This window comes from Xenopus laevis, chromosome 8L (assembly GCF_017654675.1).
Source record: "Xenopus laevis strain J_2021 chromosome 8L, Xenopus_laevis_v10.1, whole genome shotgun sequence".
Classification (NCBI taxonomy): Eukaryota; Metazoa; Chordata; class Amphibia; order Anura; family Pipidae; genus Xenopus; species Xenopus laevis.
Window position 1 is genome coordinate 32,603,810 of NC_054385.1, and position 72,089 is coordinate 32,675,898.

Sequence of the window (72,089 nt, forward strand, 5' to 3'; positions counted from 1 at the left end):
AAATCTCCTTTTGACAAAGTATTGTATATGGTATATAGAACAAAGTGGGTAAAGAAAACCATATCTAAAGGACTATTGGTGTTAAAAATTGTTATAACATCAGGACAATTAACCCACAAATCTAAGTAAGCCTGTATCCTGATTTAAAATGATCCGTTCTATGTCACCATCCCTTGGATCAGGAGTTATTTTCCAAACTCATCATATTCACCCCCTCTACGCTACAATTAAGTTTAGTCAAAACTGGCAGCTACCAGTGTTAAAACCTGCTCTTCCGTAACTCTCTCCATGCTGTGGATCAATGTAAAATGTTTTTGTTACTGCTGGAGGTTTTTGAACTGTCAGAAATTTCCATAGAACTATACATATTTGGTCAGGAGGCATGTGACTTTATTTTTTTTTGTGTTGTATGTCTTTATGTTTTTGGAAATATGATTTTTTTTTGGACTGTTAGAAGCCTATATCTTGTTACAGAAGGGGAATTACACAAAAAGCTTATTTTGAATGCTGAAATGATTTATAGTTTTCCTAGTAAAACTAAAAGTCCCATCAGGAAATGCGCCCAAAGTGAAAGTGCACAAAATATTAACTCATTAATAGTACTAAAAGACGCAAATCTCCGGTCATTGAAAGGGATACAGTGAGCGGAAGTATTTTATGGATCGTTATTGACACTCTGCAGGTTTTCTTTATACTATCATTGCCCAAATAGACTTATCACAAGTTGTATGCAATATGGGGGCCTTAATTAGCCCTCAGGTTCATGGGATAGTGCACGCTGTAATAGGAAAATAGTCATTGTTAATGGCCTCTGCTGAGGCAGCCCCTGTTAAGCTGGCAGGGCCTATACCGCAAGGGATTGTGGGATTGAAGTTACAGAAGTTTCTAGTACATGGGCATAGCATTGATTGGTTATATAAATTAACATGGGTCTGCCAGTGATTGGTGGGCAGAGGTTTTTACCCAGCAACAACGTGTTGGCACCAGCTGTTGGGCCTATAAAAGGGGGAGCATCAGGGCACGGGTATCAGTCAAGTCACAGACCTGCAAGACGACATGTCTTGGCTTCGCCTAGACAGAGTTCGGCAATGGATAAAGCAGCGCGCCTTGAAGAGATCCTCCGCTGGGCACAATTTGAAGCTGGCGCCGATGACCTCCGCCTACTGAGTCAAGCGTGTCTGCGCCCCTCCTCGCAGAGAATAGCAACTGGCGCTGAGTCGCCGCCTTCCGAAGAAGCGACGTCACCGTTACCTCCCACCACTCAATCAAGAGGTCCGGCGAGGCCCTCCCCTTTAAAGCGGTACAGTACCCGCAGCTTCAAGGGACCGGCTAAGAAGAAAAATCCGGTGCCGAATCCTCCAGCTAAGAAAAAGGTTCCCCAGAGCGGCGGGCATTCCCGCTCCAGCACTGCTCCTACAGGCTGGCCGCCTGCTTCTACTTCGGCAGCGCAAGGCCGTGCAGCTCCGCCCACCGGAGGTGTGTCCCCAGCAGAGCCATCCACATCGCGCATCACAGCCCAGCCGCACATCACAGCCCAGCCGCACAGACAGACCTGCGACCCGCCCCTTCTCAACACAGCACCTACGACAGCCGGTCCGGCCGTCCAGCCTCTTCCTGATTGGCCGCCGTCAACTCCTTTCCCAGCTCAGGCTCGGGTGGCTCCGCCTACTGGAGATATCAATTCTAGAGCTCCGGCTTCTTCACAAGTGATGGCTAGCCCTGCTACTGCTTGGCCTTCGATGTCACCACCAGCAACCCAGGGCCTCTTGGCTCCGCCCATTAGGGGAGGCGACTCCCTGAACACTCAGAGCTGTAACACTTTAATCAACCCAGCCTCTAGTCAAGGAGGCGTGGGCTCCTTTAGAGCAGTTGCTGCAGCAACAGCTCCAGTTTCTTCACCTACCCAGTCTGTGCTTGCTTTACAGGTCCAGCCTCCGTTGAGGGAACCTGCAGCCAGTCTTCATGAGAGTAATACTGCACAAGACATAGGTAATACTGACAATGCTCAATTGTTGAAATCTTTACTTCGTTTGCTTGTCCCTGGCGCGGCGTCCACGCAGTCAAGTGCAGGGGCCCCTGAATCTGCATTTAGGGATTCTATTTTATGTGAAACGACACCCCTTGGTCTACATTTATCTCAGTCTATTAAAGATAAGATAAACAGGGGAGAATATGTAGATTTACTATCTTTATTGCCTTCAGTAAAAGTATTTTTAAAAGATAAGAAAAGTGAAGCAGAGGAAGACAGGCGTAGGCCAGTAGCAAGAACCTTTACTAACTGGTTGCAGGCATTTTGCATCTATGCTAACATCCTATGTTCCGGTCACCCACTGTTGGGGCTAGCTTATTTAAACATGTAGATATAATTCTAGAAGCATACAAATCTTATGGAGGTATTTCGTGGTTTGTCTATGAGGACCGGTTTAGGCAGAAGATGGCCGTTCAGACGTCGATTCCTTGGGGCACTAAGGATGTTGACCTTTGGATGGGCATGATGGCTCCTCGCCCAGTTACTAACCCACCGATGTTGCAAAAACCAGGTCAAAAGTACAATACTTGTTGGGCGTATAATGATTCAGCTTGTAAATGGCAAGGTAATTGTAAATTTAAACATGAGTGCTCTCATTGTGGGAGCAACCATCCAGCCTTTCGATGTGTCAAGAAATTCATTACTACTCCCAACAAATTATTGTCAAAGGAAGCAGGAAAGTTTGATAACTCCGGTGAAGTTAATAAATATGCTTCCTTACCTAAGGCAGTACCCAAACCGCAGGATGGCGGATTTAATTGAAGAAGGTTTTAGTTATGGATTTTGGATCCCATTCAGGAATAGTAATTCGTTAGTTGTTCCGGATAACCTTAAATCTATCAATGCTAATGTTGAAGTTGTTAGGAATAAAATTGCTAAGTAGCTAGCAGCTCACAGGATAAGGGGGCCTTTTCAGGAGCCACCATTCGTAGATTTTAGGATCTCGCCTTTAGGACTTGTTCCTAAAAAGGAACCGGGAACTTATAGAATGATACATCACCTATCTTTCCCGGCAGGGAATTCAGTTAATGACGGGATTGACCCTGAATTGTGCACTGTTAGTTATGCATCATTTGACCAAGCCATTGAGATTATTAAAAAATGTGGCAAAGGTGCTCTACTGGCTAAAAGCGACATTGAGTCGGCTTTTAGATTACTGCCTATCCACCCAGAGTGTTGGAAGTTACTAGGTTTCCATTTTGAAGGTTTATTTTATTTTGATTGTTGCCTCCCAATGGGATGTTCTTTATCCTGTTATTATTTTGAAGCCTTTGCCACATTCGTACAATGGGTAGTCCAGTATGAAACTAATTGTAAGTTTATATTGCATTACCTAGACGATTTTTTATTTGTCGGACCACCTCAGTCGGACCACTGTTTTAATCTTTTAAGAAGGTTCATTTGGATGGCTAGCAAGTTTGGTATCCCTCTTTCAAAGGAAAAAACAGTTTACCCTACTACTGTGATGCAGTTTTTAGGAATAGAAATTGACACTATTAAACAAGAGTTTAGATTACCACAGGATAAATTAATCCAGTTAAAAAGTCTGATTAATTCTGCATTGGCTGCCAAAAAGCTGAAGTTAAAACATATTCAATCTCTGGTGGGACATTTGAATTTTACTACAAAAATTATACCAATTGGCAGAGTATTTAACAGACGTTTAATTGCTTTGACTGAGGGAATAGCAAATCCTAACTGGCACATTAGGATTCCTCAAGAGGTTAAAGAGGACCTAATCATTTGGCAACAGTTCTTACATGATTTTAATGGTAAGGCATATTGGCAAGATGATTTTCTGGGAAGTTCAGTGCTGCATCTGTTTACAGATGCTGCGTCTTCAGCTGGTTTTGGTGCTATATTCAATAGCCATTGGTGTTCCGATTCTTGGCCTATAAGTTGGCATGAACAAAACCTAACAAAAAACTTAGTGCTATTGGAATTTTTTCCTATTTTGGTCGTACTTGAGATTTGGGGTGCACATTTAGCCAATAAAAGGATCATTTGGCACACTGATAATTTGGGTGTTGTTTATGTATTAAATAATTTGACTTCTAATTCACCGCCAGTTTTAAGGTTGTTAAGACAGGTAGTTTTTAGGGCCTTAAAGTACAATATTTGGATTAGAGCCAAGCATATTCCAGGTTTTAAAAATAATATAGCCGATGCTTTATCTCGGTTTCAGTTCGAGCTATTTTGGAAGATTGCAGACAACCCGGATCCATACGGTGCCTCATGTCCAGATTACCTTTGGGGGCTTGTACTGCCAGAGCATGTGAGGTTTTAAAGAATGCCCTAAGTGAAAAAACTTGGAATGAATATGCAACAAGTTGGTGGAATTGGTCTCTTTTTAAAGATAGTAACAATCAAGGAATTTGGCATGATAGAGACTTAATTCTGTGGTACATACTGGAGCTTTCTGAGGCTCAGTATTCTTATGCAAAAATTGCAAAAAATGTAGCAGGTATTTCGTACTTCCTTAAATTACAGGGTTTACAAGATTTTACAAAGCCTTTTTTAGTTAAACAAATATTAAGAGGTTTAACCAGAGTTAGTCAAACATTTGACAATAGGAAACCAATAACCTTGTTGTTATTGGATAAGTTAGTCCAGAAACTGCCAGAAGTATGTTTCTCACAATATGAGTTAACATTATTCAATTTATTGTTTGTCTTTTCATTCTTTGCGGCTTTAAGAGTTAGTGAGTCAATTTCTAGCAATAGGAAAAAACCTGGGGGGCTCGATGTTTCTGATGTTGTGTTACTGCAAGATAAACTTAGGATTATACTTAAGAAATCCAAAACAGATCCTACAGGAAAAGGCACTCTAATTTGGTTGGGTTCCTTTTCGGTAGAATATCTCTGCCCTATTGCAACCTTTTTAAAATTCATTGCTTTTCGGCCGAATATCCCAGGCCCACTCTTTATTCATGCAGATGGCTCTTTTTTATCTACCTTTCAATATAGACAAGTCCTCAAAAAGACACTTAGTGCGGTGGGTCTTTCATCAAAAGACTATAATACGCATTCATTTAGGATTGGTGCAGCCACGCAGGCGGCGCTTTGTGGCTTTAGTGAGCAATCCATTATGAGATTAGGTAGATGGTCCTCTAAGCGCTATCGCTCATATGTTCGGCCAAGTTTGGTTGATGATTAATTTATAAATTCCAACAAATTTGTTTTACAGGACACCCGCTCATGGTGTGGATTATTGGCCATTCTTTTGTCTTTCGAGCGAAGAAACGAGCTGAAGAACGCACTTATGGTGTCAACCTAGGCATTAAAAATGTAAATATAGTTTGGATGGGCCTGAGAGGTCTTAAATGGGATGATATGTTACCAATCGCGTTGCAAATGTCTACTAGGTGGGGCATTCCTGCTATAATTTTTATTCATTTAGGAGGAAACGATATTGGTTCATTGAGGTCCATTGACCTCATCAGAAATATCAAAAGGGACTTAGCTCAGCTCCGTTTCATTTTTCCAGACAGTTGTATTATTTGGTCGGAAGTGATTCCTAGATTAATTTGGCTACAAGATGCCAATGTACGCCCATTGGAACGTTGCAGGAAGAAATTAAATTTTTGTTTAGCCAAATTTGCTAAGAGCGTGAACATTTTGGTTCATCGCCATTTTGAATTGTTGTCAGGTGGAGAAGGCCTTTATTGGCATGACAGGGTGCATTTATCAAATATTGGCAATGACATCTTTAATATGGGCATTCAAGATGCCATTGAAAAAGCAATCAAGTTGTGGGGTTGGCCAAGTCCAAGCTAAGGTTTTAGCTGGTCTTGGCATGGCGGGACTAAAGTCTATACAAAGCGAGGCAGCCTGCTGGTGTTTGAGCAGTGGTTGGCTGGGGATAACACATTTTGAACTGCTCTAAGAGTTATTAAAAGGAATGTTTTAATGAAAATTAAATAAAGTTTACAGCTGCGGCCTTTCTCCACCTACAATTTCTGTGTGGTTTCTAATTTTTAAAGTTTATATCATGCGTGTTACTCATCCCATGCAATATGGGGGCCTTAATTAGCCCTCAGGTTCATGGGATAGTGCACGCTGTAATAGGAAAATAGTCATTGTTAATGGCCTCTGCTGAGGCAGCCCCTGTTAAGCTGGCAGGGCCTATACCGCAAGGGATTGTGGGATTGAAGTTACAGAAGTTTCTAGTACATGGGCATAGCATTGATTGGTTCTATAAGTTAACATGGGTCTGCCAGTGATTGGTGGGCAGAGGTTTTTACCCAGCAACAACGTGTTGGCACCAGCTGTTGGGCCTATAAAAGGGGGAGCATCAGGGCACGGGTATCAGTCAAGTCACAGACCTGCAAGACGACATGTCTCCCACCCACCCACCCACTGTATTTTATTATGTATGTTAATAAATAATAATATAAAAAAAAAAAAAAAAAAAAAAAATGGAGTAAATATTGATATTGTCGCAGCTGTTTTGAAGTATAATTTCAGTTATTGTTGGCGGGACTAAAGTCTATACAAAGCGAGGCAGCCTGCTGGTGTTTGAGCAGTGGTTGGCTGGGGATAACACATTTTGAACTACTCTAAGAGTTATTAAAAGGAATGTTTTAATGAAAATTAAATAAAGTTTACAGCTGCGGCCTTTCTCCACCTACAATTTCTGTGTGGTTTCTAATTTTTAAAGTTTATATCATGCGTGTTACTCATCCCATGCGACAGTGACAGGACAGAATTCTCTCTAAAATGGGGTTCTTGAAGGAACACAATATTAGCTTTGTTTTTCTTGCAAAAGAATTTCTTGTTTAGTGTATACAAGCAGAATAGTGTATAGAAAAGAATAACTATACATAAGACGGGTCAGGAATATAAATGTCACTCGTGTCTTTTTCTTCTCTTGTTCTAGGTGTACGGTACATACCATTTTCTTGTATCCGGCAGTAGTGTGCCATGTCTCCCTCATGTCTAGGGTTCTATCCCCAGGGAGAATGTTGGATCCCAGGCAGGTAAGTGGAGACATCTAATCCCAATTTGTAGGAAAACTCCTCTATCGTAAGTAGAACACAGATGATGTTGCTGCCATTTGTCTTTATTATGAGGGGAAAGGCAGGGTTGGGATGGAAAGTCCTGGACCCACCAGGAATGGCTCAACTAGGGGTAAACAGGAGGGACACGTGCCTAGGTGCAGAATCCAGGGGGCGCTAGGCATAAACCTCATCTGCCGCCTACCCATGTTTGGTGTCTTGTTCCACCACTGCTTCCTGGGTATGTGAATGGCAGATGACCAGCATGCGCAGCAGGTGGGTCGTTAGTATGTACACACTCGTGTGTGCGCTGCAGGTGAGGCTGGGAGCTGGCCAGTTGGGTTGCCTAGTGCTGCTGGCCAGCTTGGCAAGCAACTGCTTCCTTGGGAACTGAAGGGCCCTTCTTCTGATGCCCGAACTCGCCCCTCTCTCCCAGCGTGCATGACAGTTGTGCATACCTCTCTCCTTAATTTAGCACTGTTATCAGGACAGGGGAGAAGTGAGGGGATAGTCCAGATGGCGCCAATCAGAGTTTTTCTCAGTGTCCTGCTGGCCCAGTCCACCACTGGGAAAAGGTAAGCCAACTTCACCTGGAAGCCAGTTTCTCTTAAAACGTCAGTGAGCGATTTTAAAACTTTTCTTTTAGCCAGGGTTTCCTAGGATACATCTTGGAATAGCATAATTTTACTATCCTCATGCATCATGTTGTAACATAGCTTTATATAACATTTCTTGTTTAAGGGTGTAATCTTGTAAAGCACACAAAACATCTCTAGGAGCCGTGGGGGGGGGGAGCTTGACCCCACCAAATGAACCCCATAGCACATGCATACAGACACTCACACGACCCCCTACCGTACATAGACCCCCCTCCCTCCTCCCCCTAGCCTTGCTAGCCCCCCCAGGGAAATGCCCCGAACTTTTTACTTGCCCCCCGTGCAGATTCAGGCATTGCCTTTCACGGCAGCCCTCTTCCAGGTCTTAATGTCTTCTTCTGGCGCTTTTGCAATTTCTGTCCATTTCAGCGCATGCGCCGTTGTCGCACACCGGGAAATTGCTCCAACTTCATATTGTGAAGGTGGGAGAGTGCCCTTGTCTTGTGCTTCCTTGTAGACATTTTGGAGTATGAGGTTAATCAGTTTTGCGTGCCTCTAATATATTTCTATTGGGATTCCGTCTCCCCTGCCGCTTTTCCCAGTGGAAACGAGTCAATAACTTCACTGATTTCCTCGCTGGTTATAGGGGAATCTTAAAATGTTTATTATTCTTGATTCAGTATTGGTAGATGTAATGAGAACAGGAAGTTTCTAATCTCCCCTATCTGGACTGTGAGTTTAGGATGTAACTCTTTATAAAAAGTAGTTAGGATATCTTTTATTGTATCTGGGCTTGTTTGATTTGGCCCGTTATGGTCTTTTAAGGCTGTTATAACTGGGGGGGGTAGTATGGCTTTTTGCAACATGGGCTATCAGTTTCCCTGCTCTTTCCCCATGTTCAAAGATGTTAACTTTAGAGAAGTGGTGTTTGTAGTGTGCCTTCTCCCATTGCTAGTGTGCATATTTGGCCTGTGTTTGTTTTAAAGCCTGCAGGGAGGCGACTGTTGTGTTCTGGGTAGTGTGTTGCTCTATCTGAGCTAGTTTATTTTCCATCTATCTAATTCCCTCTGTTGACCTCCTTTTATGTGCTATGATTTGAACATTCACAACCCCTGGGAGTTACATACGCATTTAATGACTCCCATACCACTAAGGGATCTGCTGAGTCCTTTTGAAAAAGCTACTCTGTGGATTAGGGCTGGATTGCTGAACATCATATAGACAAATACAAAAGGTCCTCTGCACTCAACCCATTATCAATATATTTAAGACAGACATTTTGTGCATACTGCTACTGAAAAATGCCTTACCCTTTAAACAAAACAGGGATTGTTTATCCATACATTGCAATATATTTAAGCTGGCCAACTACGTCAGTCATCCCATATCTGGCCAGTCCTACGCTCAATTTTCATCTGATTCATTAAGAATTCTATTGCTTCATTATACATTTTACATAGGGACTAAGTTGTACCTGCAACTTACTAGCTGCTTTCAAAGTAAAACTCCCAAACTTGGCTGCCCTTTTATTAGACACCAGTGGGATCACCTGACTATAGCTGGGAAGGGTGGGAGCTACAACATGGAGCTGGTCACTGCTCCTGTATAACTATAACAAACAAGGGAAAGTTGTGCTCACCGCTAATTTTTAAAACCATTAGGTGGGGGTGCAATGAGGCTGTGACCACAAAATACATATAGACAAATACTAAAGGTCCTCTGCACTCAACCCATTATCAATATATTTAAGACAGAAACATTTTGTGCATACTGCTACTAAAAAATGCCTTACCCTTTAAATAAAACAGGGATTGTTTGTCCATATATTGCAATATATTTAAGCTGGCCAACTACGTCAAAGTCAAAGTTTTACTTTGAAAGTAGCTAGTAAGTTGCAGGTACAACTTAGTCCCTTTGAAAGTGACATCCTAAAGGCTTCCCCCTATGCCCAGAATTGTCCTGCACACCAGCTACAATCAACAGCTTTTATATTGCACAGTCTTACCCATAGTGAATAATAAACAGTATTTCTATAGAATTAGGTAGACAAGGTTTAGGTAATATATACATATTTGTTGTCTTTCCAAGATGCTGCAACCGAATGTGAATACTAATTTTAGGGGAAGGAAATCGCTTGACTTTTTGTCACAAAACAATAAAGTAAAGAATGTTTTCCCCTTTCCACCTCTAATTTGCATATGCGGATTCTGTTCAGTATTCAGCCGAATCTTTCGCAAAGTATTTGGGGGTTCGGCCGAATCCAAAATAGTGGATTTGGTGCATCCCTAATTTACATCATCGAATATGAAGCTGAGGCCTATAGAAACAGCAGTGTTTTGATCTATATATCCAGCGTGGGCAGTGAGGCAGCTGATCACTGTCAGGTTAGGGATGGACATTGCTAAGTGACTATTCAGAACAGGGACAATGTACGTTCTGATGAGTATTACACCCCAGATCCATTACCCAATAACAGGAGCTTAAGCGAGTTCTTGGTATTTGTATGTATTGTGCATTAATTATGCAGGGTTGGATGGAAGGAGGCACATAGACATCCATCATCTTACTCTCTAACTACCCCTTAGCTTGCTTGATAATCAAACATGCAAGTTAGGGAGTGTCAGTGTGTGCAGGGTGCTAGTAAAGACAGGGCTGTTTTGCAGCCACCAGCACCAGGGCCTTTGTAAATAAGACCCCCCAGCAAGATCAAGCTTTTTGCCATATGGGCCAGATACTTGCCAGTCTTCTGTGTAATCAATAGTCTGATGTTTGCAATGGCCAAGCACTGCACCCACCTGCCTCACACTAGAGATAAAGATGAATCTCATGCACTGGAATATCCATATGTCAGGTGTAGAGTCTGGCATGATTAAAATATTTAAGTGCAACACAGCACTTTCCCCTATCTCCCTTCTGCAGATGTGCCCCGCATTGCAGGGCGGCCCAACACACTCGAGTTACACCACTGCTTCTATGCCATACCTCCCAACTTGGAAGTAAAAAGAGGGACAAAAAATTGTTTGCGCAGGTAGCGCAGCAATTTTTTGTCCACGCCCCTTTCTGTGGCCACACCCCCTAATTACCATGTTCATTTTACAAAATTTGCCAGGTTATGAAAGTTTGAAAATATTTCTCCTTATCTAAACTGTTTTTTTGTGTCTCAAAATGGTTACAAAGTATCTTATTTGCACCTGTTAGGTGTTCTGGGCTCTCTGCTAAAAGCCAATTAAGTGAGAAACTTTGTTTCTTTTTCTGGCTGTTCAGTGAAGAGAAAATAGGGACTTTCCAGTACAAATGTGGGACTGCAGGTTGAGCTGTCAAAAGAGGGACTGTCCCTCTGAAAAAGGGACAGTTGGGAGGTATGACCATAGTTTCTGAGGACGGCCCTAGGTGCTGGTTAATTACAGGGCTGGCACGTCAGGAAACAGCACAGCATAAATGAGAAAACAAGAGCTAATACATTGCGCAGTACTTCATTTCTATAGTTTCTCTCGAGGCCACAAAAAGCAGCCAAATACTCCATCCCTTAACATCCATAGTAAATAATACTGCTTGTAATGCGCAAGCGCTTCCTAACTTTGCAACTTCCCCAAAAGCCCCTACTTTCTTATTAATAAACAATATCTGTCTAACTACAGTAAGATAAAACGATCGCACTATTTGTGACTCAGAGCTGCCATTAGCACGTAAAATGTTAAACAAGCAGTTTTCTAGCAACCTCTAGCAGCAGCGCGCAGCCGCAATCCAAAGCGTCAACACAAGGTGGCGCCGCTTTTGCCCGGAAGTTCTTGCGCGCCGCAACCCCTTCTGGGAAATGTAGTTTTACCACTGCAGCGAGCAACTAAGGAAAGCCGTTCACTTCACCACAACTCCCACACTCCATTGTGCTGTCTTAGCCACCTTCAGCACAAGGCAGGAGTTTTTGGGAAGCTGTAAGAGGCCGTTCGAAGATAGGGATCCCTTGAGGGGGGTCCGTCGGTGTCACTCCTACAACTGCTCCTCCCCTCTGCTGCGCCGGAAGTGCTGAACCTGGAAGTCGGCAAGAAGTGCAGGAATCCAAACCGCCACAGAACATCTCTCCTTGCTATCCGGGACCTATGGACAGGCGAATAAAAGCGGGACTGTCCCGCGTAATGTGGGACAGTTGGGAGGTATGCTATGCTAGTGTTTTTCCTCTCTTTGCTTTCACAATTGAAGCTGAAGGGAAGTGCCTGAGATCCTCACTCAAGGTGATAGTAGTGCCGAAGTGGCAAATAGCTGTACCCCACTGGTCCCACCTCACTGGGTGCAGAAGAGCAGGTGGGGGGGCAGGTAGGCAGTGCTGCCTTTAGTCATATACTAAGAAATTCATTAGGAAGAAGTAATCCTGATACATAATACATACATAATGTGTGTAATGTATCGTTATGTTATGATAATAATAATATAATCAAAGCATTAACTGCACTATAAAGGCAGTGTGCTGTTGGCCATCACTCTAGTGTCTCTCAGACTGATTCTAACGTCTCTAGTCCCAATAAAACAGCTGATTGAGACTCAACTGGATTCCTCCCTCCCTGTAGCAAAATACAGCATACATAGAAATAATTACTCATTTTTGCTTTGCCAGAATCTGCTCCTTCTAATAATGTGTAGTTTTCTAGGGTAAACCTACTGTTAGTGTAATGTTTGGCCTTGAAATCAGACATATGGAGTTTTGTGCAGTGGTGCTTTGGAATTTTAGTAGTGAACTGCTTGGAGTTTTGATCTATACAAGTGAGAAATATTCATAAAATGATAATATTTGGTATTGACGTTTTGAGGAGAAATTGAACTTTCCATGATGTATGGGATTATATTATGTGAAACATAATTTTTTTATTTCAAATCGGCCATATCGGCCTGCAGTGAAAGGGTTAAAGCTGTTGTACAGTAATTACCATTTTCTTCCCCTAGATGGCAGTGTAGAGATGGGTTAGATTAGACATTAGCTGTATATATAGTGTTTGGCCACTAGAGGGAGTAGTAAAACACATAGGAGGTTCTAAGAGGGTGGAGTTTAGAAGAATATGAAAGGAGACAAGTCACAGGGGCAGATGTGCATCAGAGGAGGAACATCTATTGAAGAAGCCACTTTGCAGGAGAACCACAGCCAGGACCCAAGTAAGTAGGAAGTGTGAGGGCTGGTTAGCATAGGATTAGTTTTCTTATAGTCACTGCTCAGCCCTTTAGAGGGGAATGTGGTGACAGGACCCCTTAGCATTAGGGCTGCGTAAGCATGGTGGTTTTATTCAGTGTTATTTATTTAGTGGGATTGCACATTAATTATGGTAGATTTGGAAACCTTAAGTAGCCCCAAAAATACCCTGTTTTTTTTTATTAACAATTTTCATTCATTTGTCTTTATCAGGAATATGCCAGTAAGAAGCAGAAGAAAAGAGATAAAGCAGAAGGGATGGAATTAAGATCATAATACAGAAGAAAATACATTTCTCGGGACACTCTCATGGTAAGTATTATGGCTTTTGTTGGTACAGGTTCTGTGTGTAGATGAACCGCACCTCTCACCCTTTCCACAATGCTTCCTGCCCTGGTGGTGCAGATCTCTCTAGACGGTTGGCACTCGTCCGTACAATGTAGACGATTTAAAAGAACAGCACAACACCATGTTTGTTTGCAGGCAGGGCCGGACTGAGAATTAAAATAGGCCCTGGCATTTCAGGTACAGAGAAGCCCAATCAGCCCACATAGAGGCCCAAACAGCTCCCACCAGCCCACTAAATACTGAATTTCTATGGGACCTTATAGCAGCCCCTCTGGCATTTGCCAGAACCCACAGATTGCCAGTCCGGGCCTGGTTGCAGGTGGGGAGCTTACCCCTTTTATTTAAAGTGACCACATTGATGCACAGGTGGTCACTTTAAATAAAGGGGTAAGCTCCCCACCTGCAACATACATGGTGTTGTGCTGTTCTCTTAAATCTTTTATTTTGTTGGTACAGAACATGCTCAGGCGTTGCCCAATAAGACAATTTCTGGTAGTGGCCTATAGAAGTAATTCATAGATAAGGGTTGAGAATGTTTTTTTATTATACTATACAGCAGATAGACAGCAGCCAGATATGCATTTATTTGACAGGCAGTGTCAGAACTGGGGGAACTGGGACCCACTGGCATGTCCTCGTTATTAGTTTCATTATATTTCCAACCCTTGGCTCTACATTGTCCTTTCAGACCCAATTTCTTTCTCTCCGCTGCCTGAGGAAGCTTGCTGCCCCCCCTCGTGTGCTCAGCTTTTTGCAACAGAGGGAGTCAAGGGGGAGGTCCACAATGTTGGCGGAGGGGTCCAGGGCCAATGTGCTCTCTGCGCTTGTATTTAGATTTTTTTTTATCTTGGTAACCAATAGAATTTGAAAGATAAAGGTGAAAACTTTGAAGGGATTTTTGGAAATGTAACCAAATATAAAAACTTAGGAAAGGTTTGCGGCTTGATGCTTTGGAGTAGAAAGACAAGCATATCTACAGTTATTGGGATTCAGTGGAATGTGTACTTTCCAAAAATATATGTTTTTTGGGGATAATGTAGCCTTTTCTACCTCTCAAAAGAAATCTGTAAATTTGTTGATTTTGCAGTATCTGGAATGACAGAACTGATAGCTCAAATGAGGTCTTCATTTCAGGGGCCCCCATATGCCACATACTTAGATAAACCTATACGTATACATGTCCGACCACAGAGTCAGCCTATATCAGTGGTACAAGGATATCTAATAGGAATAATTTCATAACAATGTTATCTGTAGGTGTATAGAACTGACTCTTTGCTGTGACAGCGGTGCCACCAACCAGTGTGTCAATCAATAGGAGCTGCAGCCACAGAGTGCTGTCCATGGTACTGTATGGAAAAGGCAGTTTAAGCTTCCCTCAATGGCTGCATTAGTTATTGCAGTATATGTACCATAAGTCACATGTTAGATATGTACTTACTATAGCAAATGTGTTTTATCCACACAGGGAACCCGCCCGCCCGACCACCCCTTTACCCACACAGAAGTTGCATTCTGATTGGCCGACAGGGTTGTTCTATCTCCTTTATAATAAACACAAGGCAGCAGTTGTTACGCAGCACATGATGCCCATTATGTGTGTTTGCTGCCCAACTGCCCACACCTCTGGCACACAGAACTTGAGAAGATTCCGGTTTGACTAATTGTATTTGTGCAATGAATAGAAACACCCGCTGGCACCCACTGTCCAATAACTGGTGCGTTTTTTCTTGACCCTGGGAAACCAGTGCAATAGAATGTAATGGGCATGGTTGGCAGAGTGGGGGCAGGGATGAGATGCCACCAGGTACAGGAGAAGAGGAAAGAACCAACAGTTCTGGTATTAGAGGTGCTGGGCATGTGGCCTTTCAGTGTCGGGAGGATATGGGAGTTGTAGCAAGAGCCCACACACCTGGCAGTCAGGATTTAGAAACATCTATTTCAATTATCTACACACCCTGAAGAGTCACTATGGGGGGTTATATTAGGCCAACAGCTTGAAGATTCTGTCGAAGGAACAGGTGGTGATTAGTTCTCCGTCCCGTGAAATGTTCAATCCTGTGACTTTCCCTTTGTGGCCAGTGAGAGTCGTTATTGGCCCCCGCAGAGGGTGTGTCCACACTTTGGCTGTGTTGTCATAGACTCCAGTCAGCAGATAATTCCCACTGGTGGCTGTTATGCAATGAGAGAGGGTATAACGGATTTTTTCCTGCTTGTGGGCTGCACCCCACCCTGCATCTGGTGCATCTGCCCTCCCTCCTTGATGCCTGCTTGTAAACTGTGCTCCTTCCCACCAGGGGAATCTCCCCAACATAAGGGCAGGTAAGGGGCAGCCCAACATCAGGCATCTTTTTCCCCATAATTATATTAATAATGATTATGAAGATCTAATTATAATGACCCAGAACACCGGGTGCCAATAATACACAGCAGCACCCGTGTGTCACTTGTAGTAAACATCTTGCCCCTCAGGGGAGACGATCCCAGAGGAGTAAAACACAGCGAGCACCTATTCTCTCTCTAATAAAGAGGCTGTTCTGCCCCTTTTCCCACGCAGGAAACCCGCCCACCCGCCTTTTTACCCACACAGGGAACCCGCCTCTTTACCCATGCTGGCAACCCACCCGCCCCTTTACCCACGCAGGGATCCCGTCCCTCCCTTTACCCATGCAGGCGACCTGCCCACACCTTTACCTACGCAGGGAACCAGCCCACCCCTTTACCCATGCAGGGAACCCGCCTGACCCTTTACTCTTGCATGGAACTGCCCGCCCCTTTACCCATGCAGACAACTTGTCCGCTCCTTAACCCATGTGGGGAACCCGTCCGCCCCTTTACCCATGCAGGGAACCCGCCTGCCCCTTTACCCATGCAGACAACCCGCTCCTTTACCCACACAGGGAACCCGCCCACGGGAAGCCACCCACCCCTTTACCCACACAGACAACCCTCCCCTTTACCCACGCAGGGAACCCGCAAGACCCTTTACCCTAGCAGGGAAACCGCCCACCCCTTTTCCCACACAGGCAACCCACCCACCCCTGTACCCATGCAGGAAACCTGCCCACCGCTTTACCCACGCAGAGAACTTGTCCGCCAGCATGGAACCCGCCCACCCCTTTACCCGTGCAGGAAACCCACCCCTTTACCCACACAGGAAATCCGCCTGCCCCTTTACCCATGCATGGAAGCCGCCCCTTTACCCATGCAGGGAACCACCCACCTTTGACAAAGCTACTAATTTTTAAACTAATAGTGGGGCAGACAGTCCATTTAGCTTGCAGGTTGGTGAATGGGCGGAAGGGTTGGTTTGGGTGGAAGTGAGTGGTTTACGCTATGCTGAGAGTCTGAATTCACTTCTGCCGAGACCTTTAAACTTTTCTCTACAGTACTTGGTGGTACGCGCACACAAGAAAACTGAGCGGCTATATTCCGGGATGCCAAAAGAGAAGCACATTAAGAGAACAGTGCTGGTAGAATCCGGAAGTGTATTATTTAAAGTTCATCTATGGTACTGTATGGGTGAAGTCCTCTGTACTTTGTTATTTAGTATTATAAACGAATGATGCGGGTGGAATCAGCGGTGCTTAATTGCAAGCACACTAATTGTAGAAAAAATTACTGGAGCTTTTGAAAAGTAAGTTTTCCAAAAAAAACCCTGATATAGGTAAGTAAGTTAGGTTGAAAAAAGACAAATGTCCATCAAGTGCAGGAAACCCATCCCTTTACCCACGCTGGCAACATGCCCGTCTTTTTACTTACACAGGGAACCCGCCAACCTCTTTACCCATGCAGGCAACCTGCCCCATTACCCACGCAGGGAACCCGCCTGCCCGCCCCTTTATCCACGCAGGGAGCCCGCCCCTTTACCCGTGCAGGCAACCCGCTCCTTTACCCACAAAGGGAGCCCACCCACGGGAACCCGCCACCCCTTTACCAACACAGGCAACCCACACTCCCCTTTACCCACGCAGGGAACCCACCCACCCCTTTACCCATGCAGGAAACACACCCACCCCTTTTCCCACACATGCAACCCACCCCTGTACCCATGCAGGGAACCCGCCCACATCTTTACCCACGCAGGGAACCCGTCCGCCACTTCACCCACATAGGGAACCCGCCCGCCCCTTTACCCATGCATGGAATCCGCCCACCCCTTTACCCATGCAGGAAACACACCCACCCCTGTACCCATGCAGGGAACCCGCCCACATCTTTACCCACGCAGGGAACCCGTCCGCCACTTTACCCACATAGGAAACCCACCCGCCCCTTTACCAACACAGGGAACCTGCCCGCCCCTTTACCCACGCAGATAACCCGCCTGCCCCTTTACCCATGCATGCAACTCGCATCCTTTACCCACGCAGGGAACCCGCCCGCCCCTTTACCCACCCTGGGAACCTGTCCCTTTGCAGGGAACCACCCCTTTACAAATGCAGGAAACCCACCCCTTTTCCCACGCTGGCAACATGCCCGTCTTTTTACTCACGCAGGGAACCCGCCAAACCATTAACCACACAGGGAACCCGCCTCTTTACCCATGCAGGAAACCACATGCCCATTTACCCATGCTGGCAACCTGCCCGCCCCTTTACCCATGCAGGGAACCCGCCCCTTTTCCCACACATGGAACTTTCCTCTTTACCCACACAGGGAACCTGCCTCTTTACCCACGCTGGCAACATGCTAGTCCCTTTACCCACGCATGGAACCTGCCCACCCCTTTACTCATGTAGGAAACTCACCCACTCAGGGAACCCACCCACCCCTTTACCCATGCAGGCAACCCGCCCCTTTAACCACGCAGGGAACCGCCCGCCTTTGATAAAGCTCGTGCAGAAGTGAGTGAAACGCCTTATCAGGCGCAACTAAATTTTAAACTATTAGGCAGGGAGACAGCCCATTTAGCTTGCCAGTCGGTGAATCAGTGTAACATAGTAAGTTAGGTTGAAAAAAAGAAACACGTCCATCAAGTTCAAAATTTTTACTCTATTTTAACCTGCCTAACTGCTAGTTGATCCAGAGGAAGGCAAAACACCCCATTTGAAGCCTCTCCACTTTGCCTCAGAGGGGGAAAAAATTCCCCAGATCCCGCCCTCTCCACCCAAGCCCCACTCCATCCCGCCCAAAGACCACACAGACATCAGCGCTAAAAAAGTAAAACCCCCCCCCAGACAAGTTATATAAAAAAAAAACATTGGTGCCAGGGCCCCCCTTACAAGTTAAAAAAATTGGGGCCCCAAAATTTTTTTTTTTTTTTTAAAAAAAACATTGGTAGCAGGGGCCTATAGAATATTTAAATAATACATTGGTGGCCAGGGGATTAAAAAAATTCAAATTGGTGTTAGTAGAATTGAACTTCAGGACTTCGTCTTCTTTTGTGACTTTGGGTCTTTTTGCCGCTTCAGGACTTCAATTTCAGATGTTTTCATGTCTTCGGGTCTTTTCACTGCTTCAGGACTTCGGCTTAGGCTATTTTCGTAGCTTCGGGTCTTTTCGCCACTTCGGGAGTTTGGCTTCGGCTGTTTTTGTGGCTTCGGGTCCTTTCGCTGTTCGGCTTTTCGGCACTTCCACATTTCCGCCGTTTGGTATAGCCGCACAGCTTTGGCACTCGCTTCACTCTCCTCCCATGATTCAATTTTCTCTGTTTACTCTCTCATTCTTTCTCTTCCAAATTCTCTTTCCTTGAATACTCCATAAAACTATCATGGAAAAAAAAGATGAGGGGAATGAGATGTTACTGGAGAATAGTGTGTATAGTAAAGACAAATTCTATCAAGTCCAACCCCTCCAAATGAAAACCCAGCATCCATACACACACCCCTCCCTACTTTCACATAAATTCTATATACCCATATCTATACTAACTATAGAGTTTAGTATCACAATAGCCTTTGATATTATGTCTGTCCAAGAAATCATCCAAGCCATTCTTAAAGGCATTAACTGAATTAGCCATCACAACATCACCCGGCAGTGCATTCCACAACCTCACTGTCCTGACTGTGAAGAACCCCCTACGTTGCTTCAAATGAAAGTTATTTTCTTCTAGTCTAAAGGGGTGGCCTCTGGTACGGTGATCCTCTTTATGGGTAAAAAGATCCCCTGCTATTTGTCTATAATGTCCTCTAATGTACATACAGCAACATGGTCTTATAAACAGAGACTGTAACTGTGGGATAGAGTGTAAAGTAAGTCAAGATGACCTTATTGGTAGTGAGTATAACAATGGGATAGTGTGTGTAGTAAGGCAAGATGTTCTCAGGAATAGGGGCATGTTTTTCTCCATATCCACTTTTTTTTACTGTAATTTTTACTGTAATCCCCTGGGTCAACCCGAGAGCAATAATTAAGTGATGTATAGGACGTATTATGGGACAGATTTTGTGTAATCAGTGGCGTAACTAGACCCCTTGGGGGAATTTACAACTGGGCCCCCCCACACACACACACAGTGGGCTGGAACATTGGGATCAACCATCATTTTTACCGGCCAGGTGGCAACCCTAGATGTTGGGACCCTGTGAGTCTGAAACTCAGGCAAAATACTTCTCTACCCTACTATGAAACTACTGGATGCATATCATTTTGTGTGTCCTTTGTGTGCACATCCTTGCCCAAAAGCAAAAGATGCCCCAGTAGCTCCCCATCTTCTTTTTTGCTGATTCACTACACATGCTCTATGCTGCTGTCAGTTACTGAGCTTAGGGACCCTCTCAAAATATACAGTACACATAGAATAGAAATGTCACAATATAAAGCTGATAAGTAATTAATACAGATAATTACTACATGGCAGCACAGAAACCAGTGTAACTAGCACCAGAATTTAATAATCAGCCCTGTAGCATCAGCTTATATTACATGCCAACCTCATTTTCTGCTAGATAATTTGCGACAACCCCTAAGCTTAGCTTCTTAACAGCTGCTCAGAGCCCACTGATCATGTGAGTGTTGCAGACACTTTCCAAGATGGTGACCCCCTGTGACAAGTTTGAAGTCCTGGATCATTGCTGCTATTGAGAAGTTGAAACTTTAGGCTGGTGCAATAAGTTCATTATATAAAACATGGCATTTTTAGCCATATTCATTTTTAGTGCTTAGTTCTCCTTTAAAGCCAATGCTAATTGCATTAGTGCCGGGCAAACTGGAAGGGTGGCCTATTTAAAAAACAGAACCATCTCCCCATAATATTTTGCTTACAAACTAGGTCAGACGTTTGTATGCTAAATAATGAGTTGCAGACACTGAATTTGCCTGGAGCTTCAAGATTCTAATATTCTAACATTTCTAAAAGGCTTTGGGGCTCTCATACAAGAACACTTAGATGTGAGTTTTCTTTATGAGGCATAAGCATTGTATGGCTAATTTTAATTAACTTGAAATACTCTTGCTGCTCAGACACCATCGTAGTTTTTGAGGTATTGTGCCCAGCTTGTGTGTGATGTTGACGTGTTGTTTTAATTTGTTAGTAATCCATATTATGCAAAGCTTCAAACCTGCTGTAAGATCAACGGCCCCCAAGATCTATAGAATCGTATTGGTTAGGGAAAGAAGGGATAAAAGGAGCCAAAGAGCCCTACTCTGGAATGTTTCTATACAGTAGGTGCATATGCTTTTATCTGGCATAATTTAAAATCATAGGAACATATGATTGAATTGATGAATATGAGTTGCTGCATGGAAAAATTTTGCAGCCAAAAGCCACCCAATAATAATTAGTGAAGGCAACACTCCGACATAGTAAAAGGCTCTACTTCAGTTTTGATACTACTAATGGGTGGGTCTAGAAAAACTCAACCCGCAGCCAGCTTCCTCCCTCCATTTATAGGCCCCCCCCACTGATGACATCACAAAAGAGGCAGGACAGGCGCAAGCCTATAAAACAGAAGTCGGAAGCCAGCAGTCTATGGTCGCGGGCGGGAGAGCAGGCAGAAAAGCCCAAACCCACCCGTGACCAGAAAGAGCAGCAAAGTTGGCCCGAACCCGCCTGACCCCTGGGTATAGGCCCACCCCGCACATCACTAATTGATGATTAAAGGAAAACTATACTCTCTCCAACAATCTTATTCTCTATAAAAATATAATGTATAAAAGCTTCATCTCAATAAACCTTTTCATAGAAATAGACCTTTTAGTAGTATGTACCATTAGGTATTCCTAAATAAAAAATGTTAAGGGCTGCCCCTGGGATTGTACAGTGCACACAAACTAACCAAGGGCAAACATACATGTTATGTGACATGAGCCAGTTAAAGGGGTTGTTCGCTTTCGAGTTAACTTTTAGTATTATGTAGAGTAATATTGTGAGACAATTTGTAATTGGGTTTCATTTTTTATTATTTTTATTCAGCAGCTCTCCAGTTTGTAATGTCAGCTATCTGGTTGCTAGGACCAAATTACCATAGCAACCATGCAATGATTTAAATAAGAGACTGGAATATGAATAGGAGAGGCCTGAATAGAAAGATAAGTAATAAAAATATTACTGGCAATAACAATAAATGTGTAGCTTTACAGAGCATTTTTCGATAGGGTCAGTGACCCCCATTTGAAAGCTGGAAAGAGTCAGAAGAAATGATCAAAAATCTATATAAATTAAATAACGAAGACCAATCAAAAAGTTTCTTAGAACTGGCCATTCTATAACATACTTAAAGTTAACTTAAAGGTGAAGTACCCCATTAATGGACAAAGTTCTGTCTTTTACGTCCACACTTCTTCCTGTTACACTTAGAGCTGCAGAGTATTTCTGGTCAGGTGATCTCTGAGGCAGCACAGAGATTATCATAACATGGGGGCGCAAGGGAAAAGATGTAAAAGGGCAATATTTACTGATATCTATGTTCCAGTTTCGTAAGATTCTTTAATAAGCCATTTTATATGGTATAAACTCTCTGTTGGTTAAGGATTCATTCTGGAGGTATGGTTTTCCTTTAAGTCTGCCAAAAAAATATTTATACATTAAACCCAACCGGAAGATTTTGCCACCAATATGGATTCACAGTGCTTAGTTACCATCAAGTATTGTCCATCACTCTGTCTGTAGGTCCTTTGGGCATCAGTTTTGAGTGACTGATATTTGGTGGGTGATGACCTCCACTACACTTGACACTATACCAGGGGCAGCATGTTGGGTAGCACTTCTGCCTTTCAGCACTGGAGTCTTGAGTTCACTTCTGGCCTGGAGGAGGGAGGGGGGCAACACAGGGGAGGGGGAGGGATTTTTAGCACCGAAGGGGTTTAGTTCTCCTTTAAGGGTGGTATTTTATGGTCCGAACTGTCAAATTCGACTAGGGAATTATCCATACTTGATTCGAGTGTTGTAAAACATTCTAATTAGATTTTTGAGATTTATAATACTCGGGCCCCATCGGGGGTGCAGGGTCTCGGACCCTGGCACCGTCGCACCCTTTGCACCCCTGGTAGCTCCGCCACTGTGTGTAATGTGCCTCTTCTAAAGTAGTGAGATTATGTAAGGCAGGGGTTTGATGCAGATCACTAGATCTAACCCACCTCCCTTACCCCTAAAGTGACACAAGAGGATGGAGTTACTAAAGAAATCTCTAATCCCATGGCTAATGATTCCGGGCAATCTTGTACCCACCACTGTGACTAATAAGCTCCATTGAGCAATGCCTCTAATCCCTTCCCACTGCACCGGCCCTTTTTACCCACATTTTAATATGATATTACACTACTTAGTGGAACGATACCGAATGTAATTGTCAAGTCAGGGTCTAGAATTATGCCTAAAGATTTCTTTGGTCTTTTTCACATGTGTGGATTTTTCTTTAAGTAAGAAATGTTAACTGACACACTGAATTACAAAATAATTTCACCCTTCTATATCTCGTAGTTGCTCACTATTATTCACTAATGTTTTATGTTTTCTGTCTAATTTATCCTTTCAAAAGCTGTAGCCCCATTCTTAACTGTCACTTCAGCATCATCTAATGTCCATTTCCCTTTACTCCTGAATGATGTGATTTATGGAACCTTTGCTCTACCGCCCTCTTGTGTTCACTCTTTTTCCTGCAGTTTATGGAATGAATTGAGGCGCAGCACAGTCCTGAACTGATCAGTGCAAGGGAGCCGGTTAGTACTTAAATACTTTGGGTTTGTCGTTCCTTTTCAGAATTTTTACAGAATATATACGAACACCTCACTATTTAATCCCAGACAATCTTCCCTGGTCGTTTCTCAGGGAGGTGCTTGACTTTTCAGTATTACTATGGTTCAAGAACAAACATATTATTAGTACAATACCTGCCTCATTGAATGAGGATATATTATTGTAAATTTGTTTTCTACTTTACTTATATTTCTATGTTTATCTGCTTTATTTTCATGTTTTTTATTTTGGTTCTGTTTTGATTTATTTACAGATATCTCGGTGGTGAATTTCAAGTTTTAGGAGGGGCACGGGTAACCGCCAAAGGGAGACAAAGCAGCAGAGGAGAAAGAAGAAATTGCCAAGGAGGAAAAAGACATAAGGTAAGTTCCATCGAACACCATTTTTTAAAACTCCATCCCATCCCATCCTCCAAGACTCCTCACCCCTACTAGCCTTGCAGCTTATGCACATGGGGTTTTTTCACTGCAGGCACACAGGCTCTGTCACAGAGGGTAATACAGGTCTGTGCAAGCCTGGGAAAGTAGGAGACAGTCGAGCAGACGTTACCTGAGCCTGCTGTTCTCCTGGTTCACATGCCCGGCATGATAGGAGGGACAAGGCAAAGTGGAGCGGTGCCTTTATAACCTTGGCACCATTTCTCCTCACACTGCCGGCCTCCATTTTGCAGCGCATTCTCCTACCAGCCTGAGCCTTGGCAGGACAAGACAACCTCAGCACAATGCCAATCGGAGGGAGATTAAGCCACTTTACTAACTCGTTCAAGACGATTCGTTCAAGAAAACGTACTACATTCCAGAGGGTCATTTCCAGCCTTCTCCTTGCAGAGGTATTCACCTCAGTACCTCAGGGAGAGCCTTTCAAGGAATACTAATTTCTTCATAGTACCCCAAAAAGAATGGGTCAGTCCGCTCCATTCTAGACCTCAAGAAATTGAACAACCTCATTTGCTTACGAATATCCAAGAGTCCCTTCGGTTGGTTTTCCCATCGTCGTCCACAGGGCAATTCCTGGTTTCCCCCCGACATAAGGGTTGCGTATCTACAGTTTACCGTTTTCCCTCTGCATTGCAGATTCTTGAGATTTGCCTTCCAGACGTTTCACTACCAATTCACAAGTCTTCTCCTCAGCCTATCATCTGCCCACCTATATTCACCAAGATCATGGCCGCAGTCACATCGGTTATCCGCAATGTTCGAATTCCATCTCTCCACACTTGGACGACCTGATTATCAAGGCGCCTTCCCTTCCGGAGGCCCAACGGTCGCTCAGTGTAGACAATCTACAGATATCGGCTGGGTCCTGAACGGGATCAAGTTTTCCAAAACACCCAGCCAATCCATGGTACCATACGGCCTTAATTGATTGAGTGGCTCTTGAGACCCAAATCCTGACACAAGAAGGATTCTCTAAGGTGGTGGCAAACACAATGTGCGCCACCGCAAAACCATTTTTAACCAGAGACTATCACAGAGTCTATCATAGAGTCTGGTCCACTTAACTCCAATGGCGTACTCGACGCAAGGCAAGATTCAGGTTCTGTCCATTCCCAACATATTTAAAATAAATAGAAAACCTACAGAAAGGTCTTGCTATGAGGTTGTCTCAAGTCTCAAATTTCAGCACTTCAGTCCTCTTCCAGAAACGCCTAGCCCTTCTGCCTTTTGTCAAAACACTCATGCATGGGCTAGCTCAAATGGTCCCTCCGTATGAGCACCAGTCCTTCCCTGGGACCTCACATTACTATTAGGCGTACTCCAACGCCCGCCCTTGAGCCAATACGCACCCTGTCCCTTCAATGGCTCACTTGGAACACAGTTTTATCCTGGTAATCGATTCAGCGAGGCGCGTTTCAGAATTCAGCACTCTATCATGCAATCCGCTCTACCTGTCTTTCACCAAGACAGGGCGGTCCTTCGCACAGGTCCATCCTTTTTGGCCAAAGGTCGTTTCGGAATTCCTCCGAAATCTAGAGATAATCATTCCGGCACTAGTCAGTTTGAAGGAGGCGGCACTGCACACCTCTGACCCTGTTCGGCTTCTAAAATCCTATCTGCACAGGGTTTGCTACATCCGCAAGTCCGAATCACTACTAGTTGGGCCACACCAGGGTGTTCCGGCCACCAGATCGACCATCTTCCGCTGGATCAAACAAGCTATTCAGAGAGCCCATACGGCAAAGGGCCAATCCCTGCCAGTCAAGCTTATTGCTCACTCCACCAGGGGGGTGAGCCGGTCCAAGGCGTTCAAAAACCAGGCATTAGCAGAGCAGCTGTGCAAACCAGCAATGTGTTTCTCCGTTCACTCAATTCCAAATTCTACCTTTTGATACCCTTGTGGCTTCTGACACTCGCCTTGGCAAAAGAGTGCTTCTAGCAAGATACCATTTGAACATTTTTTCAACTGCGAGGCTGTGGATAAAATCTCAGCTGGACTGAGGCTCTTCAAACCCAAGATATCTTCTGAAAGAGTGTACATGCTGATGAACAACTGCTGGTAAGAGTGATTAGGTTTATGTACACTTTTAACATAAAGAAAAAATCAGTCATTGATATTCTGGTCCAATACAGAGAACTACTGTCAAAATGATTATATCTATATTCTAATATCTATGCAGAAAAAGTATGTTTTAGTGGGAGCACTTACCGGACACTGAATTCAGACGTGCTGTACAGCTAGCCGCCATCCCACACGGTCACAAAAATTCCAGGAACAAGAAAAGCGAAGCACCGGGAGAATTCAGTAAAATGTAAAAAAATGAAATTTTATTCAATAGACATGTAAAAACCAGTTACAGCAGCAACCCGTGGCTGCCCGCTTAACGCGTTTCGTGGCGTCCTGCCACTTCATCAGAAGCTGTCGGCAGCCAACCACCAACTCCTTAAAAACCCCCTGTAGACACACCCACCAAAATGTCATTAACCCCATGTAAACCAAAAGTGCACAGAAAATCTAGAGCAACAAACCATATAAACAATGAATAACAAAACCAATAGACAATTATACAAAATTAGTTACATAAATTGCAACAATAAGGTTAAACAAACTTAATATTGATACAGAATGTAACCCTGTGCTTGATAAATCCATACATGATCCAAAAAACATTACGAGCAGAAAAAGTGTATATAATCGTAAATTAATTAAAAATAAAACTAAATATACATATATATAAATATGAACCCCAATACTACAAAAATTACTAATATAACGACATAAAGTGAAGGAGTCTACAAGGACATTAGTTAGACCCAGTATTAGTAAAAACATGATAATTCCCATTCCCTATTCATCCCACCATTTACTTCGATGGTTCTCAACTGATGAATCCAGAACGCCTCCCTAACTAGCAGCCTCCTATCAAGATCCCCACCCCTCACATCAGGAAGGGGCTCATCTATAATTTGAAAATGAATATCCATTAGTCCCCCATGTTTCTCTGTAATGTGCTTAGCTACGGCAGATTTATTGTCTTTTCTTCCCACCGCAGAAACATGTTCCAAAATACGTGTTCCTACCTTTCTCAATGTTTTACCCACATACTGGGACCCACATACACATGTAACCAGATATACGACTTGATAGGAGGCTCCTAGTTAGGGAGGCGTTCTGGATTCATCAGTTGAGAACCATCGAAGTAAATGGTGGGATGAATAGGGAATGGGAATTATCATGTTTTTACTAATACTGGGTCTAACTAATGTCCTTGTAGACTCCTTCACTTTATGTCGTTATATTAGTAATTTTTGTAGTATTGGGGTTCATATTTATATATATGTATATTTAGTTTTATTTTTAATTAATTTACGATTATATACACTTTTTCTGCTCGTAATGTTTTTTGGATCATGTATGGATTTATCAAGCACAGGGTTACATTCTGTATCAATATTAAGTTTGTTTAACCTTATTGTTGCAATTTATGTAACTAATTTTGTATAATTGTCTATTGGTTTTGTTATTCATTGTTTATATGGTTTGTTGCTCTAGATTTTCTGTGCACTTTTGGTTTACATGGGGTTAATGACATTTTGGTGGGTGTGTCTACAGGGGGTTTTTAAGGAGTTGGTGGTTGGCTGCCGACAGCTTCTGATGAAGTGGCAGGACGCCACGAAACGCGTTAAGCGGGCAGCCACGGGTTGCTGCTGTAACTGGTTTTTACATGTCTATTGAATAAAATTTCATTTTTTTACATTTTACTGAATTCTCCCGGTGCTTCGCTTTTCTTGTTCCTAATATCTATGCAGCATCATTCTATATGATTACAATCCATGGACAGACTGTAAAAGCAGGTTCTGATATAAGGGCATGTTAATGTTATGTATATATGTTATTGCCCTAAGAAATGAGTTGGATGGTCAGAAAGGGGGGCAGGTGCTGCTGTCCCTGCACTTCCCCCTCCCCACAGCGTTGACCCCCAACCTGGATCTCCGTGGGACAACTTCCTGCAGCGCCTCCAGCCCGTCCCACGTTGCAGAGGACAGATCTGCTACATGGTTAGTGTTAACACACTCAAACACACACTTTTTACACTAACACACACGTACAAAGAAAAAAGAGAAAACCACACAGTCTCTGGGAGAACATACAAACTACTAGCAGATAGTGCCCTGGCTGGGATCAAACCTGGCCCCTGGCATAATTAAGCTGTTTACAAATGCAGAAGCATTTCAACACTAGTAAGTCAGACAAACCACTGCTTCATTTGGCTGCCATATATAGCGACTAGGGTAATTAGCATGCACAGCTAGGGTTACTTTGAAAGTGCCCACCAATGAAATGTGGATTGTTCCCAATGAACCAGTGAGCCTCTTCCTTATGGCTGGGTGGCCCACAATTTTGGGAAAAAATCCTCAAGAAATTGCTACACTGTCCCAGCAGTTATACTGTAGTGCAAGCTGAGTCATCAAAATCGTGGAAGACCTAACCTCTCTCTATTTATTGAACAGAAAGCTTATTGAATCGTGATGTGGTAAAAACGGATGTATCTCACTCTCTGAGCACAGCCTCAATCTGCAGAGTAGATGCAGAGCTTTATTTTAACTCCCATAATCAGTTACTTGGGGAGAGGGATGAGTTAAGAAAAATGGCATTTTGATACAGGCCTGTAATATTTGTCTTTAATCTGTATGTTTGGGGTGCATTCCTTTATTTCCAAAAAAAATATCCTTCACTTGCATCTCTCTGTTTGGGTCGTATTATGGACATTTTTTAACATATGAATGGCAGCAAATATAAACCTTACTGTGGGTAAAGCGAGAATGATATATACAGATGCTGCGCTTACCAGACAGGAACTTCTAATTCCCAGCTTGCCAAAGGTACTTCCAACACACCAGAAATGAGATGTTTGACTCTGAGGAAGGAAAACAAAGGAATTAATGTGAATGTGCCCTGGAGTGTAGGTCATTGGTCGCAAGTGGATGATATCAGTAGGTGCCATCTTGTTCACAAACAGCACAGGCAAGTAAGTCCTGCCATTGCTTGAATGAGAAGTGCAAGATACGTGTCCTGGTGTATTTGTCCTCTTGTATGCTTGTGTAAACATTTGAATGATTCAGAGAATGAATATGGCAATATATAAGTAAGTTCAAAGTTTTTATCAGGCACCATGAATTAGCTGACACACTTGTTTGTCTTTTTGGTGGAGTGTAATCAGTGGCGTAAATAAAGAGGAAGCAGGGGGCACGAGGAACAGGGGGGCCCAGACTGTGGGATCTGGTTCCTCTATAGCTAATAAAAAAAAAAAACTCTCCTCCTCAGCCGCTCTCTTACCTGCAGCAAGAAGTTACGCCAGTGGGTGTAAAATTTGTGGCCAGGTGTTTGCAGTCCTGCAAAGTTTATAGTAATAATCAGCACTAATGGAATCAGTACCAGCTGGTAGGACTTTCCTATTCGTTACCAGTTAAAAATGTGTTACTCTAAAACAGGTTCTAAAAATCACCTTATTTTGCTACAGCTTTTATACCAAAAATACCACCATTACTATATATTTGTTCTTAGAAACTGTTTTTTCCCTGGCATGTCTGATACTTAATCTGCCATTAAAGTGGTACATGCAGTGACACCTTCTCTATGCACAAATGTTATCAGTCTTCCCAGAGAAGGTTCCTAGGAGGTAAACTAGGACAAGGTGGCAGTAGTTACTTTTATATGTGTTGCTGTGGTACCTCAGATGCTGGTGAAGTTTAACACCCAACAACAGCCTCTTCATCACAGGCCACAAGGAGCAAAAAGAGCTGCTGATGTATTACCTGCTTCACTGCCAGAATAAGTCATGACTTGCAATAGTTTTGTTATGTTGTGTCTGAGTGAGTCTGGGTGGCACATCCAGTTACTTGCAATTATAGAAGAAACTACTGTGCTGTGCTGTTCTTTATTCCCTCCAATAAATCTTAATGGGTGCTGGGCCTCCATGACCACAGCTTCAATGCCAAATAGTGTATATTCTGCAATTCACTTGTAGAGAGACAAATAACTCAATAGTGTTGGCTTTGCCTCTCCCATGTGGAGTTATGTATTGTCAAGGACCAGTAGTCTATGACCGGCTGTTGGATACATTGGGGAATTGGGATAAAGCAATGTAGGCCTGTTGTACGTACAGGAATAAGGTTGTACAATTGTGCCTTGTTTGAGATGCTACCCGTGCAAACATCCAGCTACTTTGAAAGTGACATCCCAAAGGCTTCCCCCTCTGCCCAGAATTGTCTTGCACACCAGCTACAATCAACAGCTATTTTATTGCACAGTCTTACCCATAGTGAATAATAAACAGTATTTCTATAGAATTAGGTAGACAAGGTTTAGGTAATATATACATATTTGATGTCTTTCCAAGATGCTGCAACCGAATGTGAATACTAATTTTAGGGGAGGGAAACCACTTGACTTTTTGTCACAAAACAAAAAAGTAAAGAATGTTTTCCCCTTCCCACCTCTAATTTGCATATGCGGATTCGGTTCAGTATTCAGCCGAATCTTTCGCAAAGGATTTGGTGGTTCGGCCAAATCCAAAATAGTGGATTAGGTGTTTTGATCTATATATCCAGCGTGGGCAGTGAGGCAGCTGATCACTGTCAGGATAGGGATGGACATTGCTGAGTTACTATTCAGAACAGGGACAATGTACGTTCTGATGAGTATTACACCCCAGATCCATTGCCCAATAACAGGAGCTTAAGTGAGTTCTTGGTATTTATATGTATTGTGCTGTAATTATGCAGGGTTGGATGGAAGGAGGCACATAGACATCCATCATCTCACTCTCTAACTACTCCTTAGCTTGCTTGATAATCAAACATGCAAGTTAGGGAGTGCCAGTGTGTGCAGGGTGCTAGTAAAGACAGGGCTGTTTTGCAGCCGCCAGCACCAGGACCTTTGTAAATAAGACCCCCAGCAAGATCAAGCTTTTTGCCATTTGGGCCAGATACTTGCCAGTCTTCTGTGTAATCAATAGCCTGATGTTTGCAATGGCCAAGCACTGCACCCACCTGCCTCACACTAGAGATAAAGATGAATCTCATTCACTGGAATATCCATATGTCAGGTGTAGAGTCTGGCATGACAAAAAATATTTAAGTCCAACACAGCACTTTCCCCTATCTCCCTTCTGCAGATGTGCCCCGCATTGCAGGGGGGCCCGACACACTCGAGTTACGCCACTGCTTCTATGCTAGTGTTTGTCCTCTCTTTGCTTTCACAGGTGAAGCTGAAGGGAAGTGCCTGAGATCCTCACTCAAGGTGATAGTAGTGCCGAAGTGGCAAATAGCTGTACCCCACTGGTCCCACCTCACTGGGTGCAGAAGAGCAGGTGGGGGGGCAGGTAGGCAGTGCTGTCTGTAGGAAGCTGTTATATATATCAGGTCCTTTAATCATATACTAAGAAATTCATTAGGAAGAAGTACTAATCCTGATACATAATACATACATAATACATACATAATAATAATAATATAATCAAAGCATTAACTGCACTATAAAGGCAGTGTGCTGTTGGCCATCACTCTAGTGTCTCTCAGACTGATTCCAACGTCTCTAGCCTCAATAAAACAGCTGATTGAGACTCGACTGGACCCCTCGCTCTCTGTAGCAAAATACAGCATACATAGATATATTTACTCATTTTTGCGTTGACAGAATCTGCTCTTTCTAATAATGTGTAGTTTTCTAGGGTAAACCTACTGTTAGTGTAATGTTTGGCCTTGAAACCAGACATATAGAGTTTTGTGCAGCGGTGTTTTGGAATTTTAGTATTGAACTGCTTGGAGTTTTGATCTATACAAGTGAGAAATATTCATAAAATGAAAATATTTGGTATTGACGTTTTGAGCAGAAATTGAACTTTCCAAATATGCTGTGTTTCGTACATAAAATAAATTATGTCTGATCTATGTGATTGCATTATGTGAAACATATTTTTTTTTATTTCAAATCGGTCATATCGGCCTGCAGTGAAGGGGTTAAACTGTTGTAGAGTAATTACCATTTTCTTCCCCTAGATGGCAGTGTAGAGATGGGTTAGATTCTACATTATCTGTATATATAGTGTTTGGCCACAAGAGGGAGTAGTGAGACACATAGGAGGTTCTAAGAGGGTGGAGTTTAGAAGAATATGAAAGGAGACAGGTCACGGGCAGATGTGCATCAGAGGAGGAACATCTATTGAAGAAGCCACTTTGCAGGAGAACCACAGCCAGGACCCAAGTAAGTAGGAAGTGTGAGGGCTGGTTAGCATAGGATTAGTTTTCTTATAGTCACTGCTCAGTCCTTTAGAGGGGAATGTGGTGACAGGTCCCCTTAGCATTAGGGCTGCACAAGCATGGTGGTTTTATTCAATATTATTTATTTAATGGGATTGCACATTAATTATGGCAGATTGGGAAATCTTAAGTAGCCCCAAAAATATATCGTTTTTTTAATTAATTTTCATTAGTTTGTCTTTATCAGGAAAATGCCAGTAAGAAGCAGAAGAAAAGAGACGGATAAAGCAGAAGAGATGGAATTGGGATCATACTACAGAAGAATACACGACATTTCCCGGGACACTCTCATGGTAAGTATTATGGCTTTGTTTGGTACAGGACATGCTCAGGCTTTACCCAATAAGGCAATTTCTGGTAGTGGGTTATAGAAGTAATTCATAGATAAGGGTTGAGAATGTTTTTTTATTATACTATACAGCAGATAGACAGCAGCCAGATATGCATTTATTTGACAGGCAGTGTCAGTGTCAGAGGGAGTCAAGGGGGAGGTCCACAATGTTGACGGAGGGGTCCAGGGTAAATGCGCTTTCTGCGCTAGTATTTAGAATTTTATTTTTATCTTGGTAACTAATAGTATTTGAGAGATAAGATACTTCAAGGTGAAAGCTTTTTAAGTGAGTTTTGGAAATGTAACTAAATCCAGAAATGTATGAAAGGTTTGCAACTTGGTGCTTTGGTGTAGAAAGGCATGCATACCCAATTGGGATTCAAGGGAATGTGTACTTTCCAAAAATATGTTTTTTGGGAGTTAATGTAGCCTTTTCTACCTTTGCCCCTCAAAAGAAATCTGTAGTTGATTTTGCAGTATCTGGAATGACAGAACTGTCTTCATTTTGGGGCCCTCATATGCCACAGAGTCAGTGGTACAAGGATATCTAATACTGAATGGAAAAGGCAGTTTAAGCTTCCCTCAATGGCTGCATTAGTTATTGCAGTATATGTACCATAAGTCACATGTTAGATATGTACTTATTTATAGCAAATGTGTTTTAGCCACACAGGGATCCCACTCGAACCCTCCCGCCCATACCTTAACTACACAGAAGTCCAGGCCTGGACTGGGAGTCAAAATAGGCCCTGCCATTCCAAGTACACAGAGGCCCCCCACCAGCCCAAACTGCCCCCTACCAGCCCACTATATGGTACCATTCTATTGAACCATACAGCAGCCCCTCTGGCATTTGCCAGAACCCACAGATTGCCAGTCCGGGCCTGCAGAAGTCGCATTCTGATTGGCCGACCAGGTTGTTCTCTCTCCTTTATAATAAACACAAGGCAGGGATTATTTATATTTTATTTTTCATCAAAAAAAGATACAGCAATAACATGTCTGATACAGTTCTGGCATATATCTCGTAAAAAGTGATATGAGCTGCAAATAACATGATGACGTCCAGTGCATACGTGCATGATCCATGTTATACATGTTACACCGTATATATAACAATGAGCATTGAAACATGTAAATAAAGTCAAACATCATGAGAAAGGAGGGAAAAAGACAGATAGAGTTCAACTAAAGAGGAGGGGTGGGAGTAGTAGGGGAAGGGGTCCTAATTTCACTGAATGCAATTCGTATTACTATACCGTGTGTGAGTGGGGATCACAATTGGGTTGAGTCTGAGAAAAGCTCCCATGGAGAACAGACTTTGAGATACAGGGGGATTCTGTTTTGCATCCTTGCCAAATTGTATTCATATCGTTTGATACCATTAACCCTTTGTTGCACTTCTCGGAGGGAGGGGATAGAAGAGGTTTTCCACTTGGCCGCAATCGAGATACGGGCAGCTGAAAGTATCTGATTAGCCAGCTTTTGCATGTGCTTAGGAAGCTGCTTGTATGGTTTCCCCAAGAGTACATGTAAAATGCATTTATCTAGAGTTTGATGGGTCACCTGGTTTAGCAGAGTTATAATTTCGTCCCAGAATGTTATTACTCGGGGGCAGAACCAGAATATGTGGGGCAAATCCCCTCTGTGCCAACAATCTCTCCAGCAGCTAGAGGAAGTTTCCGGGAATAACCTATTGAGCTGGACTGGTGTATGATACCAAAACATTAAAATTTTAAAAACATTTTCCTGTTGCCTAACACAAGTGATCCCTCTTTTGGTGTTATCCCAGATCGCCTCCCATTCCTTGATATCGATCCTTCGCCCTATACAATCATCCCATTTTTGCATACAGCTGTGTCTAGATCCAGTTTCCAGGGAGGGGCTGACTAATAACTTAGAAATGGAGGAGATTAAACCTTTTTGGGGCAACCCCCGGGCTGTAAATGGGAGTAAGTGGGTCATCCCTTGTCACCAACAATGAGGTATAGTAGTGCCTTAGCTGAAAATATTCATACCATGAGAGTGAGAGGCCTGGTGCCTTATCCCTTAGTACTTCCCTCGTTGGGAAAGCACCATTGGCCAGCTGGGCCAAATCTCTCAGGGTGAAAAAAGGGGCATTTATCCAATGTTGGATGTATTGCGGATTTAATGCTGGCTGGAATTGAGGGTTGCCTAAGTGCGAGAGTAGTAAGGATGGGTTTGAGGCTATCTTATATTTGAACCGTAATCTCCACCAGAGTTTGATTGTATGTTCCGTGGTTTTAAGCATCTGCACTTTGGGTTTAGCCTTTCCCAAGTTGGACCAGATCCAGGCATTAGGATGGTAGGGTTGAAACTGATGCGTTTCAATGTTTGCCCATATAATATCGGAGGACCATCGTGACCATGCCAAAACCTGACGGAGTTGGGCAGCTTCATAATAGTGTTGAAGCTGTGGTGCCCCCATACCTCCCATTTGTATCGGGGTTGTTAAGGTTTTCCGATTTATCCTATGTCTCTTTTTCCCCCATACAAAGAAATGGAGCAGTTTCTGAATCTCCTTCAGTACTGTCAAGGGGAGAGAGATAGGCAAAGTTTCAAAGAGATGGAGGTATTTTGGGAGGATAGACATTTTTAGAGAGGCAATTCTGCCCATCCAGGATATGGAATAGTCCGTCCATTTCTGAAGTTTATATTTAGTCTCCTGAATCAAAGGTGGGAAGTTGTATCTGAAAAGGTCTCCATATTTGGGTGTGATCTTTATTCCTAAGTAAGTGATATAGTCCCTCCTCCAATTGTACTTAAATGTGGCCTGTAGTGCTTCCAAGGATGGAGTAGGGATAAATAAAGGAAGTGCTTCAGTCTTAGTTACATTGATTTTATAGCCAGAGAGGGTGCTATAAGTATCTAGCAATTTGTGTAGAGAGGGGAGGGAGACTCGTCTGTGAAGAGAGCGATCTTGTGTTGGGTAGGACCTACCTCTACCCCTGTAATGTCCCTATGGTTGCGTATGTGAGCGGCTAGTGGTTCTATGCTTAACGCATAGAGAAGGGGTGAAAGAGGGCACCCTTGCCTGGTACAGTTTGAGATCTTTATTGAGGCTTTAGGACGGCCTGGTAGTTTCAGATAGGTCGTGGGATTGCTATAGAGGGCCTGCAGGGCCTGGAGAAAGGGGCCGGTTAGGTTAAAGTGTTGGAGAAGGGTGAAAAGGTATGTCCAATCAAGGTGATCAAACGCCTTCTCCGCGTCTAAACTTAGTAACAGTGCTTGTTTTTTTTGCGAGTCCAAAATGTCGCCTAATGTTGTCCCCCGCCTGACGACCTAGTATGAAGCCTACTTGGTCAGCATTGATCAATTTCGGCAGCAAGGGGGCTAGGCGGTTAGCTAACAGTTTGGAAAATAGCTTTAGATCGGTGTTTAATAAGGCGATCGGCCTATAATTGGTACATACCGTTGGGTCCTTACCATCCTTTGGGATTAAGGTGAGAAAAGAGGTTTGGTCAGTGGCGGGGATTGGGACTCCCTGGAGGTAGCTATTATATAATTTGGTGAGAAATGGTAAGAGGGTGAGACGAAATTGCTTGTAATATTGGTAGGGCAACTCATCAGGGCCAGGGGCCTTGTTATTAGGGAGGGCTTTGAGTGTGGCTAAGACTTCATCTTGTGTGATGTCAGCGTTTAGAGTGTCCAGGTCGTTTTCTTGAAATTTAGGTAGATCCGCTTGCTGCAGAAAATCTGACAGCGAGGGGGTTGTTTGTAAGGGAGCTAACGTCCGGTTCTGATTTAAGTTATACAAGGCAGAGTAGTATTTATGAAATTGTATTGCTATATGGTCGGGGTTATACATTAATGTACCTGATTCATCCTTAATTGCCGCAATGGTGGTCTGGGCTTTTTGATCTTTTAATTTACGTGCTAGGATGGTGTGTTGTTTGTCTCCCTTCTCATAGTAGTTTACCTAGTCCAAAGCAGTGCCTTTTCAACTGCGATTTCTTTTAGAGTTTTGAGTTGGCTGCGTATATCTATAATCTGTTGGAGTAATGCCTCAGATGGAGTGACATTATATAGGGGTTCTAAATTCCTTAACCGGGTTAGCAGGTCACGTTGTAATTGATCATGTTGTTTCTTTCTAGTAGAGGTTAAGGTGCCTCCATTTTACAAAATGTGTCTGGGTCATTTAGGATAGTTTCGTTAAGCCTCCAGTGAGCCATTTTAGGTGGGGTGGCATGTAAATTGAGGGTCGATATAACCGGAGAGTGGTCTGACCAGGTAATCGCTGCAATGTCTGCGGTGTAATGAAGTCTAAGGCAGGATTGTGTGACAAAAAAGTAATCAAGGCGTGTATGTATTTTATGCATTGCTGAATAGAACGTATATATTGTCAGCTCTGTGGGTGATCTATACGCCAGGAGTCAAACAAGGTTGCTTTGGATAATAATTGTCTAAAGTCCTTAGATAAGGTGTGGGCACCTCTATCTGAGGAAGGTGACGATCTGTCCATAGATTGGGTAACAGAAATGTTAAAATCTCCCGCAACGATTTTATAGAGTGCTGGAGATGCGGAGATTTTATTAAATACTTTACGAAGGAACCTTATTTGACCCTGGTTAGGTGCATAGATATTCGCAATAAGAAGAGGGGTGTTAGAGATGGTACCTTCTAATACTATATTGCGCCCGTTGGGGTCGCTAGTGACCTGAGTAATCTGTACTGGACAGTCTTTATGTATGATGATTGCCACTCCAGCCTTTTTTGTGCTGGCTGATGCATAATAACCTGTTGGGTAGAACTTAGATTGTAATTTATGCGGCCTGTCTTGAGAGAAATGAGTCTTCTGTATTAGAGCAATGTCTGTTTTGTGGAGTCTCAGTTCTCGCAAGGCCAAGTATCGTTTAGCAATAGTATTAAGACCTTTACAATTAAGACTTGTAAAAACAACCATATTGACAGTGGGAAAAAAAGCAGATGATCATATCAATAGCTGTTGAAAGCATACAACCAGGTAGCATATCGCCATCAGCATAGGTTGGTCAATCTGTGCATCATTACAAGGAAAGGAGTCCAGAAAAACATGGTAGCAGGCGAGTCGCCTGTGCCGATAATACTTAGAAGTTAAGTCCCTTGTCGGGTGGAGCAAACAGTTAGTGCAAAAAACAGTAGTAATAGTAAAAAATATAAAGGTGGCCTGTATAGCCATCATTGTAGAAATAGGACGGTAAGTAAACTGGGGGTCAACCAGGTAAGAAAAACTCTTAGGGAGAGAAAAAAAGAGACAGAAAAAAAAAGAGTATGTTAGTCTCAGTAATAAACCCAAACACCTAGGTGTAGTGGGGTTTGGGGGGAGCAATCCGTGCTCCTCAGAGGGAGTTTCGGATATCAATCGTGGAGAGAAATGTCCAAGAAGTAGTAGGTTCCTGGGAATGTCTCGTTGAGTCTGTAACAAAATGGGTGTTAGATATACAAACCCTCAAGAGTGGGTAACTCAGGAAATAAGGCAGCATCCCTCTTCAGCCTGGCTTGAGGGCACCGCTTTTGTGATCCAAAGATGACGGCTGGGTCGATGGTAGCTGTTGTCGACACGGTGACTTTGGAATCTGTTGCCATTGGGGCCGGAGTGCAGGTGTCTCAGTGTCGTTCCTTGCGTTAGGTGATGGCCTGCCTTGAAGGCCCAAAGCTGCCAGGAAACGTTGCGGGTTGTCTGGGTCTTGTAAAATGTAAGTGTGCCCTTGGCATTGCACAGCAAGCTTGAAAGGGTAGCCCCAGCGGTATGGGATCCTCATTTCTCTGAGTCGTGTAGTGACTGGCTTAAGTTCCCTGCGCTTGCCTAAAGTAATAGGTGACATGTCCGCAAAAATTTGGACTTTGTGGTTTAAGTAAGTTATGTCTGTATTGCCACGGGCATGAGTAAGGATCAGTTCTTTTTGTCTAAAGTAGTGCAGACAGGTTACTATATCACTGGTCGGCTTAGTAGAAGGAGGCTTTTGGCCTAGCGAGCGATGGGCCCTGTCAAGCTTCCACTGGTCAGGATGCGTGTTAGGGCAGATCATGGAGAAAAGGCCGCCTAGGTAGCTTGGGATATCTTGTGGCAAAATGTCCTCAGGGACTCCTCGAATTCTGAGATTCTGCCGCCTAGATCTGTTTTCAAGATCTTCACACATGCCTTTGAGCTGTAGCAGCTCATGTCTTAGGCCTGCATTATCATCCTCCACAATGGCCTGCTTTTGAATTAGGACATCCGTAATGGATTCCAGCTTATCTGTACGGCTTATCTGTACACTCAGACCTTGTAGCTCAAAAAGGTCTGAGTGTATCTCCCTCACAGCCTCTGCCACTGCATCTGTAACCGCCTTAGTTAGGGCTGCTGTGAGGCTGGTTTGAAGTGTTAAGAGCTGCGTAGTGAGGGACCGCTCGGTAACTGGGTCAGAGTCAGATTCCTGTTCGAGTAAGGCCGGGGAGGACAGATCTAGGGCTTGGAGTAGTTGCGTGTGTGGTTGCCTGGGGTGTGTTGGCGACTGACCTGTATTCGATCACTGGGGAGATTCTACATCCCGTTGCGAGCTAACCATGGAGGAGTGCGGAGAAGAGGCGCCATGTTCTGTTTCGTCATTCGCGTCTTCCAGGATCGCAGTGCGTCGCGTAGTGTGATCTGCCCGTAGCGATCGTTGGGAGAAGTCAGGATCACGATGTGAGGCCCTCAGAGAAGACTGAGGGGAGGAATTGCCTTGCTGGCCGTCCTCCTCTGCGCCATCTTGGAGCGCCATGTGTCTCTTGGCTTGGCTTGTGCAGGTATGGTCACCCGCTGCCTCCGTTTTCCTGTCATTCCGTGGTGTGCGGTCTCTTGAGGAATATAGGGCCCCGGATGGATTATCAGGGTTAGTGCACCCAGGTTACGGAGCTCTCAAGGAGTACGTGTGCTCACCACCATGTCAGGCCCCCCCCCCCACAAGGCAGTGATTATTACGCAGCACATGAAGCCCATTGTTTGTTTTTTTTCTGCCCACACAAGCAACCCACCTGCCCTTTTACCCACATAGGGAACACGCCCGTATCTTTACCCACGCGCGTAACCGGCCCGCCCCTTTATCCACGCAAGGGACCACCCAACCCTTTACCCACTCAGGGAACCCGCCCGCCCCTTTACCCACACAGGGAACCCACCCACCCCTTTACCCACGCACCCCTTTACCCACGCAGGGAACCCCCCTACCCCTTTACACGCGCTGGCAACATGTCTGTCCCTTTACCCACCCAGGGATCCCGCCTGCCTTTGACAAAGCTTGTGCACAAGCGAGTGAAAAGGCACATCAGGCGATACTAATTTTTAAACTATTAGGCAGGGAGGGTCCATTTAGCTTGCGGGTCGGTGAATGGGTGGAAGGGTTGGTTTGGGTGTAAGCGAATGGTTTACACTACGCTAAGAGTCTGAATTCACTTCTGCTGAGACTTTTAAACTTTCCCCTACAGTACATGGTGATACGCGCACACCAAGGAAACTGAGCGGCTATATTCCGGGGTGCCGAATGAGAAGCACAGTAAGAGAACAGTGCTGGTAGAACCAGGAAGTGTGTCATTTTAAGTACATCTAGGGCACTGTGCGGGTGAAGTCCTCTGTGCTTTGTCATTTAGTACTATAAACGAATGATGCTGGTGGAATCAGCGGTGCTTAATTGCAAGCAACCTAAGAGATGTGTGGGTGTTGGTTTTCATCCCTATAACACTGACCACCTGAGGGCTCTCAGGCTAATTTGGATGCTGATTGCAGCCTGACAGAGTCGCATTGGCCCCACTGTCACTGGAGATCGCTCTGCAACAGGAGGGATGGCTGCCAGAAGTCGCCACTCATTGCTCAGTGTTCTGCCGGGGCTGGTTCTGGACATTCTACTCGCCTCCAGGTTTATCCTGCCCAGAGTGGCCGAGCTGCAGAGAGCCAACCGGGGGAGAGCGGGTGCGAAGGGGGAGGTCTGTCAGGTGGGCAGGCTGTGAGCTGCGGGTGACAGGTTGCATTAAGGAGTGATTACAACGGGGTAATAGGTTGGCCACAGCAGCAGCTTCACAACGACATGTTGACACTTCAGCATCACATCACTGACACATTTCCTGCCGCTGCCAAAGTCGCATCGCTTCCGGTTTTGGCAGAAGGCGGGTTAGGGGCAAGATTTGGAGTGCAGATCTACAGAGTGAGTTGCCCTATCGCCGTTTTTGAGTATACAGGAAGCAGTGTTTTCAAACAGTATTTTTTTAATAAAACATTAATATTAATAAACTTTATTCAGGGTAGTTATATTAATAGTGTGGGTAGAATTGATTTTTTAATAAAACATTTTTTAGTGTTACTGGTCCTTTAATCGCACATTGCTTAATGGGAAGTGGAATTGTGTTAACTGAGATCAATAATCTAGTCACAATCTAACTCTTCGTGTTGAGTCTATAAGCTGATGACTAGCTTTTCTCTCCTAATCTTTTAATTTATATTTTTTTTTGGCACATTATTTTAACGGTTGTAAGTAAAGGTTACGTTTTATCCTTAATTTCATGGTAGGAATTCAGATGGATTTAGTGGGAGGGTGCAAACCTATGGGCCATGCTCTCTCTCTTCTGACCTAATTGTACAAAAATGACAGGAGAGTTTAAAAACGTAATTTGTCCAAAAAACCCTGATTATCGTTTTTATTTATTGATAGTGTTCATACATTTGTCTGACTCTTTATCAGGAATATGCCAGTAAGAAGCAGAAGAAAAGAGAAGGATAAAGCAGAAGGGATAGAATTGAGATCAGAAGACAGAAGAAGACAAGACATTTCCCTGGGACACTCTCATGGTAAGTATTATGGCTTTGGTCGTACAGAACAGGTTCAGACTTAGTCCCAGTGGCGTAACTACCGGGGGTGCACAGGGTGCAATTGATCCAGGGCCCTTGGTCCCGGTGGGGCTTCGCCAGGAAAATACTTCTCCTGAATCCCCAGGCTATTCCACAGCCACCTAAGGAGGTCCTTCAGCATGAATAGGCCAATTAGGGAGCTTTAACAGCAGCACTTTCAATTTGCTGTAAAACCTGGAGCGCCCCCTGATTGGCCAGTTTGTACATTGAAATACTTTGTGCCAAAAAAGTTTTTTTTTTTCTTCATCACTTCTGCTGGTCCTGTCTGTGTAACCTGATCCCCCCCCCCCTGCACAGAACACTCAGCTAAGCAGAGAGGAAAGGAATGCAGCTGACAGCAGCAAGAAGCACTATTTTCTTATTCACCTGCTGCTTCCAAAGTAAGATTCTGTTACTAATAATATTGTACTAAGTCAATTGTGCATCGTAATGGAAATCTGGGGCTGGGGTTATTTTACATGTTATTTCCACTTTGTCATTTTCCTATGACTTCTGGGGGTATTTATACATGTAATTGCCACAGTACCATCTTGCTCTGAGATCTGGGGGTATTTATACATGTAATTACCACCGTACAATTCCTCTTTGTCTTCTGGGGGTGTTTATACATGTAATTGCCACCGTACCATCTTGCTCAGAGTTCTGGGGTTTTTTATACATGTAATTGCCACTGTACCATCTTTCTCTGAGTTCTGGGGGAATTTATACATGAAATTGCCACCGTACCATCTTTCTCTGAGTTCTGGGGTATTTATACATGTAATTGCCACCGTACCATTCCTCTCTGTCTTCTGGGGGTATTAATACATGTATTTGCCACCCTACCATCTTTCTCTGAGTTTTGGGTGTATTTATACATGTAATTGCCACCTTACCATCTTGCTCTTAGTTCTGGGGGTGTTTATACATGTAATTGCCACTGTACCATCTTGCTCTGAGTTCTGGGGGTATTTATACATGTCATTGCCACCATACCATCTTGAGTTCTGGGGTATTTATACATGTAATTACCACCGTACCATTCCTCTCTGTCTTCTGGGGGATTTTATACATGTAATTGCCACCGTACCATCTTTCTCTGAGTTCTGGGGTATTTATTCATGTCATTACCGCCGTACCATCTTGCTCAGAGTTTTGGGGGTATGTATACATTTGCCACCGTATCATCTTGCTCTGTGTTCTGGGGTATTTATACATGTAATCGCCACCGTATTATCTTGCTCTGAGTTCTGCGGGTATTTATACATGTAAATGCCACCGTACAATTCCTCTCTTTCTTCTGGGGGTATTTATACATGTAAATGCCACCGTATCAGCTTTCTCCTAGTGCTGGGGGTCTTTATACATGTAATTGCCACCGTACCATCTTGTTCTGGGGAATTTATACATATAATTGCCACCGTACCATCTTTCTCTGAGTTCTGGGGTTATTTATAAATGTAATTGCCGCCGTACCATCTTGATCAGAGTTCTGGGGGTATTTATACATGTAATTGCCACCGTACCATCTTTCTCTTAATTCTGGGGGTATTTATACATGTAATTGCCACCGTACCATCTTTCTCTGAGTTCTGGGGTTATTTATGAATGTAATTGCCACCGTACCATCTTGATCAGAGTTCTGGGGGTATTTATACATGTAATTGCCACCGTACCATCTTTCTCTTAATTCTGGGGGTATTTATACATGTAATTGCCACCGTACCATCTTTCTCTTAATTCTGGGGCAATTTATACATATAATTGCCACCGTACCATCTTTCTCTTAATTCTGGGGGTATTTATACATGTAATTGCCACCGTACCATCTTGCTCGGAGTTCTGGGGGTATTTATACATGTAATTGCCACCGTATCATCTTGCTCTGAGTTCTGGGGGTATTTATACATGTAATTGCCACCGTACCATCTTTCTCTGAGTTCTGGGGTATTTATACATGTAATTGCCACCGTATTATTCCTCTCTGTCTTCTTGGGGTATTTATACATGTAATTGCCACCATATCATCTTGTCGGCGTTCTGTGTGTATTTATACATGTAATTGCCACCGTATCATCTTGCTCAGAGTTCTGGGGGTATTTATACATGTAATTGCCACCGTACCATCTTGCACTGAGTTCTTCGGGTATTTATACAAGTAATTGCCACCGTACCATATTGCTCTGAGTTCTGGTATTATTTATACATGTAATTGCCACCGTATGATCTTGCTCGGCGTTCTAGGGGTATTTATACATGTAATTGCCACTGTACCGTCTTGCTCTGAGTTCTGGGGTATTTATACATGTAATTGGCTCCGTACGATTCCTCTCTGTCTTCTGAGGGTATTTTATACATGTAATTGCCACCATATCATCTTGTCGGCGTTCTGGGGGTAGTTATACATGTAATTGCCACCGTATCATCTTGCTCAGAGTTCTGGGGGTATTTATACATGTAATTGCCACGGTATCATCTTGCTCAGAGTTCTGGGGGTATTTATACATGTAATTGCCACCGTACCATCTTGCTCGGAGTTCTGGGGTATTTATACATGTAATTTACACCGTACCATCTTGCTCAGAGTTATAGGGGTATTTATACATGTAATTGCCACCGACCCATCTTGCTCTGAGTTCTGGGGGTAGTTATACATGTAATTGCCACTATACCATCTTTTCGGCGTTCTGGGGGTATTTATTCATGTAATTGCCACCGTATCATCTTGCTCAGAGTTCTGGGGGTATTTATACATGTAATTGCCACCGTACCATCTTTCTCTGAGTTCTGGGGGTATTTATACATGTAATTGCCACCGTACCGTCTTGCACTGAGTTCTAGGGGTATTTATACATGTAATTGCCACCGTACCATCTTGCTCTGAGTTCGGGGGGTATGTATACATGTAATTGCCACCGTACCATGTTGCTCTGAGTTCTGGGGTATTTATACATGTAATTGCCACTGTACCATTCCTCTCTGTCTTCTGGGGGTATTTATACATGTAATTGCCACCGTACCATCTTGCTCTGAGTTCTGGGGTATTTATACATGTAATTGCCACCGTACCATCTTGCTCTGAGTTCTGGGGTATTTATACATGTAATTGGCTCCGTACGATTCCTCTCTGTCTTCTGAGGGTATTTTATACATGTAATTGCCACCATATCATCTTGTCGGCGTTCTGGGGGTAGTTATACATGTAATTGCCACCGTAACATCTTGCTCAGAGTTCTGGGGGTATTTATACATGTAATTGCCACGGTATCATCTTGCTCAGAGTTCTGGGGGTATTTATACATGTAATTGCCACCGTACCATCTTGCTCTGAGTTCTGGGGTATTTATACATGTAATTGGCTCCGTACGATTCCTCTCTGTCTTCTGAGGGTATTTTATACATGTAATTGCCACCATATCATCTTGTCGGCGTTCTGGGGGTAGTTATACATGTAATTGCCACCGTAACATCTTGCTCAGAGTTCTGGGGGTATTTATACATGTAATTGCCACGGTATCATCTTGCTCAGAGTTCTGGGGGTATTTATACATGTAATTGCCACCGTACCATCTTGCTCGGAGTTCTGGGGTATTTATACATGTAATTTACACCGTACCATCTTGCTCAGAGTTATAGGGGTATTTATACATGTAATTGCCACCGACCCATCTTGCTCTGAGTTCTGGGGGTAGTTATACATGTAATTGCCACTATACCATCTTTTCGGCGTTCTGGGGGTATTTATTCATGTAATTGCCACCGTATCATCTTGCTCAGAGTTCTGGGGGTATTTATACATGTAATTGCCACCGTACCATCTTTCTCTGTGTTCTGGGGGTATTTATACATGTAATTGCCACCGTACCGTCTTGCACTGAGTTCTAGGGGTATTTATACATGTAATTGCCACCGTACCATCTTGCTCTGAGTTCGGGGGGTATGTATACATGTAATTGCCACCATACCATCTTGCTCTGAGTTCTGGGGTATTTATACATGTAATTGCCACTGTACCATTCCTCTCTGTCTTCTGGGGGTATTTATACATGTAATTGCCACCGTACCATCTTGCTCTGAGTTCTGGGGTATTTATACATGTAATTGCCACCGTACCATCTTTCTCGTTGTTCTGGGGTATATATACATGTAATTGCCACCGTACCATTCCTCTCTTTCTTATGGGGGTGTTTATATATGTAATTGCCACCGTACCATCTTTATCTGAGTTCTGGGGTATTTATACATGTATCCAGAAAAAATAGTATCCCAAAACGCTCCGCCCGCTTGGCTCAGGAAAAGGGTGCAACTTTCCTCGATCAGGTCACCAGTATCCTGATATCTGTAACTTGATTTGTAAAGAAATGAGGAGAGCACTCTGCAAGCAAATATGCTGTGGTTATCTTTTTATTGCTTGACTACTTGTACACGACATGTTTCGGGCCTATATGCCCTTTATCAAGGGTAACACTTGATAAAGGGCATATAGGCCCGAAACATGTCGTGTACAAGTAGTCAAGCAATAAAAAGATAACCACAGCATATTTGCTTGCAGAGTGCTCTCCTCATTTCTTTACAAATCTATTTATACATGTAATTGCCACCGTACCATCTTGCTCTGAGTTCTGGGGGTATTTATACATGTAATTGCCACCGTACCATCTTGCTCTGAGTTCTGGGGGTATTTATACATGTAATTGCCACCGTATCATCTTGCTCTGAGTTCTGGGGGTATTTATACATGTAATTTCCACCGTATTATTCCTCTCTGTCTTCTGAGGGTATTTTATACATGTAATTGCCACCATATCATCTTGTCGGCATTTTGGGGGTATTTATACATGTAATTTCCACCGTATTATTCCTCTCTGTCTTCTGGGGGTATTTATACATGTAATTGCCACCATATCATCTTGTCGGCGTTCTGGGGTATTTATGCATGTCATTGCCACCCTACCATCTTTCTCTGAGTTCTGGGGTTATTTACACATGTAATTGCCACCGTTCCATCGTGCTCTGAGTTCTGGGGGTATTTATACATGTAATTGCCACCGTACCATCTTTCTCTGAGTTCTGGGGTATTTATACATGTAATTGCCACTGTACCATCTTTCTCTGAGTTCTGGGGTATTTATACATGTAATTGCCACCGTACCATCTTTCTCTGAGTTCTGGGGGTATTTATACATGTAATTGCCACCGTACCATCTTGCACAATGCCTTGTAAGGCTATATGTTTATTGCTACTTTTTTTTTATTCAAAAATTCACTAGTTTCTATAAAAAATTTAATTTTAGAAAAGAATTGCAACTTGGTAGTTTGGAGTACATAGTATATACCCGCCCTCCCTTAGACCGTGCCCACCGCATCCGACTTCCGGGTTGCTTTTATAGACCGGCGCCGACCCGAGCATGTGCAGCGTCTATAAAAGACGAAGTCGGAAGCCGGCATTTGACAGTGACGGGTGGGGAGATCAGAGGGTAAATCCGTGGGTATCGGGCCGGCCTGCACATCACTAGTACATAGATATATGTTCTTTATTTGCCAGAATCTGCTCTTTCTAATAATGTGTAGTTTTCTAGGGTAAACCTACTGTTAGTTGAATGTTTGGCCTTGAAATCAAACTTATGGAGTTTTGGGCAGCAGTGCTTTGGAATTTTAGTAGTGAACTGCTTGGAGTTTTGATCTATACAAGTGAGAAATATTCATTAAATTATATTATTTGGTATTGACGTGTTGAGGAGAAATTGAACTTTCCAAATATACTGTGTCTTGTAGATAAAATAAATTGTGTCTGATATGTGTGATTGTATTATGTGAAAAAATATTTTTTTATTTCAAATCGGCCATATCCGACAGCAGTGAAAGGGTTAAAGCCATTGTACAGTAATTACCATTTTCATCCCCTAGATGGCAATGTAGAGATGGGTTAGATTAGACATTAGCTGTATATATAGTGTTTGGCCACAAGAGGGAGTAGTGAGGCACATAGGAGGTTCTAAGAGGGTGGAGTTTAGAAGAATATGAAAGGAGACAAGTCACAGGGGCAGATGTGCATCAGAGGAGGAACATCTATTGAAGAAGCCACTTTGCAGGAGAACCACAGCCAGGACCCAAGTAAGTAGGAAGTGTGAGGGCTGGTTAGCATAGGATTAGTTTTCTTATAGTCACTGCTCAGCCCTTTAGAGGGGAATGTGGTGACAGGTCCCTTAGCATTAAGGCTGCGTAAGCATGGTGGTTTTATTCAATGTTATTTATTTAGTGGGATTGCACATTAATTATGGTAGATTTGGAAACCTTAAGTGGCCCCAAAAAAAAGTTTTTATATTAACAATTTTCATTAATTTGTCTTTATCAGGAATATGCCAGTAAGAAGCAGAAGGAAAGAGATAAAGCAGAATGGATGGAATTGAGATCATAATACAGAAGAAGACAAGACATTTCTCAGGACACTCTCATGGTAAGTATTATGGCTTTTGTTGGTACAGGTTCTGTGTGTAGATGAACCGCACCTCTCACCCTTTCCACAATGCTTCCTGCCCTGGTGGTGCAGATCTCTCTAGACGGTCGGCACTCGTCAGTACAATGTAGAAGATTTAAGAGAATAGCACAAAACCATGTTTGTTGCAGGTGGGGAGCTTACCCCTTTTATTTAAAGTGACCACATTGATGCACAGGTGGTCACTTTAAATAGAAGGGGTAAGCTGCAACATACATGGTGTTGTGCTATTCTCTTAAATCTTCTATTTTGTTGGTACAGAACATGCTCAGGCTTTGCCCAATAAGACAATTTCTGGTAGTGGGCTATAGAAGTAATTCATAGATAAGGGTTGAGAATGTTTTTTTATTATACTATACAGCAGATAGACAGCAGCCAGATATGCATTTATTTGACAGGCAGTGTCAGAACTGGGGGAACTGGGACCCACTGGCATGTCCTCGTTATTAGTTTCATTATATTTCCAACCCTTGGCTCTACATTGTCCTTTCAGACCCAACTTCTTTCTCTCCGCTGCCTGAGGAAGCTTGCTGCTCCCCCTCGTGTGCTCATCTTTCTCTAGTCGGCCCTACTGTCAGTGCAGACGTTACGGTAATTGTCTTCATCACCTCTGGAGGCAGGACAGAAGAATTGATGTCTCTTGGCCCCTCCTACTGGTTATATGAGCTGGCTCCACCTCTCATCCTCAGTTCTTTTGTCCTGCCTCGGAGGTGTAGGACAGGCAATATTTTCTCTCTTATTTTTATTTTTTATTTTTTCTCTTCCTTTTGTTTACAGCTTCATTTTTATTACCCTGTACTGTTAGGCACGCAGAGCTGCCGTTTTCAGGGTACAACAGGAACCAGGAGGACGTGGATTGCAGGCTGACACTCAAACTGAACACGCAGAGCTGTTCATGAGCAGTCTAGCAGACATGCAAAATCGTGCATGCGGGACCCAATGACACGCAGAGCTGTCTAAATGGGTTGCCTCACATAGGCTCCAGGCATTTACACGTTTGGGGCACTATAGACGCGTATTTTCACTATATGGAGGGTTCGCACAATGTTCCCCTCTATGCGCCAATAACACTACAGGGCGCGGCTCACGCTCCAGGGGCGCGGATTGCTAGGCAACGCCAGAACGCCGTAGACTCCATGCGCGAGTCTTTCGCGCCATTCCCGGCGCGTGTTAGACGTACTGACGTCAATGTCGGGCGCCATTTTAGTTAACCGCAACTTGATGTACAGCGCCTCCGGAGGCAGCCAACGCTTCCTCCTGCTCATTACACGGCCGTTCTGACTTGGCGACAGACTCTAGCACACTCAGATTACCACAGACGGTTGCAGGCACTGCTGCACTCACGCACACCAGCCTGCTAGAAACGTGAGTCCATTCCATTTACACAATATGGAAAAAGCTGATTCTCTGAGGGAACTCAGGGACGAGTTACTATCCACTAAAAAGGCAAAGAAGCCTGACAAACAGCCTAAATGCAAAACTTGCAAACATTCCTTACGGAAGTCTGAAAAAATATACTGCTCAGACTGTAAGAAACCTAGGACAGAGGAGACACAAGAACCACCTGTGCTTTCCCCACAACCTGCTCAAGCCCTAGCTTTAGAGGGATCCAATTCTGCCCCAAATACCCCTCCACCAGCCATTCCTGGTACTTCACAACCTAGAGTGGAGACTTCTCCAGCCATGCCTTGGGAACAAGTTAATCCATCCCCTGTACATCCACCTGCACCACCACAACTGGGAGAGTTTTTGCAGTGGATCATGCACACTGTTCAGAATCCACAGGTTCAGACAGGAAAACATTCTAAAAAACGTAAAAATCGAGTTCCTGAATCCTCAGCCTCAGAATCTGAGGAGGGGTTAGCCTCAGACTCAGAGGAAGATAAACCCCCCTTTTTGGAATCCGAATTATCTGATCATGCACATTCATCCGACTCTGACTCTGATGATGATACTCCATCTGCAGCAAATCCAGATATGTCCAAAAAATTACTTAGGGAGATGCTACAAACTTTAGAAATCAGAGATGAGACCGTCACTCTGTCTAAGGCTGATAAATTACTGGGAGTCCATAAAAAGCCCAAGCAAACCTTTCCTGTTTTCGGTGCTATTACACAGGCAATTGAGACCGAATGGGCTCAACCAGACAGACGCATTGCTCTCACCCAGAGATTCTTCAAAACGTATCCTGTACCCGAGGATTATCAAAAGAAATGGGATAAAGCCCCTAGGGTAGATTCAGCGGTTGCTCGCCTATCCAGGCAAACCGCACTACCTGCGGAAGAAGCCGCATTCAGAGATCCCCTAGACCGCCGCATGGAATCTACTTTAAAAAGAGCATATGTTCAGGCGGCAGCAATTTTACGCCCGGCCGCAGCATCGGCGGGACTATCTCGCACGGCCAAGCATTGGGCACAGGAACTTACGCTACACCCACCGTCATCTCACCAACAACTTCAATCTGAGGTAGATAGGTTGAGTTCTACTCTAGCATTTTTAGCGGATGCTGCTATGGAGGTAGTAAAGTTGGCGGCCAAATCAACTGCCAACATTGTTGTGGCACGTCGTGCACTCTGGCTACGACATTGGTCGGGGGACACCGCTTCCAAACTAAGACTACTGTCACTTAAATTCGCAGGAGATTCGTTATTCGGCCCAGACTTGAAGCAAATTATTGCAGAGGTCACAGGGGGTAAGAGCACCTTTCTACCCACTGGAAAAAGACAGAAATTTGAGATGTCAAACCGAAACCAACCCAGACGAAACTGGACCTCTCAAAGTAGGCCCTTTCGGCCCTTTCGGTCCACCTACAGGTCAACACCATCAGATCAGGGTAACAAACGGCCCAGACCCAACTGGCACCAACAAAGCCGCACAAATAAGAAACCAAACACACCTAAACCCAACTCCGCCTGACTCCCAGCAGGGACTCAGTCCACAACAACTAGGGGGCAGACTTCAGAGATACCTAGGAGAATGGCAAACACATGTATCAGATTCTTGGGTACTCAGCATAATTTGTCAGGGTTACAGAATTCCTTTCACTCCTCATCTACCACAAAGAAGGTTTCTTCCGTCTTCCACCGCTCCACACAAAGAACACTTGCTTCAACAAGCAATTACAACACTGTTGAACACTGGGGTCATAGAGCCCGTACCAGAAATCCAAAGGTACAGGGGGTTTTACTCAAACCTTTTTCTAGTACGGAAGAAGGAAGGAACCTTCAGACCAGTTCTAAATCTCAAGCCACTGAACCCTCTAGTTGCAAATCAAAAATTCAAGATGGAATCAGTCCGAACAGTAATTGCAGCCATGGAACCAAATGTGTTCATGACCTCGATAGACTTACAGGACGCATACTTACACATTCCTATTTATCCGGAATCCCGCAGATTCCTACGGTTTGCCGTCAAAGACTCACACTATCAGTTTACGGCATTGCCCTTTGGGCTTTGTACTGCTCCACGGGTATTCACCAAAGTGCTATCACCAATAGTGGCTTACATCAGATCGTTGGGGATCCACATAATCCCTTACCTGGACGACCTTCTCTTTCTGTCCCCTTGTGCTTCACAGGCAGCCAACGACACAACAACATGCTTACGAGTCCTTACTCAGCACGGCTGGCTGATAAACTACCGCAAAAGCAATCTCACTCCAAGCCAGAACATTCTTTTTCTAGGCCTCCAATTCAATTCAATCTGCCAGAAGGTGTTTCTTCCATCAAACAAGGTGGAAACTTTGATCTCCACCACTCAAGCTTTCCTGACCGCGACAACGGTTTCGGCAGAGGACTGTCTTCGTCTTTTGGGGTTCATGGTCTCCAGCCTGGAGGCCATTCCATTTGCCAGGTTTCACATCAGACCACTTCAACGCAACTTCCTTGCTTATTGGAACAAGAACCACAGGGATCTACAGCAGCAAATTCCAATCAGTTCGCTCACCAGAACCAGTCTAGTATGGTGGACAGTACCAGACCATCTACGACAAGGTCGAAGCTGGGCAAATCCCTCGTGGGAGATAGTAACTACAGATGCCAGCCTACGGGGCTGGGGGGCAGTCTACAAACATCACACGCTTCAGGGCCTGTGGACGCCAGAAGAAGCGTCCCTACCAATCAATATCTTGGAGCTTCGGGCAGTTGTATTAGCTCTACAGGGATGGACACCCCTACTACAGTCCTTACCGATCAGAATTCAATCGGACAATGCCACAGCAGTAGCCTATATCAACAAACAGGGCGGAACCCACAGCGCAAGAGCTATGCAAGAAGTATCACACATCCTGAGTTGGGCAGAACAGTACGTTCCCAACATATCTGCAGTATTCATCCCAGGAGTCCAAAACTGGGAAGCAGACTACCTCAGCAGAACGACAATAGATCAAGGAGAGTGGTCACTGAACAACAAAGTGTTTGCCCGCTTAACTTACAAATGGGGCATGCCGGATATCGACATGTTGGCTTCCAGGCACAACCACAAAGTCCCCATTTACTGCGCCAGAACAAGAGATCCGGGGGCAGCCTTTGTGGACGCACTCGTCATTCCGTGGAATTTCAGACTAATATACGCATTTCCACCATTGGCCATCTTACCAAGGGTAATCAGAAAGATCAAACTGAGCGAGGCCACGGTGATTCTCATAGCACCAGACTGGCCCAACAGAGTGTGGTACACAGATCTGATTCGACTGTCCATTGCCAAACCTTGGAGGCTGCCACTCCAACCAGCTTTGCTCTCTCAGGGCCCTCTCAAGCATCCACATCTACCCCTTCTACGTTTAACGGCGTGGCTCTTGAATCCGCATGGTGGACCCAACAGGGGTTCTCACAGACAGCTGTAGACATTTTATTGAAAGCACGCAAACCATCTACAGCCAGAATATACCATAAGGTGTGGAGAACTTTCATTGCTTGGTGTGACCGACATCAGACCCCTTGGCAAAAGGTGTCCACCAATCACATCATCGAATTCCTAACGGATGGTTTTCAGAAAGGCCTCAGCTTACGCACTTTAAAGACTCAGGTGTCGGCCTTGTCAGTGCTCACACATAGTCGTTGGGCGGACGATACCACCATCCAACAATTCTTCAAGGGAGTGATTCGATTCAGACCACCTCTCAGGGAACCGCTACCACCATGGGATCTCCCCTTAGTCTTGGATGCCCTGCAAAAATCACCGTTTGAACCACTCAGTACGTGTGATCTCAAATGGCTTTCGCTCAAGGTTACCTTTCTTATTGCAGTGACGTCAGCTAGACGAGTCTCTGAGATTGCAGCATTCTCATGTAAAGAACCGTGGTTGGTTATACATCAGGATAAGGTGGTTCTGCGCACTACTCCCACGTTTCTATCCAAGGTCGTTTCTGACTTCCATTTGAACCAGGACGTCGTTCTGCCGTCCTTCTGCCCTAATCCACAAAATGATAAAGAGGCAAAATTGCATACATTGGATGTCGTCAGAGCTGTTAAGATTTATTTGAAACGGTCAGCACCGTACCGTTCTTCCGACTCTTTGCTGGTCTCTTACTCGAAGGCTTATAAAGGAAAAGCTATTTCTAAAAGAACTGTGGCACGCTGGCTTGTGGAAACTATCCATTCTGCTTATGATAGACAACAGAGACCTAGACCATTTGCTGTGAAGGCACATTCCACCAGAGCTCAAAGCACATCCTGGGCTCTTTTCAATTTGGCATCACCTGCACAAATCTGCACTGCCGCCACATGGGTTTCACCCAACACTTTCATTAAGTTTTACAAGTTAAATGTTTTTGCTTCACAATCTGCCATTTTTGGCCGAAAAGTTCTTCAAGCTGCAGTAGCTCAATAGCTAGTTCGATCTGCAAAATTCAGTATTGATTACCCACCCAGTTCACGGGACAGCTTTGTTACGTCCCCTAACGTCTGCACTGACAGTAGGGCCGACTAGAGAAAAAGGAATTTTGTACTCACCGAAAAATCCTTTTCTAGTAGGCCCGTACTGTCAGTGCAGTAAGTCCCACCCAGGCTGATTTTAGTATGGGCCACGGGACCTCTTTCTCGCTATCCTTTCTGCCTTTTGTCTCTTGCCCTTCTTTCTACTCTTTCTGTCTCCACCAACTGAGCTTTACAACCGAACTGAGGATGAGAGGTGGAGCCAGCTCATATAACCAGTAGGAGGGGCCAAGAGACATCAATTCTTCTGTCCTGCCTCCAGAGGTGATGAAGACAAATACCCTAACGTCTGCACTGACAGTACGGGCCTACTAGAAAAGGATTTTTCGGTGAGTACAAAATTCCTTTTTTTGCAACAGAGGGAGTCAAGGGGGAGGTCCACAATGTTGGCGGAGGGGTCCAGGGCCAATGTGCTCTCTGCGCTCATATTTAGATTTTTTTTTTTGTCTTGGTAACCAATAGTATTTGAGAGATAAGATACTTCAAGGTGAAAACTTTGAGTGGATTTTTGGAAATGTAACCAAATATAAAAACTTATGAAAGGTTTGCGGCTTGATGCTTTGGAGTAGAAAGACAAGCATATCTACAGTTAATGGGATTCAGTGGAATGTGAACTTTCCAACTTTAATGTAGCCTTTTCTACCTTTGCCCCTCAAAAGAAATCTGTAAATGTGTTGATTTTGCAGTATCTGGAATGACAGGACTGATGGCTCAAATGGGGTGTCTTCATTTTGGGGACCCCATATGCCAGATACTTAGATAAACCTATACGTATAGATGTCTCACCACAGAGCCAGCCTATATCCGTGGTACAAGGATATCTAATAGGAATAATGTTATAAAAATGTTATCTGTAGGTGTATAGAACTGACTCTTTGCTGTGACAGTGGTGCCACCAACCAGTGTGTCAATCAATAGGAGCTGCAGCCACAGAGTGCTGTCCATGGTACTGAATGGAAAAGGCAGTTTAAGCTTCCCTCAATGGCTGCATTAGTTATTGCAGTATATGTACCATAAGTCACATGCTAGATATGTACTTATTATAGCAAATGTGTTTTAGCCACACAGGGATCCTACCTGAACCCTCCCGCCCACACCTTTACCCACACAGAAGTCGCATTCTGATTGGCCAACCAGGTTGTTCTCTCTCCTTTATAATAAACACAAGGCAGCAGTTGTTAAGCAGCACATGATGCCCATTGTGTGTGTTTTCTGCCCAACTCCCCGCACCTGTGGCACACAGAACTTGAGTAGATTCCGGTTTGACTAATTGTATTTGTGCAATGAATAGAAACACCCGCTGGCACCGACTGTCCAATAACTGGTGCGTTTTTTCTTGACCCTGGGAAACCAGTGCAATAGAATGTAATGGGCATGGTGGGCAGAGTGGGGGCAGGGATGAGATGCCACCAGGTACAGGTGAAGAGGAAAGCGCCAACAGTTCTGGTATTAGAGGTGCTGGGCATGTGGCGTTTCGGGAGGATAAGGGAGTGGTAGTTTAACAACTTTAGGATATGGGAGTTGTAGCAAGAGGGCCACACACCTGGCAGTCAGGATTTAGAAACATCTATATTATCTACACACCCTGAAGAGTCACTATGGGGGGTTATATTAGGCCAACAGCTTGAAGGTTCTGTCGAAGGAACAGGTGGTGATTAGTTCTCCGTCCCATGAAATGTTCAATCCTGTGACTTTCACTTTGTGGCCAGTGAGAGTCATTATTGCCCCCCACAGAGGGTATGTCCACACTTTGGCTGTGTTGTCATAGGCGCCAGTCAGCAGATAATTCCCACTGGTGGCTGTTATGCAATGAGAGAGGGTATAACAGATTTTTTTCCTGCTTGTGGGCTGCACCCCACTCTGCATCTGCCCTCCCTCCTTGATGCCTGCTTGTAAGCTGTGCTCCTTCCCACCACTGGAATCTCCCCAACATAAGGGCAGGTAAGGGGCAGCCCAACTTCAGGCATCTTTTTTCCCATAATTATATTAATAATGATTATGAAGATATAATTATAATGACCCAGATCACCGGGTGCCAATAATACACAGCAGCACCCGTGTGTCACTTGTAGTAAACATCTTGCCCCTCAGGGGAGACAATCCCACAGGGGTAAAACACAGCGAGCACCTATTCTCTCTCTAATAAAGAGGCTGTTCTGCCCCTTTACCCATGCAGGGAACCCGCCCACCCCTTTACCCACGCAGGGAACCGACCACCCCTTTACCCACGCAGAGAACCCGCAAGCCCATTTACCCACGCAGCGAACCCGCCCCTTTACCCATGCATGGTGCCCGCCCACCCCTTTACCCATGCAGGAAACCTGCCTGCCCCTTTACCCACGCAGGGAACCCGTCCACCCTTTTATCGATGCAGGCAACTCACCCGCCCCATTACACACGCAGGGAACCCGCCTGCCCATTTACCCATGTAGGGAACCCGCCTTCCCCTTTACCCAAGCATGTTTTCCACCCGCCCCTTTACTCACGAAGGGAACCCATCCGCCTCTTTATCCCCGCAAGGAATCCGCCTGCCCCTTTACCCACACAGGGAACCCGTCCGCCTCTTTACCCACGCAAGGAACCTACCAGCCCCTTAACCCACGCAGAGAACCCGCAAGCCCCTTTAGCCATGCAAGGAACCCACCCACCCCTTTACCCATACAGGAAACCTGCCCCTTTACTCACGAAGGGAACCCACCCGCCTCTTTACCCACGCAAGGGCAGGGAACCCGCCCACCCTTTTACCCATGCTAGAAACCCACCCGCCCCTTTACCCATGCAGGGAACCCGTCTGCCCCTTTACCCATGCAGGGAACCTGCCAAACCCTGCCAACCCCATTACCCATGCAGGCAACTCTTCTGCTCCTTTACCCACACATGGAACCCGCCTGCCCCTTTACAGGCGGCCTAGGGGTACAGATGACCTATTCATAGGGATGCAGGTCGCCTGTGCATAGGGGTACAGATGGTGTGTCTGTAGCTTTACGGATGGTATGTACATGGGGTACTGATGACCTATACATAGGGGTATGATGGCATGTGTATAGGGGTACAGGTTTGCTGTGGTGGATACTGGTTAGGTGTTGATGGCTTATGTTGTGAAGCTTGGACTTTAGTCCACACTGGTTGGGGCCTGGGCTTTGTCGGTGTAATTGCAGTAGGTTGGATTTTGCTTGTATTTAGGATGCCCAATTTATTTAAAAAAGATTTGCTGTCATCTGGGTCCTGCAGAGTGTGTTGCTTACCATCTTTATTTACAATTAAGTGAAAGGGTAAGCCCCAGCTGTAGGGGATATTGTTTTTGTGTACTTCTTGAGTCACTGGCCGTATCTCTCTTTGTTTTGCTCGTGTTATTGGAGAGAGATCCATAAATATTGATATTTTAGCATTTCAGAAGACCAGCTCTGTTGGTGGCTCTTAGTCAGTTAACCTTTGTTGTAAGTTATGTAGCTTTTCCAGGGCCGGAACTAGGAGTAGGCAGAGGGGGCAGCTGCCTAGGGCACAACGATTAGGGGTGCTGGGCAGCTACCTCTTCTGCCTACTCCAAGACCAGACCTGGCACTAGACTTGCGCCTGATAATATCCCTTACGCGCATACGTGCTCGAAAGCTGCTGGCGCGCATGCACACACGAGAGCTAGTGTCCGCACGTGATCGCTTATGCCTCGCACGCAAGCACTGATGCTTGGGGGTAGTTAACCCCTCGAGGAAAGTGTCTATGTTTTCTATGGGCTTTGTCAACTTGGATGAGTATAGATCAGTGTAGAATTGGACCAGCGTACGGCTGATTCCTTCTGAGTCGGTTACAACGTTACCACTCTGGTCTAATACAGCTGTTATAGTTGGTGGGGTGGAGTGCTGCCTAGAGAGATGAGCTAGCATTTTACCTTCTCTTTCCCCTTGCTCGTATATGTGTGCTTTGGTAAACAATTGCTTTCTCTGGGCTTTTTGTGTCATATACTGGCTATATTCCTGCTGTTTGAGCTTAAGGGCTGAGAGGTTTTCCACAGTGGGCTGTAAGGTCGCTAGCTGTACAGTTGCAACAACCTCACTCTCCAAACTATTTTGCCTCATAAAGCTTTGCTTTTTAAATGCGACAATTTCTGCCCCTAGCTGTCCTCAGAGATATGCCTTAAAGGCATCCCATACTATCAGAGGATTAGCTGACCCTTTATTAATAGCAAAGAATTCCTGTATTGTGGCTTCCAATGTAGTTTCGTTATATAGGATGTTTAGCCACACCGGGTTCAAATACCATCTGGGGGGCTGGCTCGAGTTATGGATCTGGATCATTAGCCCTAGTGGAGGGTGGTCAGAGATCCCTCTGGGGAGGTATTGCACCACCTTGATAAGTGGTAGCAGGGGTCTGTCCACCATTGCAAAATCAATTCTAGATTGGGAATGTGAGAAGCAAGAATATTGTCTGGTTCCTGGGTGCATGTACCTCCAGCTCTCCACCAGGCCTATCTCATTAAGGAGTTGCTGTAAATGCCTCTTTTTGTATGGCGCCATTTGTCCTGGCGTCACCAGTTTGTCTAGGTCTAGTAAAATATTAAAGTCGCCCATAGCGATTGTATTCGCATGGGGGTATAGGGCCACTAGGCATTCCCTATTGAATGGGGGGGGATGTATATGCTTGCAAGGACTAACTCCTTGTTGCTAATATGGCAATGTACAAAAACATATCTACCGTTAACATCCGTTTTTATCTCATTCAGCACAAACGGGACTGCTTTGTGTATTAACAGTGCTACGCCAGCTGAGTGGTTTGAATAGGTGGAGTGGTATGCCCAGCCTACCCAGGGCTTTTTGAGAGCCATGACCTTGCCCCCTGTTAGGTGGGTTCCTTGAAGAAATGCTATTTTAACCTGATTTTGCTTGAGATGATCTAGGACCAGCCTCCTTTAAATAGGGCAATTAAGTCCTCTGACATTCCAACTGATTAGCTTGGTATCCATTTACCCTCTGCTATGGTGTAACAGTTGCATGCATACATATTGGACCTCCTAACTGATTTCAGCTTGAGCATTAACATTTGTAAACCACAGATAACAGTACCCAACATTCCCCATCTTACAACCCCTCCCTTTCTACCCCTTCCCTAACTGGGGGAAGAATTAATCCCTGAAAAAAACTCAATGTTTACATGGTGGCCATTACACCTGGCCCTACATACAGACCGTGAACTGTTAGAAAACACATAGTCCAGCTCAGTTCACCTCCTCCCTCTGGCCCAGATTGTGTTGACCCTCCCAGCCGGACATTTTTTATGTTATCGGAGGACATTATACGATATTATTGTAGTAAGTTGGCCGCCAGTCCTAGCTTTTAACACACAAACGGCAAAGAGAAAAAATCAACTTAGGAAAAAAAAAAAAAAGGGGGGGGGAGGGAATTTGCAAAACAGTCCAGCAGCCGTTATTGGTTACCTTTACCGTCCAGAAGTATCCAGGCATCCTGAGCTTATAATGCCGGAACATTTTGGGCATCCAGCCAATTGTTCGCCTCCTGCGGCACTGTGAAGAAGTATGAGGCCCCATTCTGTACGATCCTCAGGTGGGCGAGGTAGAGCATTGTATATATAATTTTTGCCGCTCTGATCCTTCTCTTTACCTCAAGGAACTTGGCGCGCTGACGCTGGACCTCAGCGGAGTAATCGGCATAGATGGAAATTGAAGCCGCTTGGAAGGACAGGACGTCTTGCTTTCGCGACATTGCAAGAATGGTATCCCTGACGCGTGAGTTAAGCAGTCGGGCTATCAATGGCCACAGTGGAGCTCCGGGTGGTCCAGGCCGTGTCGGGATCCTGTGGGCCCTTTCTATTGCGAAGGTGTTGGAGAGGTTGGCCCTATCGAACTTATCCAGCAGCCACTCCTCGATGAAGTTCTCTGGTTTATCCGCTTCTACTTCGGGGAAGCCCCAAAGTGGAGGTTGTTACGACGGAGCCTGTTTTCCAGGTCATCGATCTTTGCGATGCTGTTGGTTGCCAGTCGGTGTGCCTCTGTTATGCGCTCTGCCATCGGTGCGCATTCATCCTCTAGGGTGCTTACTCGCTGCTCCACAGCTGCCGTCCTCTCTCTAACCTTCTGCAGGTCCTGCTTTATTATCGAGAGGTCCAGCTTTATTTCATCGGTTTTGGCATATATGAGGGTAGTACAGGCATATTTAGACTCCCTTATCTCTTGTAATATTTCCTGTAGTGTAGGTTCAGCCGTAGGCCGCATCGTGGGAGAGGAGGGAGGGCTCCTTGTCGAGGCATGGTCGCCATCTTGTCTATCCTCACGGGCATATTTTTCAAGTTTGCTGGCTGTCAATGAAGCCCTTTTCTGGGCTCGATTCTGCCCCATTAGTATCCTCTGGGGTAACTGCTGCCAGTCCGGTTCATCTGAGGCCGTTTTGGAGGGTTTAAGGTGGTTTTAGGGTTAGAATTATGAATGCCCAGAGAGAGGAGCACCCAGCAACACGTCTGTTCACATCTAGCATCAGGCCATGCCCCCCACAATCATTTTTTTAAATTTCCAATGTGCCAATCCCCATTTCTCCAGTCCATGATTAAAATTTGCACGAATAAAGGGGAGGGGACCTAGGGGTGCTATGTAAATCCGGCCCTGATTCTATATCCTACTAAAAGTTACCTTAAAGGTAAACCACCCCTTTAAGGTGATTTTTGGAAATGTTCTCAAAATTGGCAACTTTAGGAAAGCTCTGTGGCTTGATACTTTTGAGTTTAAAGACGTGTACCCATTTTTAATTTGGGGGAATGTGTACTTAACAAAAATATGACATTCTAGGTGAGTGTACTTTTTTCTTGCTACATTGGGCATCAAACTGTTCAGCGTATCCCTGGCATTCATATTTTTGGTGTTTTAGCTTAGTTCCCGATGACCTGTAGGAGACGTGCTGTGGACTGGAAGCTTTGGTTATTTTTGAACAATTTCACAAATTTTTATAATAATTAATTTAATCACATACTATACAAATGTGGTATTGGCGAGTTCAGGAGACATGGAACTATCCAAATCTGTGTTTTCATGCATAAACTAAATTATGTCTCTGATACATGTGTTTATTTTGTGGGAAACATTCATAAAGTTAGACACTTAGAAGCTAGTATAGGTAAATCTAAAAACAGCTGGACTTGCTGAGGAATCAATGAAGACGTTTCACTACTCATCCGAGCAGCTTCTTCAGTTCAACTGACTGGTGTGGGAAGTTCTCGACGTATAAACTCTTCCACTAATCCAATCACAATAGACTCAGGGGATCACCCCCTCATGGAAGAGCAATTCCGTGTGCCCGTTCTGTGTTCTTCATGTTTGTTTTGTGCTGATATTGCTTCCAGAGACAGTTTAGAACTCAGCAGTGAGTGTTACATCTAAGAACATGTCAGTTGAGATGACTTCCGGATCATAGAACCGCTGATTTCTTAAGAACATGCAGGTTAAACAACACAGATAATGGGGCAATTGCAGCTTTCCTGCAGCCCCACAGCATTATTGTATTTATAATCAGTGTAACATAGTAAGTTAGGTTGAAAAAAGACACTTCCATCAAGTTCAAACTGTTAACTCTATTTTAACCTGCCTAACTGCTAGTTGATCCAAAGGAAGGCAAAATACCCCATTTGAAGCCTCTCCAATTTGCCTCAGAGGGGCAAAAATTCCTTCCTGACTCCAAAATGGCAATGGGACCAGTCCCTGGATCAACTTGTACTATGAGCTATCTCCCATAACCCTGTATTCCCTCACTTGCTAAACACCATCCAACCCCTTCTTAAAGCTATCTAATGTATCAGCCTGTACCACTGATTCAGGGAGACAATTCCACATCTTCACAGCTCTCACTGTAAAAAACCCCTTCCAAATATTTAGGCCGAACCTCCTCTTCTAATGGTAATGTGTGTATAAAGGGTTCTTTCCCTCATTTGCCATCAAGTTATACTGCACCAAATGACCTACACCTAAAACACACGGCTGCCCCCATGTTATACCAAAACATATTTGACTCTCCCCTGTAGTGATTTGCTGGTTGACCTCAAACCCACATGTTGGGGGGTTCGTGTTGAAATGTGGGCGACTGCTGTGGGTTTGAGTTGGGTGCGGGTCAGACTGGGGAAGTACTTTACTCCTCTACTTTGAAAGATTCAGTCTTCAGAGGTGCACAGAAGTAGTGTACGGGGAGAGGTGAGACATTAGTCTGGAGTCCAAATACATCTGCTGGGTACTGAAGGTCTCTCTGAGGGTGGAAGGGTTAAATCAATTGCTTTGACTTGACAAAAATATGACAGAAACGCCCCATCCTCCTTTTCCCTCATTCGCTGTCACCCTTTCTTCTCTCTCCTCCCGTGATTCAATTTTCTCTGTTTCCTCTCTCATTCTTTCTCTTCCAACTTCTCTTTCCTTGAATTCTCCATAAAGCTATAATGAAAACAAGATGAGGGGAATGAGCTGTAACTGGGGAATAGTGTGTATAGTAAATCAAGAGTTTCTCAGGGGAAATGACTGTAACTATTGGATAGTGTGAATAGTAAGGCAAGATATTATTTGGGGTAGAATTTGTAACTGTGGGTTAATGTGTATATTTCACCAGGGCCGGATTTACTAGGGCTAGCACCCCTAGACCCGCTGCTGTTCATCACCCCTATTCCCTCATCTTCCTTTCTGAACATGCGCAAATTTTTAGCATTGGGTTCCAGAGTTCTGATAATATTGGTGCGCATGCGCGAGCGGCGCTTCTTGTGCGCATGCGCGAGCGGCGATGCGCATCGGCGGAAACTTTTTTTTCCCGAAAATTTCTATATGTACGGGGGTCTGGCCCGGCGGGGGCCCACGAGGTTCGGGGCCCACCGGGTTTTTTCCCGGTGTCCCGCCGGGCCAGTCCGACACTGTATTTCTGTGTTTTTTTTCAGTTATTACAGTTTTGCTAATGAAGGTGAATTGCTGTTAAGCTGTGAGTGTAACATTTCCTAAGGAACCTCCTTATTTAAATTGTTACAATTACTTAATTGCTTTTCTCAAAATTGTTACAAAGTATCTTATCTGCACCTCATGGCTGTTCTGGGCCCTCTGCCAAAAGCAAATTAAGTTAGAAACTTGTATCTTTTTTTTTTTTAGCTGTTCAGTGCAGAGAAAATCTGGACTTTCCAGTACAAATCCGTGCCTGTGGGTTGAGCTTTTAAAAGAGGGACTGTCCTGCTGAAAACGGGACATTTGGGAGGTATGGTTCCACTCTTGCTGCTTCCTTTGGGTTAATAGGGTTCTAAATTGCAAATTTTTACTAGTGACTTGATATACAGTGTTGTAACTGAAATGGGTTAAGTCGAGAGCAATAATTAAGTGATGTATAGGACGTATTATGGGACAGATCTTGTGTAATGTGCCTCTTCTAAAGTAGTGAGATTATGTAAGGCAGGGGTTTGATGCTGATCACTGGATTTAACTCACCTCTCTTACCCCTAAAATGACACAAGGGGATGGAGTTACTAAAGAAATCTCCTCTAATCCCATGGCTGATGATGCCGGATAATCTTGTACCCATCGCTGTGACTAATAAACTCCATTGAGCAATTACACCTAAAGAAATTTTTGGTACTTTTCACATGTGAATGTTAACTGACTGAATTACAGAATAATTTCACCCTTCTATATTTTGTAGTTGCTCACTATTATTCACTAATGTTTATGTTATCCTTTTAAAAGCTGTAGCCCCATTATTTTCTTAACTGTCACTTCAGAGCCATCTGGTGTCCATATCCCTTTACTCCTGAATGATGTGATTTATGGAACCTTTGCTCTAGCGCCATCTTGTGATCATTTTTTTCCCTGCAGTTTATGGAATGAATTGAGGCGCGGCACAGTCCGGAACTGATCAGTGCAAGGGAGCCGGTTAGTACTTAAATACTTTGGGGTTTTATGTGGTTTGTTCTTCATTCCTTTTTAGAATATTTACAGAATATATACTAACACTTCACTATTTAATCCCAGACAATCTTCCTTGGTTGTTTCTCAGGGAGGTGCTTGACTTTTCAGTATTACTATGGTGCAAGAACAAACATATTAGTACAATACCTGCCTCATTGAATGGCGATATATTATTGTTAACTTGTTTTCTACTTTACTTATATGTCTATGTGTATCTGCTTTAGTTTAATATTTTTTATTTTAGTTCTGTTTTGATTTATTTACAGATATCCTGGTGGTGGATTTCAAATTTTAGGAGGGGCACGGGTAACCGCCAAAGCCGCCGGGGAGAATGAAAAAATTGGCAAGGAGGAAAAAGACCGGAGGTAAGTGCCATCAATCACCATTATTTCAAACTCCTGGCCACTGTTGCTTGTTTGTTTAACTCGTAACCACCAGTGTATTTATTTTTTACTTTTACTGGGACCCTGTTCACCAGTGTTTTTCTTACTTATATGGGGGACACTGGCTAGCAATGTTTTTTTTTTTCTATTGGGGGAGGGGGCCCTGACCACCAATGGGCTTTTACCTTGTTTTCATATCAACTGAAGACCTCTTGTGGCTGCAGGTAAAACACACCACATTACTGTTTTAGCACTTATGTCTTTGGCCTTTTTAGTGTGGTGTGGGGGTAGGTGGGCCCAGGCAATTTTGTATATGGCCCTGTGATTTCTGATGGTGGCCCTGATCATTACATTTATCTCCATCTGTCTGAGGATGAATATAACAGAATTTTTTTTTTTTTTTTTGTTCAAGACTTTGAAGGTTTCCAATACACAGATTGGATATTTTAAAACTTTATGGATACAAGAAGATAGATGTTTGTTTTGCTGTACAGGCCCCCCTTAACTCATATACTATTACAGAAAATGTATTACATCACACATTGGCCGGTCATGTCATTCCTTCTCCCAGCAGTACTCAAACCACTTTCCCCAAATTCTCGTAAATACTGCAAGTTTATTCCTTCTCCTATAGATGTACTTTTCTAGTTTTCCTGCTTCATATAGCTCAGATTCCCATCATTTCACATTGGGTGCGGCGTCAGCTTTCCAATTTTTTGTAATTAGCCTGCGGGCTTGGTATAAGGCTTTACCAAGGAAGTGTTTTGCTGGTTGTAAATCGGGGCTAGTGAAAACTCCTAGTAGACACACAACTGGGTCAACGTTTACCTGTGTGCCCATGACCTTGTTAAGTATACTAATGACCTCTTCCCAAAATTGTGTTATCATTGGGCATGACCATAGAGTGTGAATGAGGGTCCCCGTCTCTTGCCTACATCTTAGACATATTGGTGAAACTTTCGGGTATATATTTTATGAAGTTTTTCTCTAGTATAGTAAGCTCTGTGGATCATATATAGTTGTAACATCTCATGTCTACAGTCTTTGGAGATTTGTTTAGGGGTTTTAAGCGCTAGAGCCCATTGGGTGTCCGTCAATTGCCCTAAATCTCTTTCCTAATTAGTTCTACTTTTATGGGTAACGTCACTGCATCCTTTGTCCGTATTATTTTGTATATAGTTGACACTTTGCATTTTCCGGTCCCTGACCTTATGTGGTTTATTAATGGATCTTCCTCCAATAGGAGAGGAGTGAGTCCATGTTTTTTTTAAGCTGCCCCTGCACTCTTGCATACACTAGCCATTGTGCTTCAGGTAGGGCAAATTGGTTTATCAGAGTTATAAAAGGCTTCATTCTGACCTCTTCCCAAAAATCTCCTATGGTTACGATACCCCATTCTGCCCAGCATTTAGGCGGGGATAGGTCAGCTAGGTCCCCAAATATTCTATTGCTCCACAGGGGGGTAGAAGGATCTAGGCAAGGGTTACGCATAATTTTCTTACCTGTTACATAAGCCTCTCTTGTTGCTTTGCCAATGGGATTATGCCGCATTGATTTTGGTGCTAGGAGCAAAGTCTGCCATGCCTTAAGACAGGGGTCCCCAACCTTTTTTTACCCATGAGCCACATGCAAATGTAAAAAGAGTTGGGGAGCAACACAAGCATGTAGAAGTCCCTTGGGGTGCCAAATACGGGCTGTGATTGGCTATTTGGTAGCCCCTATGTGGACTGGCAGCCTACAGGAGGCTATACTTGGCAATATTCTTGGTTTTTATGCAATTAAAACTTGCCTCCAAGCCTGGAATTCAAAAATAATCACCTGCTTTGAGGCCACTGAGAGCAACATCCAAGGGGTTGGAGAGCAACATGTTGCTCGCGAGCTACTGGTTGGGGATCACTGCCTTAAGATTAGGTGGGTATTGTAGTCCCCATACATTAAATAGCGGAGTACACGGACCCTCTGGAGTTAATGGGCAGATATGAGATAGTTGTGCTGCTAAATATAACACATGGAAGTCCTGGGGTGACACCCCTCCTCCCTGATTTGGACATTTCAGAAGGGATATCCAAATTCTGTGCCTTCCCTTGCCCCGTATGAACTCCCTTATCTGGGATTCCAGCTTGCCGAAAAACGCTTTTGGGGGCGTTGTAGGAGAGTGCCACAGCATATATAGAACTTTAGGTTGTATGAACATTTTTATAAGGTTTATTCGACCAGCAGGTCCCACCAGTAGATTACGCCATGCCTCAAACTTGGTTTTTACTCAATTTAGTAAGGGGGCTATATTTAGCTCATAATATGAGTTGATTGGTAAGGAGATCTCCACCCCCAAGTATGTAAATTTATCCACTATTGGTAGTACCGACTGCTCTAGTCTCTCTTCCTTCTGTTGCGGGTCCACCAAAAACAATATAGATTTTGACTTACTTATTTGTAGACCAGAAATTTTACCAAAGGTATCTGTTAAAGTCATGAGTTCCTCGAGGGAGTGCCCCCTGTCCCCTAAGTATATGAGTGTGTCATCCGCATAAAGTTGCAGTTTATCCTTCTGGACAGGACTGCATTACATTATTCTGGCGGACTGCTGCTGCCAAGGGCTCTATTGCTAGAGCGAACAACAAAGGGGACGGGGCAAACCTGCCTCGTTCCTCTAGTAAGCTGAAAGGAGGGAGAATCCCCACCCCCTACCCTAAGAGAAGCCACGGGGGCCTTATACAAGAGTTGCACCAATGCAATTAACCTGGGGCCTAGTCCAAACGCCGCCAAGACCTTCCACAGATACGGCCACTCTACCGTATCAAAGGCCTTGGCAATGTCCAAGGCAGCAATGGCCCTGGAGCCCCACTTGGTATGCGAGGTTGTGAGACTGTGCATTAACCTTCTGACATTGAGGGCAGTAGTTTTGATTACTCTTTTAAGTCTGGTCTTTGCCGGATTTGGGGAGTTGAGCAATTGCTGCTTGGTACATTGAAGCACGAAGATGGCCTTTAGATACTGCCTCTCCAAACACTTTTAGTAGGATTGGGGCCAGTGTTCTTGCATGTTTTTATATAGCTCAATCGGGATTCCATCCGCTCCTGAGGCTTTCCCAGAGGGAAATGTATCTATTGCTTCCTGTATCTCCATAAGGGATAGGTCAGTTTCCAGGAATTCTCTATATTCTGCAGTTAGAAGTGGCAGTTTTAACCGTATCTAGAAAATTTACTACGAGCGGCATAGTTTCGGCATTTAGTGTAGATTTGTATAAAACAGTACAGAATTGAACCAGTATATTTTGTATTTGCTTAGGCTCGGTGGTGAGCAGTCCCTGTTGCGTTTTTAGTATAGTAATGGCTGGAGGGGTGGTGTTTGTTTTGGCTAGGTGAGCTAACATCTTTCCAGCTCTTTCACCACAGTCATTTATGGCTAGTTTCCTAAAATCCAAACTGGCTTGGGCTTTCCCCTTTAGCAGTTCCTCATATTTATTTTGTGCCTTATATAACTCAGCAAATTTCCCAGCTGTCGGGTCATTTATCACCTCCAGCTCGAACCTATTAATCGCTTGTTCTAGTTGTTCCTGTTCCAACCTTGATTTAAATGAGTTAATCTCGTGGTTGAACAGCCCTCTAATATGCGCCTTTAGGGCATCCCAGAGTACTAAGTGATCCACCGTATGTTCATTAATTAACATATATTCAACCGGGTTTGACCTGTTGGTTTTCCAGCATAATTTGGATTTCTAGGGGCGCGTGATGGGACACCCCCCTGGTTAGGTATTTGGCACCCCTTACCCAGTGTAGTGCTCTTCGGCTGACAAATGCAAAGTCAATACGCGACAGAACCTTATGTGATTGAGAGTAACAAGAAAATTGGCTCACATCTGGATGTAGATTCCTCCAGGTTTCTATTAGGCCCGTCTGGGCTGTTAGCTCTTTTAGGTTAGTGGCTTTGTCATGGTGTATACTATTGTCCTTCCTAAACCTGTCCAGGTTTGTGTCAAGTAAAGTGTTGAAGTCCCACATAGCTATTACCTCAGCGTGGGGATAATTTGCAGCAAACTCCAAGAGTTGGTTTAAGCAGGTGTCCCGATAGGGGGAGGTACGGTATATATCTATTGAAGCTAGTATCACTTCATGCCATTGAATAAAGCCATGTATGAATATATAGCGTCCTTTGCAGTCCTACTTTGCATCTATCAATCTGAAGGGGATACCACGGGAAATTAGGATTGCTACTCCTGAGGAATAGTTGGAAAACTCGGCATTGTAATACCATCCCACCCAAGGCTTTTTCAGAGCTAGGGCTTTAGCACCAGTTAAGTGGGTTTCCTGCAACATATTAATTGTGGCACCTGATTTTTTTATGAAATCCATAACTAGCCGGCGTTTTATGCAGCCGTTTAATCCACGTACATTCCAACTAAGTACCTTTGTCATTTGTTTTTTTTTGTAGGTTTACTGTCAGTCGCCTTCCATTTGTAACAGTGGATTGACCCCCATCTGTTATACTGAAATTACCATACTTGAACATTTTCTTTGTGAAAACCTTGAACATTTTTAACCCCTGTATATAAACCCCTTTTCCCTCCCCATCAGACCAGTTTTGAAACTGCTGATTTGCATTCCCAAACAGTTAACAAGTAACATTTACAGCATTCGCTTGGAACTCTGGCTTAGCACCTGGCCTAAGAGGCCGTGAACTTTGGTTAATCAATGTACTAACGGTTGGCGTTTCCTTTTTTTTTTATTGCTTGGGTGTCTGTGACCCCCCCTCCCCGGCCATAGGAATATCGCGTGGGTGGCCCTGCAATTTTCCATTATTCTTTCAGTAGCTTATATCTCTGTGCAATAATTTGTTTTTTTTTGTTTTTGTTTTTTTTTTCCCCCTGGGGTGAATAGCATAGCATAGTAACAGGCAATGGCGGAGAAAGAAGAGGAGATAAAATTCTGGAAATAGAACAAAGTCAGTTAAGGAAGCCGCAAGCCCAATTGGGTCTCACGGATTATACAACCTGGTAACGATCCAACCTTGACAACGCTGATCTAGGAGACTGTTACCCGGGAAATAGGCGGTGTAGGAAGTTTTACTTCTTCAACTTTATCTCGATCCATTCATTAAGCTCTTGCGGTGAGGTGAAAAAAAGTGTGGTGTTGTCAGCAATCACTCTTAGACGGGCCGGATATAACATTGCATATTGCAGGCCCATTTTTCTCAGCCGGCGCTTGCAGTCGATGAAGCGGGCTCGTTGATGCTGTATCTCTGCCGAGAAATCGGCAAAGATAGAGATTCTCCTTGTTAGATAGGATAAGGATTCCTTTTTCCGGGCCTGTGTAAGCGCAATATCTCTATCGCGCGCGTTCAGCATTCTTTCGATGATTGGTCTGGGAGCAGCTCCTGGTATCGGGGCTTTTGTAGGGATCCGATGCGCTCTCTCGACTGCAAATGCTGGCGAAAAGGCCTCCCTTCCGAACTGCTCAGTCAGCCATGCTTCCATGAAGCTTTCTGTGGAGGTGCCTTCTGCCCTCTCTGGAAATCCGATGAATCGAAGATTGTTGTGTCGCAGCCTGTTTTCGAGATCATCCGATTTACTAGCGCAGGTTTGTATCGACTGCTTTAATTGTTGGATGTTTTTGGGTAGCGGGTTGCAGATATCCTCCACTGAATTTACTCTGCGTTCCAGGCTGGATGTTCTTTCGCGCAGTTTCTGAAGGTCTAACTTTATAATCGATAAATCAACTTTGAGCTCCTCCGTCTTGGCACAGATTAGAGAGGTACAGGAATCCCTTGATGATCTGATTTCTGTAAGTAGATCAGTCAGTGTAGGCTCCTTTACCGGGAGGTCCTCTGAGTTACAATCGTTAGGTGCAGACGAGCCAGGCCCATCCTCGTCGCCTTCTTGGCTGGAGTAGGCCTCTCTGCTATATCTTTCTAATTTGGCCACAGCTTCTGAGGGTCGATTTTGCCCTATAAGGGTTCTCTGCGGAAGGGGATCCCAGGGAGAACTTCCAAGCCACGCCCCGAATTAATTTTTCTTTACATTTTAAATAGTTTCTGAATTATCCACGCAAATTTGATTTGTTGGACATATATAGGAAAGCAGGTTATGCCCATTGTTTCCTTTTTCATACTGTTTTTTTTTTTTGTTTTATCAGTGTATAGATTTTAGGGATGCACCGAATCCACTTTTTTGGATTCGGCCGAACCTGAATCCTTCAAGAAAGGTTTGGCCGAATACCGAACCGAATCGGAACCCTAATTTGCATATGCAAATTAAGGGCGGAAAGGGGAAAACATTTTTTACTTCCTTGTTTTCTGACAAAAAGTCACGTAATTTCCCCACTCCTAATTTGCAAATTACCCTTCCACCCCCTCATGTACCTACCCTCTCACTGACACAACCACACACACTCCTGCCCACCAGTGTGTATATGGCACAATGTTCTACAGGGTAGAGGTTGTATATAGGGGGATAGTGTGTATAATAAGGCAAGATGTTCTTCGGGTACTGACTGTAACTGTGGGTTAGTGTGTATAGTAAGGTAAGATCGTCTCTGCAATTCATCAGACTTAATTTGGATTTTATATAGGTAACTGTAATTTCCCCAGAAAAAGCAAGGTGTTCTATATACACATAAAAATGTTTAATTTGCAATTCACCACTAACAAACAATTTAGTTTTCTTTTTTACAAGTGACAATGAGCAGGACACAGGACTGGAATATAGTCACTAACACACTTTTTTTTCTTACAGGTACAGTATATGCACTGATGATTACTGCCCACATACACAGAATGATAGAGAATAATACAAAAGAAATGAAGCTGCAGAGATGCCCTTCCCCACACATACCTATTGGGGGTGTAGATTCGCTTCAAGAATTTGGCTAGTCGTCCATATAATAAGCATCACCAAGAATTAGGAAATGTGTCCACCAAAGAACCCTACAAAAAGAAGGAGGAATAGAGTCTGGTGTGCTCACGTTGGTAAAGTATGATGTTCTTCACGCTGCAGCTCATTTCTAAACACTGGGCCAAACAGCATCTGGGCAGTTTAACACAAGTTACTGTGAAACTGCTATTTATAGGCATCTTTCAAGCAGGAGGTGGATAAAGGAACCACTATTATTTGTACACTGCTTCTGACCACTTTACAAAGTGCTATTTACCATAAGGATGACCTTGGGCAGGTAGGAGAAGAGGGAATGAGTGGGGAGAAGGGGAGGGTGTGGAAATTATAAAGGAGCAGGAGCCAGAGGGAAGATGATGCTCTCCATATCCTGGCGCTGTGTCATGATAGCTGTATTGAGCTGGCAGTTGAAGGGTACATTTTGTGAAGTCTTCTAGTTGGCAGGACCAAGTCCAGAGTGAGATTTGAAATATGCCCCAATATTTGTTACCCAGAGGCCCAAACAGTCCCCCACCAGCCCAATAAATAGAAAATGACTAATATATCTTACAGTAGTCCCACAGGTGTTTACAAATTGCCAGGGAAGGAGCTTAAATAACAAAGGTCACTCTTTTACCTGTGTGAAGGCCTCCTCTAACTGTCTGTCAGGGAACCGGGAGTTCCCTCTGGGGAGTTGTCCGGATATAGGAGGAAGCCCCTCAGGAGGGATCAGGATCGTGGTATCCAGGGATTCAGCAGAAGGGGTAATAAAGTTCAGGCAACAGGTCAAAAGGCAGGCAGAATATAAACAGAGTCCAAAGTCCAGGCAGGGGGTCAGCAACAAGAGATCAATCAATATAATACACAGGAATAACGGCAACAGGGAACCCAGGAATCTAATCAGGAACAAGATCCTATTTTCGGGCGCCATCTTGACGCCTCAGGCGTCCTTTTAAAGGGGTTTTTTGGCGCCCTTGCGTCGGCGTCAGCACGTCTGCGACCGACGCGCTGCGCCTGCGTCCGTCGCGCCGTTGTGACGTTTTCGCGCCTGCGCACTTGCGCGCAGGCGTCTCTGCGCCGGCGCCGCTACCCACGTGGCGGCCATGGGCGCCGCCATTTTGGGAGCGGCGTCGGAAGGAATAGCTGCGCCGCCCGGAGCTCCTGGTCCTGCTCCGGGCGGCGATCGTGACAGTACCCCCCCCCTCACGGGGGGCCTCAGGACCACCAGGACAAGGCTTCTGGGGAAACTTGGCGTGAAAATCCCTCACCAGACGAGGA

General features: G+C 44.2%; 1 protein-coding gene across 1 annotated transcript; it reads left to right on the plus strand.

Annotated features, from left to right (window-relative positions):
• The first annotated feature begins 3,017 nt into the window (after window positions 1–3,017).
• Window positions 3,018–41,107, plus strand: LOC121396972. Its single transcript, XM_041572647.1, has 7 exons — window positions 3,018–5,316; window positions 6,908–7,007; window positions 13,011–13,109; window positions 23,193–23,249; window positions 23,540–23,648; window positions 32,233–32,338; window positions 41,070–41,107. The coding sequence occupies exon 1, from the start codon at window positions 3,018–3,020 to the stop codon at window positions 4,314–4,316; it is 1,299 nt and encodes a 432-aa protein (XP_041428581.1). The 3' UTR covers window positions 4,317–5,316; window positions 6,908–7,007; window positions 13,011–13,109; window positions 23,193–23,249; window positions 23,540–23,648; window positions 32,233–32,338; window positions 41,070–41,107.
• Window positions 41,108–72,089: the final 30,982 nt, after the last annotated feature.

What these genes read in the sequence shown, in the direction of transcription:
- LOC121396972 (XM_041572647.1), top strand. Translation starts at nt 3,018, where the DNA reads ATGATACATCACCTATCTTTCCCGGCAGGGAATTCAGTTAATGACGGG.